A 72089-nucleotide genomic window follows, 5' to 3' on the forward strand; every position below is an offset into this window, starting at 1 on the left:
ATCTGGCTAGCTTATCAGTGTACTCCTGCAATGTATGCTATTTGTGATCGTTTTAATTACTTGGGAAGTTTCAATGCTCGTGTTATTTGATTTGGTTTGACATTCAATGACTTGTTGATTTGTGCATCAGTGTAACCGTTCATTTGCAGCGCTTCTTTAAAATGTTGAATTTTACTTCTCACACTGTCCCATCTGACACTTTCTTAGCTCGATGAATGAGCGTCTTGATAAGAGCAGATTTCTGTGCGGGGTGATGGTGTGACTCTCCATTCAGATAGGCTTTCAGTAAACACCGTGTGTTATTTTACCATTTTGACCCCGTCCGAGCAGAATATCCAGAAATGGTAGAGTTCTGTCAGCTTCCACTTCCATTGATGAACTAGATGGATGGGTTTTGCGAGTTGAGATAATTTAGAAATGTTTTAATGTATCTTTGCCGTGTGGCCAGACCACCAATGTGTCATTCACGTATCTTAAACAAGCAGACTGTTTTAGTGTGCTTGAAGCTATTGCTTTTGTTTCAAAATCTTCCACGTTTAAATTCGATATCACAGGAGACAAAGAAGAGTCCATTGCTTCTCCTTCCTTTTGTTTATAGAAGTCACCTTGCCACAAGAAGTAGCTGTTCTTTAAATAGTGTTCAGCTAGTCTTGGGATATATTTGGCTAAACCTCTGTTCGTTACCAGAGTGTAATTAAATTGTACTCAAATTGAAATTGTTGTGGCTTGGCTTTCCAACACACTGGTGTGCTGTACTCGTGACGAATTGGCATGTTCTGTTTACGTGACAACCCTTACTAGCTTATATATTTACGCGATTTAAAAAAAAAAACACTTATGGATGATATTGGTCGCGAAAGCCTACGTATTAAGCATACTGCAGCTTATTGAAAAAATTCTAGGATATGCCAACAAGCAAATCATTACAGTCGTCGAGTCCAGAGTAGATAATGGCGTGTATTAGCTTCTCAGCATCAGCTAGAGAAAGCAAAGAGCCTATATTAGCAATGTTGTGAAGGGGATCAAATGCCAGTCTTACAATATTTCTAATATGTGCTTCAAAGAACTGCGCAAGATCAAAAACAGATTAAATATATAAATCAATGCAAACTACCACCACCATCAGATCTATAACCAAGCCATCCTCTAAATTATAATTTCCAGAAATGATCATTTATGATGATTAGTCCTCATCTCCAAGCACTGCACAATCCCCAATGCACTGATGTAAATATTTATTCAGATCTTTTCAGCAACTTCATTAATTTCGTGTCTATAACAACTTCGACTTTTAAATAACAGGATGTGCACAAACTCTCAGAGAGAGAACGATTCTGAGTCCAGGTTGTGAGGAGTAACTACAGACAAGTTGGAGAGTCAGCCACGCGATGAGCCAGCACCAAATCATTTGCCAGGCTCTGTGGTGAGCCCAAATGCTTCCACCATAGGGAAACCGATCGAGAACAGAATATTTTTTGGGGGAGGGGAAGAGGGGAAGGGGACTAATGCTACCCATACAAAACCGTAAATAAAATAAAATAATCGCCATACCAGAGTTTTTAATTCTTGTAATTTCATAGGAATAATGGTCGTCGTGTGTTTACAATAATGGGTCAGGGTCAAGTGCATCCCCTCTCGCCGGCCACCATTTTCTAGTCATTCATGCATAGTTCAGCATCTTCTTGGTTCTTTCGGTAAAGTCGGAAAGACGCTGTCTTTCCGACAGACCTGTTCTTCACCTGAGGACGGCTGCTTGCGTTGTGGCCGAAACGTCGTGAGAATTATTTTATTGTTTTATTTTATTATTTCCCTTCTACGTGACTTTACTGAAAGAACCAAGAAGATGAATCCCTGCAGTCACGAAAGCTTTAAATCGAAACATACTTCAGCAGTTACGGGGACCACACTGCCTCATTCTAATTCCTTCTATTTCAGTTTACGGCTCAGGTGCTCTATTCCTGCCATGTCAAAAAGCGTTCTATACCAAAGTACCCAGGAAGGGGGTTCCTGATATATCCAATTCACCAGGATAGTTTTCCTTGCTACAATGTAGAAGGTTTGGAGTAGTGCCTACTGATATTTTGATGCCCCTCTTGGCTTTAAGGCCCACAGAGTTGAGTCCTCTGTGAGGCTTTGCTCTGTGCCACATATCCAATTAAAATATTCCGTAATATCCTGGTAAAATTCTGAGATATTTGGGCACGTCCAAAAAGCATGTAGATATGTCTGTAATGTGTCTTGCGGGCATATATGGCAATCTGGGGAGGAATTTGTGAATTTGGCTCTCCTGTCGTTGGTTAGGTAGGTCCCATGCATGCATTTCAACTGATTGAGTTTCAGCAGAAGAGACCTGGGGCCTGCTGCCGTGCCCCACCATATCTGAGTCCATTTCGGGAGGGGGATGTTGTGTTCCAGCAGCCTTTCCAAAAGCTTTCTAGTTTTTAGTCTTAAACGTTCCCCATCTCCATCAATTAGGTGATACGCCTCCACCAATATATATTTTTTTCATCCCTTTTTGTTCCCAAGCCAATCCAGGATGGGATGAGCGCTATGGTCGAAGTTCTTGTTTGGGGCTTTGGTGATAGCATTTCTTATCTATAGGTTTCTAAAAAAAAAGGCCATGGAATTGTGTAGTCTGCCCGCAACTGTTCGCATGACTTCACTTTGGTCAGGAGGTCCCCGACCCTTTCACTTCACAGAGAGGTCAGTTGACATCTGTGCCTTCCCTGTACACCCCTAAGGTGGTGACCTGCATCCATTTTTCCGTTAAAACAATCCGCATCTCTTCTCCTTAGTCCACCTTGCGGCTACTTCCTGCCCTGATCCCCCAGCTACGACCTGGCCTACCCCAAATCCTCCTTAACCACTCCCACCTGTGCTCCTGTCACCACAGCTACACCACCACGTTTAATAACCCCACTCTTTACTGTAAAGCGCCTTCGACGAAGGCGCTATGTAAATCTATTTAAGATACTAGAGGAGTGGAGCACGTGTGTAGGAGTTGCACAATGGAGCTGAATGCATCGCGTGAGAAGCGCGCCCTGAGAGAGGAGACAGACGCCTCATATCAGCTGATCTCCCATCAGCAGATCACAGCCACGAGTAGGTGTGAGTCAGCTGCCCCGTGTCTGTGTTTGCTCACTGAGGCAATGGTTTCCTCTTTCTAATTCTCAATTCTGCATATGTGTATACGTGTATATACGCATGTACACGTATGCAAATATGTACGTGTATGTGTGGCAGTGTGTTTATGCGTAGTGTCTGGCAAAACAACCTCCTACCTCCTCGCGGTGCCGGACGGGCAACACTGTCATGGACATTGCTGTGGGGGGAGGGCCTATGCCTCATTGTCCTCTCCCCTCATGGCATCTGTGACCACCACAATGGCTAAACGGGGGCTCTGGACGGGTGCGAGGGGCTGGTTACCCCTTCACCTTCAATTGATTACCACGAAACCACGATTTAAACATAAACCTGTAACTAATAAGCTTGTGCCGGAGGCCCCGGGGGGACAGGCGTCTATGACGTCTCCTGGCCAAACCCCAATTGGCGGAGCCAGGAGATTGAATCTTCACCCTCGGGGCTCCTCCAGAAACAACGAAAAGCCATTACGGATGGCCACGTGGAATGTTCGAGTACTCACTGCGGAGGAGAGGCTGCCACTCCTCTGTCGGGAGCTGGACCGAAACCGCCTGGATCTATGTGGCATTCAGGAGGTCCGGTGGACCGGTTCTGGCTCCTGCCACCATGAGGGGTGGACAGTCGTCTACTCGGGGCAGGAGACTGCCAAACAACAGGGTGTGGCTCTTCTTTTGAACAAAAGAATGAAGGGGGCGTGGGAGTGTGGCGGTGAAGTGTGGGAAGCTGTAAGCCCCAGGATACTTTGGGCTCGCCTTCCCATCAACCGGAGGCGAGGAGTGGTGGTCGTGGTTACTTATGCCCCCACTGAAGACGAACATCCGTGGAGGGATGCAGGAAAAGCAGATGAGTCAGATGCCTTCTATGACCTCCTGTCACAGGTGCTGGCTAAAGTGGCCACTTGGGACAGAGTTATCTTGTTGGGTGACTTCAATGCCCGAGTTGGTCATGATGCTGGCACCTGGTCTGGAGTGATTGGAAGGCATGGGCCAGATCAGCTCAATAACAATGGTAGGAGGCTGCTAGATTTTTGTGCAGCCCATGGGCTTGTAATTACCAACACGCTCTTCCGGCATCGGCGCATCCACACAACATCATGGACGCATGCCGGGTCCAAGCAAGAACATCTGCTGGACTACATAGTGACGCACCAGCGAATGCGAGCCTATATCCTTGACACCAGGACCTACCGTGGAGCTGATCTGCCCTCTGACCATCGACTAGTCATCAGTAAGATGCGCCTGCCATTCTTCCACTACGGTGGTGGGTATACACCCAGGACCCCATTCCAACCTAAAGTGGCCTGGTCTCAGTTAGCTGATGAAAGATGCAAGTGAGAATTTCATCATCGCTTGCAGCTGGGGTTGGCATCGTCCCCCACTCCTCCTGATGTCGAGGGTAAATGGGCGAGGTTTAGGACTGTGACCCATGCAGCGACAATGGCTGCTTTGGGTACGCGGTCCAGACCTCCCCAGAAATCCTGGCTGACAGAGGAGGTGTTCAGGTTAGTTGAGAAAAAGCGACAGGCCCACTCTCATCGGCTACAGCATCCCACGTCAGAGAATGAGGAGGATTACCGCAGCCTTCGCTCGGAGGTTCGGAAAGCCGTAAGGCGCTGCAAGGATGGGTGGTGGTCGCGGGTTGCTGAGGAGATTGAGTCTGCCTCAGTGGCCCACGATCACAAATCACTATTTAATTCCATAAAAAAAGTAACCTGCAGCGCCACACCTATTACCATCATTAGGGGAAAAAACGGTGATCCAATCTCCGACCCCCAGGAACAGGTTTGCAGATTTGCTGAGCATTTCTGCGAGGTCCTGGGGGAGGGGAAATCCCTAAGCCAGGATACCATCAGTAGGCCTGGGCTCTGGGTTGTTCTTCGTGCTTTCGGAGTCCCTGACCCTCTGCTCACGATCATTAAGGACCTTCATGATGGTGAGCGGGCCCGGGTAAAACTACGTGGCCGAGAGTCAGAGCCTTTCCCTGTACACCTTGGGGTGCGGCAGGGATGTCCTCTGGCTCCCACATTATTTAACATCTATTTTGCCCGCGTAGTTCATGAAGCCTTCAATAGCTGTACCTGGGGAATTTCCGTTTGGACAGATATAATGGGACGCTGATCGACGTCCAGGTGCGATTAAGGGATGGCTCCCTATTGGTCAACCATGTTATGTATACCGATGATTTGGTAATAGCTGCTCATTCAGAAGAGGAGTTGGAGACGCTGCTGCTGAGACTGGAGCGTGCCACTAAGAGGTGGGGCCTTACCATCAGCCCCACCAAAACTAAGCACCTGCCTGGGTATTTTGTACCATGGGACACTCCACCCCACCACTCCCAATCGGGGATGGGGCAGTTGTGGAGAGAGTGGAGAGTTTCCCATACCTAGGCAGTGTGCTTATGACCGGCTCCAGTTTAACAGCAGAGGTCTCACTCCGAATCAGTCGAGCGGCAATATCTTTTCATCGGTTGCGTAACGTTGTGTGGAAGCTACCTGGTCTGTCGCTCCGCACGAAGCTTCAGGTCTTCTCGGCCACGGTCATTCCCTCCCTTCTCTACGCTTGCGAAACGTAGACCCCCCTAATGGAGCATCTTCGCCGGTTGGAAACATTTAGGCTGGCCTGCCTACGATCCATCCTGGGTTTAACCAGGCTGGATTGTGTGAGGAGCTCACAAATCCTTGAAAGATCTGGGCAAAGTCCCATCGGTGAGCTCCTCCGGCAGGCAAGGCTGCGTTGGCTGGGTCATGTAGCCCGCATGCCCAGCCACCGCATGCCTAAACAGCTTTTGTTTGGCCGGATCGAGGGGGCTAAACGGGCGCGGCACGGGCTAGAGAAGAGATGGAGTGATGTGGTACAGGAGGACGTGGAGTTGAGTGGACTTGCCGATGACTTGTACCAGCAGTGTCAAGATCGGCCTCTGTGGAGGAGGCTCGTGAAGGACGCTACTGGGCAGTTGGAGGCAGTCGCCCTCCAACAACAACGGAGGGCGGAGGAGCGACGCTCACAACAACGAGCGGAGTGCCGGGTGGCTAAAGTACAGCAAGTTGGTACAGTAGGGGGCACAGGTGGCGCATCAGCCAGTCATCTCGGTCAGTCGACCCGTGGCACCTGGGTCTGCCCGTGACCTCCTGCCAGCGGGCGTTCGACACTTCACGTGGCCTCAAGGTGCACTTGGCCTGGTACAAGCGTCGTGGTGACGTCACCGCCACTTAGTGGCGAATGGCGGTTGTTGTGTTGTGTTGTGTTATGCGTAGTGTAGCCGATAGCATGATGCGCTATGAACCCGGCGACCCGAGTTTGATTCCCGCTCACGGCCAACACCAGTAACGAATATCTGAACCAGTCCTGGGACCCCCAAAGATCGACTCAACATCAAAGGGGATCAGTACCTGGTGCTGTATATAAAAATCGCCACTAGGGATACAAATGCGGCCGGGGTGGTGCTGGCCACCTGCCCCCTCGTGTGTCGTCTTGGTCTTCAAATGTGCCCGCTAACAGCATTTTCCCCAACAGTTTGTTAAGGCTACACGGAAGATCTTTATTTTTTGTGTGCAGATGTAGTAGTGGTATTGACGTGCGCCGACTGTGACAGTGATGGATCACGGGGCGGCGCGGGGTGCGGGGTTGGGCACGCGTTGTGGGCGTGGTGTGGACGCGCGCGCCGGGAGTGACAGATGACGGGGCGGCGCGGCGTGAGTGGTGAGGCACGATGAGATGTGGGAAAAGAGGATCGTAGCCAGCGCCCGGCGATTGGTCGAATAAGTGGGTGCTCGCAGCGACGTCCGCAGGTGGGGTATAAAGGGGGACGCGCGAGAGCACTCGGGGAGAGTTACCCAGTTGAAGACCCGAAGACGGAGCTGAAGACCTAGTGCCACGAGACCCCTAGTCCCGCCGTCCTTGTGGGGACCGGGGCCCTGTGTGGCTCGGAGGCGAGGCTGTGGGACCCGGGGTCCGACGCCCCCGTGGGTCGGGCTGGGGACCCACAGTCGAGACGGATACCCCGGGCAGGGAGTGTCCCGAGTAGCTCAGGGGCGTTAGTCGCCGAGTAGCTAAGTGGATGTTGGTCATCCGAGTAGCTCAGTGGCGTTAGTCGCCGAGTAGCTAAGTGGGTGTTTGTCACCCGAGATACTAAGTGGATGTTGGTCATCCGAGTAGCTCAGTGGGCGTTAGTCGCCAAGTAGCTAAGTGGGTGTTTGTCACCCGAGATACTAAGTGGGTGTTTGTCACCCGAGATACTAAGTGGGTGTTTGTCACCCGAGATACAAAGTAGGTGTTAGTCACCTGTGAACGAGTTTGATAAAATAAAGAGTGTGTTACCCGTGAAGTCGTCTCCCGCCGAGTTACTACATTACAACTGGCGTCAGAAGTAAACCTGTCTTCAAGAAGTATGGACACAAGGAAGACTACCCGTACCCACGAGAGAGGTCGGGATGACGACGGCGTACCGGGGACACCGACCTCGGGAGTAGAGGACGAGGAGTTGCCGCCGATGCAGCACTTCGCGGTGATGGCCGACGCTCCGCTTGCCTCCGACACCAGCCTCCAGGACGCGCACTCCCGGTTGGCGGAGTTGCTACTCGCCGCCGCCGCTGTCTTGGCCGACATCTCCGTTCCGGCGAGCGGAAAAACGGCTGCGGGGGTCGTGGAGGAAGCGACGTTGGAGGATTCCCGCCAAAAGGCGCTTCGCGCCAAAAGTCTGGAAGTTGCCGCCGTTTTTGGGGGGCCGCCACCGATTGGCGGGAAAGACGGACGCCACGTGGCCGGACACCTCCGCGCAGCGCAGCCCACGTCATCAGCGCGCGCCGGAGCCCTCCATTTTGCGCCTGACAACCGAGCCGACATTTTACACAACTCCAGCGGAGCGCGGGAAAATCTCTCCGACGTCGACGACGATCGGGTCCTCCAGCAAAGATTGCCCGCGCTGTCGGCGTTCAAGGCGGATGGGGGCGACTGGGGAGCCTTCCAACGAAGGTTCCTCGCTCATCAGGAGATGTCGGGGTGGTCCGACACCACTGCCCTGCGTGCGTTGCCAGCGATGCTTGACGACGACGCGCTTGCAGCCTTCACATCTGCTGCAAGGTCGTCCCGCTCTACGCTCCAGGCCGCACTACACCTGATGGCGAAGGTGTTCGGGCCGCCCTCCACGTGTCGCCACCAGTTCTACGATCGGCGGAAGGTGGCTGGGGAAACGACGCTAGCCTACCGCACGGCACTACTCGCCTTGGCGGACGCAGCTTTTCCCCGCATGGATAAGGAGGGGAAGGACGCCATGGTGACGGAGCAGCTGCTGGTGTTGGCCCACGAGTTGGGGGTCCCCATCAACGTGGCAGACGAGATGGATATCTGCTCCCTGGCGATCGCCACGAGCATTCACGCGTACGAGGTCCTCAAACGCAAGCCGGGGGTCGTCTGCAAATGGGCGGGGAACGCGGCACTGGCCGCCACGATCGCCGAACCTCAGCCAGCTGCGGTGCAGGAGCAGGCCTTCACTGCATCGCGTCCGGGGGAGTGGAGAACGGGAGGTCGTTCGCCCACACCTTCGCCCCGCAAGCTGGAGCAACCGAAACCTACGACGTCCGTCGTCTGCTACAACTGCGGCCTTCGGGGTCACGTCGCAGCCGGGTGCCGGGCCCCGCGTCAGCGCGCCACAGGACCACGTCGGGACGACGACCAGGGCCACAAGTCATCCCAACAAAACCCGGCAAGTCGCGGCACCTCACACGTTCGGTCCACAAACACGGCACATTCGGGTCGCCGCTTCGCGGTGGGGGGTTCGCGGCTGGGTGCCGGGGGTTCAATTCGGCGAGGGGGGTCCGTACGCGGCCCGCAAGCAGTCGAGTGGTCCGAATTGGCCCACAGGATCGTGGCTGCGTCGGCCGGGTCGTCCGTGGTAACGGGGTTCATTGACGGGGTTGAGGTCCGGGTGCTTGTTGACACGGGTGCGTCGGCCACCATCATCTCGGACCTTATTTATAACATTCTTCCCGTCCAAAGTAGACCCCTTCTGCCAGTTGACGTGCCATTTTATGCGGCGAATGGGGGATCCCTGGGGATCATCGGCCAGATTCGGGCGACTATTTGCATTGGTGACATTAAATTAGCGGGCCCTATTTTTGTATCATCATCGCTGGCCGTTCCCTGTTTGCTAGGTACGGACTTTTTGTCCAAAATGCCCATCAAAATTCTTATAGATCAGGCCTGCATAGAGCTTCCGTCAGGTCGGCGGGTTGCGTTCTTGTCGAGCCCTACCAAAGTGCGCACGGTTTGTGCGACGGTGCAGGCGCTGGCGACTCACACTGTACGGGTGCCCCCGGGATCGCAAATGTTAGTACCCCTTCGGTTCAGGAAGCCACTCGAGGTGGGTGCGGAGGCACAGGGGGTGCTGTTGGGGCCGTCAAACAGAGCCAGTAAGGGCCTCGACTTAGCGGTTGCTCAAACCATGGTGAGAGGGGACAGTGAGCCGTTCGTAATGGTCCTGAATACGGGGTCGCGGCCGGCCGTAATTGCGCAGGGAACGGTGCTGGCTCACGCCGCGCCGCTACCCGTTGAGGAACGGCTCGTGGCTCAAGCAGATTTCACTGTCAAGTCGCATCCTCAAAGTGATGAGGGGACTGAGTGGTTGGACTCGCTGTGTGCCGGTTCTGCTAACTTGTCCGGGGTGCAATTGGGAGCATTGAGGGGTTTGCTCATCGAGTTTGCTGACGTGTTCAGCAAACATAAGTACGATATCGGCTGCACTGACCTGTTGCGCCACCACATAGCTACAGGGGACGCGGCCCCTATTCGTCAGAATCCCTTCCGGCTCAGCCCAGCCGAGAAGGAACATGTGCAATCGGCGGTTAATGATATGTTGGCGGCCGATATCATTTCGCCCTCTTCTAGTCCGTGGGGTGCTCCTATTGTCCTAGTAAAGAAACAGGACGGGTCCTTGCGGTTTTGTGTCGATTTCCGCCGCTTAAACAAAATCTCGATGGCGGATGCGTATCCGCTCCCCAGGATGGATGAGTCGCTGGATGCCTTGGCGGGAGCGCAGTTTTTTTCCACACTCGATCTGCTTTCTGGATTTTGTCAATTGCCACTCGATAACGAGTCTAAACCTAAAACTGCTTTCCGGACACCTGGGGGCCTATTTGAATTCAACCGTTTGCCCATGGGCTTACATTCCGCTCCCGCCACGTTCCAGAGACTCATGGAATTGGTTTTGTCGGGCCTCCAATGGGATACCTGTTTGATTTATCTTGACGATATCATCGTCTTTAGTCGGACTTTCGAGGAGCACCTCCAGCGACTGAGAGCGGTGTTCCTCAGGATGCGTTCCGCTAAGCTTAAATTTAAACCGGCTAAATGTTTTCTGCTTCGGGAATCGGTCAGGTATTTGGGCCATATCGTGAGTCGTTCAGGGATCTCGACGGACCCTGCTAAGACGCATTGCGTCAGCTCATGGCCAACGCCAACCTCGGTCACGGAGGTTCGTAGTTTCATTGGTTTTGCCTCCTATTACCGTCGTTTTGTCAAGCAATTTGCCACCATAGCCAAGCCCCTGCACGCTTTGACGGCTAAGGGTGTGAGGTTTCACTGGGGGGCGGAAGAGGAGGCTGCGTTCTGCTCCCTCCGTGACGCCTTGGTGCAGGCTCCCCCCTTGTGTTACCCCGATTTCACACAACCGTTTTTGCTTGACACGGACGCCAGCAATACGGGTATCGGGGGGGTGCTCTCACAGGTGGTCGGGGGGGTTGAACGGGTGGTCGCCTACGGTAGTAGGGTTCTTTCCCCCGCAGAACAACGCTATTGCGTAACTCGTCGTGAATTGTTAGCCATTGTGTTTTTTACACAGCAATTCAGGCCGTATCTTTACGGCCGTCATTTTACGGTCCAGACGGACCATGCGGCTCTACAATACGCTATGCGCGTGGCACAGCCATCGGGCCAATTGTCCCGATGGTTGGAGGTCCTTCAAGACTACCAATTCACGACGATTTACCGCAAGGGGTTGCGACACTCAAACGCGGACGCCTTGTCGCGGTTGCCGCCGTGCACAGACTGCACATGTTTGTTGGGATCGGCGCGGTGCAAACCCCCGGTCGCCGGCACCCCGGGAGTTGCGCTCGCCGCCACTGACAACCCGGGAGAGGACGCCCCCACGGGGAGGGATTCGCTGTTGTCGTTGCCCCTCATTGAGTGGGGCCGCCTCCAGATGTCCGACAGCTCCCTACTTACGCTACGTCGGAAAGTTGGCGCTCCCGAAGAAGGGGAGGCGCGGGTCGGTTCCTGGGTGTGCAGACAGGGCCTTTTGATGAGGTGGGACAACATGTCCCGGCGTCACGTGCTCGTTGTGCCTGTTGCTATGCGGGGTAGGGTTGTTCTGGCAGCTCATGAACGGCTCATGCATCTGGGTTTTCACAAAACGCTCGCCCAAATCCAGCGAGACTATTATTGGCCGGGGATGGGTAACGACGTGGCGAATATTCTTAAGGGATGCGTAGGGTGCGCCAAAAGGAAACCGCCACCATTGGCAGCTAATCCACCGCTGCAATCCATTCAGGTTTCGCGTATAAACGAATTGGTAGCGTTGGACATCTTGGGGCCCTTTCCGGCTACACCAAGGGGAAATAGGTTCCTGCTGGTTGGCGTGGAATACTTCACCCGATGGCCTATGGCATGGCCGCTCGCCAACCAGTCGGCTGCGGCGGTGGCGGACGCCTTTGTCCAGGGTTATGTGTTGGACAAGGGCGCCCCCGAACGCTTGCTGACGGATCAAGGGAAGAATTTTTCGAGCGTTTTGTTGCGCGAGGTGTGCGACCTGTTGGGTACAAAGAAAGTGCGTACTTCCCCCTACCACCCGCAGACTGACGGGATGGTTGAGCGTCTGAACAGGACGATTACGTCTATGTTGTGCCAACAGGTCTGCGACGATCAGGTTGATTGGGACTTACAGGTGCCGGGGGTACTCGCGGCCTATCGAATGGCCCCTCATGCGGCGACGGGGTTTTCCCCATTTTTTCTTATGTATGGGCGGGAGGCCGATCCGGCCATGGACGTCCAACTGGGGATTTCCCAGCCACGTGCAAAATCTAAATTGGCAGACCACATCAAATTTAATATCGCCAAATTGACTGAAGCGCGGGAGGCGGCAAGGTTGAATTCGCGGTCGCGGCAAATTGCAAACGAGAAATTGCATGAGCGGAGGGTGCATACGCATGATTGGAAACCAGGCGATAAGGCCTGGCTGCATTGTCCACATGCACCGTTGGCTACGTCCCCCAAGTTGTTGAGACCTTGGAGGGGACCGGTGGAAATTGTGCGGGTTGCACGACCCCAGAGTATACAGATTAAATGGGGGAAACGCCGTTGGTACGTGCACCCCTCCCGACTGAAGCCCTATGCGGCACCGTGTGACCCCGTTCTGTGCCGTGACGACCGGGCGTGTGATGTGACCGTCGACTCGGGGAGGGAGGTGTCGCAGGCTGATCCTCACGTGTCTCCACCTGACCCACCCCCAGGTGCCTCGGGCTTGACGGCTGCTGACCGTCGAGAGCCTGAACCCCGGGGCACGCACGAGTCCTCGATGCCTGGCCGATGTCTTCCTGAACCGCCGGCACCACCGGACGTTCAACCGCGTCTGGTGCCGTACGACGGACCGGCAAGGCGGACTCGGGCTAGGTCTCAACAATTTTCATGAAGACGTTTTTTCTCTACACCGAGCTCGCCCGGTGTTCCCCTCTGCCGGGGTAATGTCCCGTTGTAGGGACGCTCGGAAGAAAAAGGGGACACTGCACGAGTCGAAAGAAAAAAAAAAAAATTTCCATTTATTTTCCTTTTTGCATACACATTGCTCTTGTCACTCGCCGGTTTGTATATATTGTTCTATTGTCGCGGTGGCATTGGTTGAGGGTTGCGGATGGTAGTGTTCGCGTCGTGTTGTGTTGTTAGGTTAGTTGTTGTTCTTGTTGTTGTGTTGTGTTACGGGGCACACAGGGGGGTTTGTATATTTTTATAGCAGCCGGGGCGGCTGCGAGCTATGTGGGAGGGGGTGATGTAGTGGTGGTATTGACGTGCGCCGACTGTGACAGTGATGGATCACGGGGCGGCGCGGGGTGCGGGGTTGGGCACGCGTTGTGGGCGTGGTGTGGACGCGCGCGCCGGGAGTGACAGATGACGGGGCGGCGCGGCGTGAGTGGTGAGGCACGATGAGATGTGGGAAAAGAGGATCGTAGCCAGCGCCCGGCGATTGGTCGAATAAGTGGGTGCTCGCAGCGACGTCCGCAGGTGGGGTATAAAGGGGGACGCGCGAGAGCACTCGGGGAGAGTTACCCAGTTGAAGACCCGAAGACGGAGCTGAAGACCTAGTGCCACGAGACCCCTAGTCCCGCCGTCCTTGTGGGGACCGGGGCCCTGTGTGGCTCGGAGGCGAGGCTGTGGGACCCGGGGTCCGACGCCCCCGTGGGTCGGGCTGGGGACCCACAGTCGAGACGGATACCCCGGGCAGGGAGTGTCCCGAGTAGCTCAGGGGCGTTAGTCGCCGAGTAGCTAAGTGGATGTTGGTCATCCGAGTAGCTCAGTGGCGTTAGTCGCCGAGTAGCTAAGTGGGTGTTTGTCACCCGAGATACTAAGTGGATGTTGGTCATCCGAGTAGCTCAGTGGGCGTTAGTCGCCAAGTAGCTAAGTGGGTGTTTGTCACCCGAGATACTAAGTGGGTGTTTGTCACCCGAGATACTAAGTGGGTGTTTGTCACCCGAGATACAAAGTAGGTGTTAGTCAACTGTGAACGAGTTTGATAAAATAAAGAGTGTGTTACCCGTGAAGTCGTCTCCCGCCGAGTTACTACATTACACATATATGTGTAATGCGGGCGTAAATGGGCGGGTCGGATGTGACGATCCGAGAGGGAGGAGTCAGGGTCACGTGGGGGGAGAAGTTATAGCGGGGAGACAGGAAGACATCGGGGCAGTCGGGGGAGTGAAGAGTGGAGACCACGTTGGGTGGTCGCCGTGCCTCAGCCTGGTGGCTGAGGGGCTCATGACGGCGCCAGCTAGCGGGGTGGAAGAGAGAGTTGGGGATAGAGACAGAGAGTGGCGAGATCGCCACAGAGGCCACGCAGGGCTGAGGTTGGAGAGTGGCGAGATCGCCACAGAGGCCACGCAGGGCTGAGGTTGGGGAGTGGCGAGATCGCCACACACGGTAAGACTCGGCACCGCCAGCCAGCGGTGACCGAGCATGGAGGAACGGGGAGCAGCGGTGGAGCTGCAGTGAGAGCAGCCGGAGGGCTGCACCAGGGACCTGCAGCGGAGCTGCAGGAGCGCGGAAGGCTACGAGAGCGAAGCCAGCTGTGGAGCTGCCAAGCGGGGAGGCTCTGAGCGAGGGCCGTGTAGGACAAGTGTAAAGAACCCGAATAAAGGACAATGGAGACAGACCCAGTGATCGAGTCCTTTATTACACTGGTGTCAGAAGTGAAACGGCATGTCAAAACAGCTCAGAAAAAAGAATATTCCTGCGCCATCATCTGCATCATCATCCGACGACGACGACCTTCCTCAGGCGGTGGACTTGCCGGCGATGGAGGAGGAGATCCGTGCGGGAACGAGTACGGGTCCGGGAGTCCAAGATGTCGCCACGTCGGTGGACCCGTCTGCGCCGGAGGACGCCGACTTACGATCGAGACAGATGGCGGCGCAGCTGGAGACCTTGAAAATCGTACTGGCGCAACTGTGTGAGCTCACCACGCCGAGGACGGCGTCGGGGAGGCCCGGTGGTGATCCGCAGGCCTCCGCCTTGCCTGCGCTGCCAGCGCCATCTGCCACGCGGCACGAAGACGCCATCTTGGGCGTGGCAGGGGAGAAACGGCGGGAAGCCGCCATCTTGTCTTCACCGCAGCGGGAAGACGCCGCCATCTTCAACATCGCGGCGGAGAGGCGGCCTTGCGCTGCCATCTGGAGGTGCCGCGGGGTGAGCAGCCTGCTGTGAGCTGCTGTTTTGCGAGGAGGAGCTGCGAGGAGAGGACGCCGACACTGCAGCTGCTGGGGCGGGAGCTCTCCCGTCCTGGCTCGGGTGCGAGACAACGGAGCAGTCAAGTCATCGTTCGAGTTCTGCGAGGCGTCTCAAGTTACCACCCTGCCGTCCTCTGCTTGCTGCAGCCCCGGGCGAGTCGTAACGATACGCACCCGGCCTTAACACACACCTCACCCATCTATCGTGTGCCGGGGGGCGATTTTTGTCATGTCTCGAGCGTGCGGAGTGCGGTTCGGGCTGTGTGTGTGTGTGTTCTGGATGAACGTGCTAATTGCTTGTTGCTCGGTGTCAATTAGTGTGTATGTGTGTGTGTTGAGGATGGACGGAGAGTCTGCTGTGCTTGCTGAGTGTCAAATAGTGTGTGTGCGCTGCGGCGTGGAGTTGTTATCTTGATGGCGAAGTTAATTATTAACTTGGGAGCTTCGGGTATCCTGCGCTGTACCATCTCGTGGGTTACCGTGTGCGACGGGCTTAATTGAAAAATATTTTTTTTTGGTGTATTGTGCTGCGAGGTGCTGTGTGCGATGTGGTTGTTTGCAAGAGAGAATATTTGTGTTGTTGCTGAAAAGTTACGACAGGATTAATGGTGTGTTGGTTGCCTGCAGATCTGCTTGCTATTGTGCTTAAATGTACGCGTGTGATCGCGATATGCTGACTGCATGTGCTGTTACACCGTTCTGTACGGTTATGGGGTGCGATGCATTGGTTGACTATTGGGGTTGGGATTGTTATTAATTGTGCGTACCTGTTTGGAAATTGGTAACAAATTCGAGGGGGACCCAAAATTTGGTTGTATGGGTGTTTATGCACACGAGATTGCGTGTATATTATAGGTAATTGAGCTTTTTGAAAATGAGGGTGCGCGATGACGCCGTTGTGGGTGGCTCAGATGTTAATGGTGATGGGGCCGTAAATTGGCGCCAAGTGGCGTCGCTCATTCGGTTGATTGCATGCAGCCAGGAGTTGCTTTGTGGGTTGGTGTGTGTAACCAATGTGTTTTGGTAAAATATTGGTTAAAATTTCCCCGATATGACTGCTGTGCGCAGCAAGCTGGGGCTGTGCGTCTATCGTTGGTGGGGTTGTTACAACGTGATGGGGGATGCGTCTTGTGACCCCCAGCAAAGGGCAGCTGGGGTGCACGCACGGGGAAAACTGGCCACGTGTTCGCACGTTGGGCCGCCATTTTGCGCGCACGCGGGGTATGGTGACGATGCGCTTTGCGCAAGGGGCCGCCATTTTGAGTGCGCGCGAGATATTGCGAGAACGCGCTTGGCGAAGGGGGCCGCCATTTTGAGCGCGCGGGAAAAACCTCGGTGGGGCAAATATTCCATCTGTTATGCCTGCCATTGTTGATTGGGTGATGCACCAGTTGTGGTCACATCGGCCTATGGCTGATGGCTGACCTGACAGCCCGGAGGCGAAACCTCCGTGGTATGTCTGAAACTAATGGGCCGTGTGCTCATATGGCTCGGGGAGTCATGGTTCAGTTGTGCGGTGGCAGACTGAACCTGGTGTGCCAGGGGCTCACGGGATTTGGAGTAGAGGTTTTGTTACGTGCCAGCGAACGGGGTAACCTGGCTAGCATGGAGCAGGGATTCTCTATGCGGGTCCTCCAGCGGGAAGGGCCGCGGACTTGTTCCGCTCTGGGTTAGGGCGTTATTGACTCTATAAGAGAACATTGCCCCGTGGGGGGGGGGGGGGGGGGTCGTTGGTGTCTGGCCTTGCCGAGGGATTGATCTTCCCTTGGCTATAAAGCGTCAGACTATAAGATGCTGGTGTGTGTCCATCGCTGATGGGATAGTAAGGGAGGAGCAAGGCCGAGTGCTGCTCATCCCCGAAATTGCACTAGCCGAGAGTATGATCAGTGGATGTTGCTGTGGTTTGACGACCACGGTGAGGGTTAGGGCGAGTTAAACGTTACCGCTGGGGAGCGTGGCTCTCTCCACGCGGGGGTGTGCGACTGGGGGTTTTGTTGAGAGTGACCGTGGGTACATGCTGTGTACGTGTGATGTCTGTGCTGGTCCTCAAGGGAGGACTGCTGGTGGGCAAGAGCAGGAATTTTTTGTTGTTGTTGTTGTTGTCACGTGTAAATAATATTGTTGTTAAAATGTAAATACTGGGGCATCCATCGCGTTTATTTTGGGTAATTATTGGGGTTTTCTTAAGCGGGCCGGAATTACATCATCTCCACAACCCTGGGGCCGGGTGGCTGTCGTGTACGACATGCGGATGTGCGTTGTTGTGCTGTGCCTCAGGGGATTGGATTCTCCTTCTCGTCACAGATCTTCGGCGCCTGCCACACTGGGTGTTACCTGGTGTGCTAACTGGATGAGGACTTAAAGGAGCAATTGAGCGCCCGTTCGTCATTCTGCTCTACCACTTGCTCTTTGATGTTGGACTTGAGCCGAGTGGATGGAACAACAACATGGACACGCTCTAAGACACCACATTCCTGGGTTGTGCGCGTGTGCCATTCTTGCGTGTCGGTTGCCGTTGTTGTGCTTTGTGCCATTATTATTCTTGTTGTTCTGTTCCGGTTCCTGATCCCTCCCCTTTCGTTACTTGTGTTGTTGTTGTTGTTATAATCTCCGTTGTGTCTGGGGGACTCCTGATTGTGATGCCTTCGCCCGCATTATTTTGTTCTGTTTCAGCCGAGGACGGCTGGAATTTTCTCTACGGGGAAGGGTGGTGTAATGCGGGCATAAATGGGCGGGTCGGATGTGACGATCCGAGAGGGAGGAGTCAGGGTCACGTTGGGGGAGAAGTTATAGCGGGGAGACAGGAAGACATCGGGGCAGTCGGGGGAGTGAAGAGTGGAGACCACGTTGGGTGGTCGCCGTGCCTCAGCCTGGTGGCTGAGGGGCTCATGACGGCGCCAGCCAGCGGGGTGGAAGAGAGAGTTGGGGATAGAGACAGAGAGTGGCGAGATCGCCACAGAGGCCACGCAGGGCTGAGGTTGGAGAGTGGAGAGATCGCCACAGAGGCCACGCAGGGCTGAGGTTGGGGAGTGGCGAGATCGCCACACACGGTAAGACTCGGCACCGCCAGCCAGCGGTGACCGAGCACGGAGGAACGGGGAGCAGCGGTGGAGCTGCAGTGAGAGCAGCCGGAGGGCTGCACCAGGGACCTGCAGCGGAGCTGCAGGAGCGCGGAAGGCTACGGGAGCGAAGGCAGCTGTGGAGCTGCCAAGCGGGGAGGCTCTGAGCGATGGCCGTGTGGGACAAGTGTAAAGAACCCGAATAAAGGACAACGGAGACAGACCCAGTGATCGAGTCCTTTATTACATATGTAAAAGTCACGATGTATATGAGTGTGTGTACACATGTTTGTGTATGTATGTATATATATGTGTATATACGTGTCTTTGTTTTGCGTACAGTATATGTATACGTGTGTATGCCTAGCAGGTGTGATATAGTCAGGTGTGAGGATCAGTGCTGGTAAATGTAAACATTCCACGAATTTTCACATCAAGCAGATTTGCACATTCCGCAGATATGAGTTCAGTCACACAAAGCTGTGAGTTGTAGATTTTTGCGCAGCGAGACTCAATATGTCAATTGGTCAGTAAACAGATTAAATTTGTCATTCAATACAAACTACCATCACGATCAGAAAGATAGCAACCGCCACCATACGAATAATAACCACCACCATAATAATTATACCCAAAACCACCATCAGAAGTAAAACTACAACTATCATCATGAGACTTGAAAACATCACCACCATCAGTTGGGGGGGGGGGTACATCTTATAATTCGAGACGTCTTTTTAAACATATTCAGATAACTTCATTGCCACCACTGTCACGAGCCCTGTCGCGCACTGCCCCGCGATAAATACTTATTATTTTCATTAGCTTACCAAAAATATACTTTAAGACGTCTTACAGAGTTAAAACAATGCAAATATTTACACAGAATTCTGCTACTTCATGATAACCTTTATATTTTACATTTATGGCGAGTTTGATTTAAGGGTGCTGTAGTTCGGGTGCTATGCTGGTAGCGATACCCCACAGAAACAATGTTAATACCCTTTCAACAAAACATTTAGAAAATTAAAACATGTCCGATTCTCTGCATAGTTTATCATTCAGACTACTAACATAGCAACATCGTCACAATATTCGATAGTCCTTGGCGAAATAGCCATGTGTTTAAAATCTGGTGGTTTACGTGTCTGTAGGTACAAGTGTAATGGGTTCAACTGAGTCGCAGACGTAGACTTAGAGGCAACACAATTATTCAGTTCCAACACACAAAGTAACTTTCCCCTTAACAAAATAACAACCTATGGTGGTGACCACCAGGCTAACTACACTAATTACAACGTAACTGCTACTACGGACCGGGACCAACAGCATCAGCCCAGGTCCACGTGTTGGAGAATCATTGAACGGAGAACGTAGACAAAGGTTTCTTCCAGGATGAACAACAACCCTGGTCCCTCTCAGGACTCGGTTTATATCCTCTGCGGCGTGGCCGGCTCCGCACTTGGCCACGTCCACCTTCTAAAATTGTCGGGAAGGATCTGGGTACCAATCACGTGACCACCCCTCGCCCTCTTTCGGGGCTCCTTTGTAGACTTAACTGGTCACTTGTCCTCCCGGGTCAACCAGAGTGCACGGCCTCGAGTAACCTCATCCTTCGGCCGGCACTAACACACCCTGTCCTGTATGGCCGGCAATGCACGCAAAGCGTGGTGCCATCTAGCGCTATCATTCAGCACTCACCGGGCCCCTCTAGGGCCGGTACTACACCCACACTGCTGTGGTGTCCGTGATGTTACTACACCGCACGCTGTGCCCTCTAGTGTTGGCAATGCACGCAACATGTTGACATCCAGCGTTGTCACCACACAAGTATTCAAGTTTCAAAATAGCCTCACTTAGCTAAAATTAGGCGCTGTGTTCTGCCAGGTGCGGGCATGTGACTGGAGCAACGTCCCATGCAGTGCTGTAGCTGCAGTAGTGGTGATACCTGGTGTGAGTGAGCTCTCGTGTCTGCACGGGGTAAAGCACAGCCGACTTGTGAGGGTTGCTCTATTTGAGCCCTCTGACTCTTCGCTCAATTGAGGGCCTGTCCACTCCCCAGGCCCCGCAGCTGAACCACCCCACTCAGGCAAACCCTAAGCCTACAAAAGTGGAGGCCTTTCCTCACTTAGCAACCACCAAACAAATAAAAAATCTACTAAAACCAATACACCAAAATGCACGACACAAAACTCAACTCTCAACACCACCATTACTTGACACTAATATGGTTCACTCCCAGATGTCGATAGTACAGCTGTCCTCTTGAAATCACAGATCTTGCTCCCTAAAAATGGGTAACGCACTTGATTACCGTAATTTGATGGTCACCGCATGGAACTTTGCTTGAGCACAGGTTGCGTTGAATTCGAACAAGGTATGTTGAAACGTTGATTACGGCCTGGTATCATTCACTGATCCACTGTGCAGCAGAGGAAAATGTTGCACACGAAAGGTAAGTTAAAACTTGAATTCATGCCTGGTAACATCATCAACAACAATATGAGAACAACAATAACATTAATAATTTATCGTCAATGGCGATTTTACATATCGAAAATGCCAACAGCCGTACAATAATTTTACAACCACAACGGAAGCCATAATATAACCACAAACCAAATTATAACCGCAATTAACAAGATAATGTAAGCACAATCTTAACCACATTATTAGCACACCAACGCCCAAATTGCTACACAATAAACATATTACAACCACAACATCCACATAAAAACCACAACAGAATCACGTCCACCACAACATAACCATAGCTATGACGTAACCACATTAATAAGGGAGAGAGAGGAGTTCGGATCCATTTTCTCTCCCATGCAAATGGCTCAAAAATAAAGGGCACCAATGCGGACTTGTAAACGTGTTTTTACAGCGACATGAATAGGGACAATAACTCGATCCGAAATAAAGAGTCTTAAGGAGATTTAGAATTGATCAACTATGCCTTGAGACACTTTGTCCAAGGACGCAAATCAAACAGTCGTGGATAAAAACATCACACATCTACGGAGCGCCCCCGCGAGTCAACAATCACAGAACACCAAGTCCCACCGACTTTACAAAACTCTAACATTGAGCCCCCGCGCATCAACCAATCACAGAACACCGAGTACCACAGACTTTACCAAACTCTAACATTGAGCCCCCGCGCATCAACCAATCACAGAACACCGAGTGCCACCGACTTTACAAAACTCTAGCATAGAGCCCCCGCGCATCGACCAATCACAGAACACCGAGTCTCACCGACTTTACAAAACTCTAGCATTGAGCCCCCACGCATTGACCAATCACAGAACACCGAGTCCCACCGACTTTACAAAACTCTAGCATAGAGCCCCCGCGCATCAACCAATCACAGAACACCGAGAACCACCGACTTTACAAACCTCTAGCATTGAGCCCCCGCGCATTGACCAATCACAGAACACCGAGTACCACCGACTTTACGAAACTCTAGCATTGAGCCCCCGCGCATCGACCAATCACAGAACACCGAGTACCACCGACTCCTCGAAACTTCTCGAAACTTGAACAACACAGCTCCCCATCCCCCTCGTGTGTTGACAACAGAGCACACTGATAACAAAACACTACAGAAAACATGCAACGACTGTTCGTACCAAACCTTCCGCGCGATCCACTCTTGTGTGACGACACAATGCAGCAGAAGTCCAGGTAGCTAACGGCAGTCTCAGGACAGGACTGGCTTCTTCAACAGCGCCCTGAGCAACTCAACGCAGTTGCAGTCTAGGGATCTGCATGGCGCTAACAACAGCACCTTGTAGAGCTCGACACGGCTGCAGTCACGGAGCTTGCGCTCTCGACAGCGCTCTTGAGAGACTCCACGTGGCGACAGTCTTAGGACTCGGCTGGCGCCTTCAACCGCACGTTGAATAACTCAATGCAGCTGCTGTCCCGGTCACTGAGCCGCGCGCCCTGCAGCAGCAGCTGGTCCTCTTCCGGAGTCCCTTGGACGTGGTGAGCGTCGATCGTCTGCTCCTCCTCGGGCGAACGCCGACAGCAACAGCCCCCCCCCCTCCACCACGGAATCTCCAGGCCCCTCAGCAGTTTGAGGGTAATAGTCATCATCCTTGTATGTTTGCAAGATGATTGATATAATATGTAATCATTGGTTGGAGATGTATTTTAATTATCTTAACATAAATGCAAGGTAATTACTGATATGTATAATTAATATATATATATATTTTTAATGTTGTATTTACCTTTGCCAAATGTTACTCGGCTCAGCTGTACTTGGCACTAATTGTCAAGGGCCAATCCACACACACAGCGCGAGCTGGGCCATTCCACGAGGCTGCACCATGACAGGAAATTCAGAATTTACAATCACATTTCAGATATAAAACTACCAACCAGTTAAACGCATACATGTCTTAGACTAAGAATGGCTCACTTGGGTCTATTAACATGCTGTACTTTACACGTTAGATCCTGATGCACCCTGTGCTCTAAATGCTCGCGGTGTTTGCTCACTGACTAGAAGCTGTTATGGAGATGCTTTAGTTTTCTTGATACTAATTTAAAATGTGAAATTCAGATTTTTTTTTCATTTCATTCATTTGTTACATGTTAGTCGGGAGGTTTTCATCCAGCAGTAGAGAGACACTGGCTGCTGCTGCTGATGATGATGGTATAAAGTGCCGCTCGTTTTGAAGGACCCCTAGGAGACAGTGAAGTGGAGATTCTTGGGGACGGGAAGGAGGCAGCACAGAAAGCTGGGCCACTGCTGTCCTCGATAAGTGATGAAGTAATCTGAGGCAACGATCAGGAGTTGCATATGATTTATTTTACATATACAACGTCACAGTATCATTAGCACTGCCTAATTTGTGTACTGTTTGGAGTTTTGGCTTCCGCACAATAACACACTGTGCTTCTGCAAACATCATTTTCAATAATGTCATTGAGGCATATGTGACGTCATACCATTGTTCGGCGACCTCATAGCACCCTCTACCCATACATGGAGAACAAGGGAGTAGCCTCTATATAGGGACCAACCAATTGGGGACCGGCTCCCACCGTCTTCCCTTCTACCTCCATCTTCATCCTCACTCAGAGGTGACGCTTTCCCGATCATTGGACTTCACAGCACAATTCGAACCAGCGAGCGTGTGGGTGTCTTGCAGCTGCTCAATCTGCCAAACCTGTGTCATTTTGTATTGTTAACATTTTCTTTTTTGTCTTAATGTTGTCTTCATATGAATGTTTATATGCTGGAATGAAGAGCGTTTTGAGAATCCTCATGTATTCACAAATACCTAAAGTCACAATTGTCCCTACGTATTCTTTGACACATATATCGTATATTTTGTCCACAGTAAAATGTTTAGCTAGAATTGTTTACATTTTATATTAATGGGGGAGATTGAGTATTGTTATTCAGAGCAGTGGAGCAGATATCGTAATGTTTCTTGGTTACTGTTGTCCGAACCCAGACCTCAGATTTTAGTGTAAGCATTTTTATTATTATTCTTTCCCATACCTGTCTAAAGTTATTTTTATTTGCCTCAGGTGACTCGGTCATGATGGCATCAAATTATCCTTCATATGAGTTCATTAGAACCAACAAAGTGAAACTGCAGGATTATCTCCAGACAAAGTATTCTGAAGTGCTTGACCATTCCTGTTAAACAGGTGTAATAAACGACTGTCAGGCTCTCTTGGTCTCCATTGTCGTTTATTTAGGTTCTTCGTATCGCACCCCGCTGGTCCTTGGACGGACCCGCGCCTCCTTCGCCGCGCGTCGCGCACGCTCCGTGTGGCCCGCCCTCGCTGGTGGCCGCTCCGCTCTCTCCGTGTGCCCCGCACACGCCGCCAGCCACACCGCTCACTCCGTGTGCCCCGCACACTCCGCTAGTCACTCACTAGCCACGTATGCCCCGCACACTCTGCTAGCCTCTCACACACCGCTAGCCCCGTCTACCCCACGCACACTGCTGGCCGACGGTGTGCGTAGGTCTTCGACCACGTGGCAGATGGCGCCGCTCCTCCCGCACTGCCCAGCATGGCTTCCCCTATTCTCGCTCCGTTCCAACTCCCCGATCTCTTCCGGCTCTCTCCCTATATTCTTCCCATCACGTGACCCTGACTCCTCCTTCCCGTACTGCCCCCGTCTCCGCCCCTCATTCACCTCGTCTCCCATTGGAGCCGAGGTGAGTAGTGGCTCCTCCCACACGCTCCGCCGACCAGGCTCCGCCCCCCAATGCTCCGGGTCGTGTGATTGGCGCGGAGGCAAAAAACCACCTCGTTTATGCTTGCATTACACAGGGATAGTCCTGCACATTGAATACACGTCTCATAAGAGCGAGAATGATCCCATTGTGCCAACACGGCACCTGGTTGACCTGGTGCTCGACAAAGAAGAAGAAGTGTGCATGAGATTCCTTGAAGCGGTGCTGGTGCCGCTGCAATCTGAGGTCCTGCTGTTGGATCAGTGGATCTCGCAGCATGAGCAGCAGCTCAACGTGATGGGTGCCGATCAGAGCAGCACGGCGGGCAGAGCCATCCCTGGAGCAGCTTCTCGTGATTGAGACTGAACTTCAGTCTTAATTTTAGAACTTTCGTGACTGCAGGAATTATTATTTGTTTCTTTCGGTTAAGTCACGTCTAAAGATAAAATTATAAATTAAATTAAATAATAGAATACGACGTTTCGATTGCAACACAAGCAATCATCATCAGGTATAATGAAATAGCGACATAAAATCTAACCAGAAAACTATAGACAGACATATTAGCAGACAGATATCACCAAGATACATAGCGAGAGCAACACAGGTAACAGAGAGGGGTGATCGTCTCTGTGTGGTGGCCTTAAATAGACAGAGGGGGGGGCGGAGGCAGAGAGAGGGAGGAGGGTTAGAGAAAAAATTAGCATATCAATGAGTGGTCAACAGACGTGGTGCTGCGAATGCGATGGCACGGCAAGCAAGCCTGAAAATCAGGAGAAGGACACACTAAAATTAAATAACCTAGTAAAATATCGAAATGTAATGTAATACAACACAGAGGGTCGGTCAACACACAATTAACGCATAGCCTGGTTGATTACGTATTTCAAAGATTGCTAAGTTAGAATTTAAGTGTGAACAATCTAAAGAGAGGACACAGGCAGAGAAAACAAGTCGCCAGAGAGAGAGAAAAAAGATAAGCTTAAAACTTCCCCGTAGAAGTGGTTCAATCTTAATTTTAGAACTTTCGTGACTGCAGGAATTATTATTTGTTTCTTTCGGTTAAGTCACGTCTAAAGATAAAATAATAAATTAAATTAAATAATAGAATACGACGTTTCGATTGCAACACAAGCAATCATCATCAGGTATAATGAAATAGCGACATAAAATCTAACCAGAAAACTATAGACAGACATATTAGCAGACAGATATCACCAAGATACATAGCGAGAGCAACACAGGTAACAGAGAGGGGTGATCGTCTCTGTGTGGTGGCCTTAAATAGACAGAGGGGGGGGCGGAGGCAGAGAGAGGGAGGAGGGTTAGAGAAAAAATTAGCATATCAATGAGTGGTCAACAGACGTGGTGCTGCGAATGCGATGGCACGGCAAGCAAGCCTGAAAACTTCAGCTCAGCCATTTCTATGTTTTAATAGGATATTAATATTCCATTCCCTAGCGAGGCATGTCGAAGTAATCAGCAACCAGGAAAAAATGGTGGATGTGTAGTGTTGTAAAGGACGGACTTCTAAACTTCTTTATGGCACACACTGTTTATTATCTTAACACACAGTTTCCTGACCCTGCACAGCTCATACTCACACTTCGCTCCTATTCTACGAAGGTACAGCCTTCGGACTTGCTGTCTATCTAATCTTCCCGCTAGCCTAGCGTCCTCCGGCTGGGACCTAGGGGAGGCACACTGACCCGCCTCTGGCCCGGCGAGTCCCCGACCTCTGGTCGCTCAGGACCTTCGCCCTCACAAGGGCGGGAAGGCTGGGAGCCAGGGTCCTATCCAGGACCTATCTTCCCTGACCACTGGTTACACTGAGCCCCAGCCCCCAGCTGGTGGAAGGAGAAATTATATCAGCCGCCAGCATGTCGTCAACTGCCCATTTGACATGCTGTTTCTCCGCCGGGCTGAGATGAAACGGGTTTTGACGGATAGGGGCAGCGTCACCAGTATCAATGTGGTGACGCAGCAGCTTGGTGCAGACAATATCAAATTTTGATTTGCTGAACACATCCGAGAATTCCCGCAAAAGAGCCTGCAATTTAATCTGCTGTGACCCGGATAAATCACCGGCGTCAGCGCAGAGAGCGTCTATCCATCCCTCATCTAACTGAGGAGGAGGGCGAGGCTGCTGACTGTTAGATACGTGTCCCACAACCTCGGTCCCCAGGGGTGCCACCATCGCATGAGCGAACACTGTCCCCTGTGGAACGACGGTTTCGGACAGACCAACATTCAAAACCTGTAGAAATGGCTCCCTGTCGGCCGCTACGAGAGTCTGTGCGGCCACCAATGATAGACCCTTAACTGCTGTGTTGGAGGGCCCCAACAGAATACCGTTTCCCGAGGCTGTGGTTTCTTTAACCGCAAGGGTACAAACATTTGTGCCCCTGCCGGAATGCGTACAGCGCAGGCCGCAAAAGCCTGCATGGAGGCATTGGCCGTCTGTGAATGCCATCCGGCGGCCCGACGGTAGTTCAATACATCCCTGGTCGATGAGGATTTTAATGGGCATTTTGGCAAGAAAATCAGTTCCCAGGAGGCACGGCACCGCAAGGGAAGACGAGACCAAAACAGGACCGGCCAATTTAATATCACCAATTGCAATTTGCGCCCGAATTTGCCCGATAATTCCCAGAGAACTTCCATTCGCGGCAAAACACGGAACAGAGACCTTTTGCAATGGTCGACATCGCACCGGCAGTATGTTATGAATCAAATCGGAAATGATAGTGGCAGACGCACCGGTATCGACGAGCACACGAAACTCTACACCCTCAATTGAACAAACAACCACCGAGGAACCCGCTGTCACTGCAACCACTCTATGGGCCAGCTCCGACCACTGCCCAGGTCGGAGTGACCATAAAGAGTCGCCTGAATACCACGCATCATACGCCAAATTCCGAGCGAAGTCAACGGTGCGTTGTGGTGTGTAAGGTGTGAGTGAGGGCCGAGCGTGAGGGGTGCCGCGACTCGCCTGTTTATGCCGCGGTGCTCTGGAAGCCCTGTAGTCCCGGTCTCGGGATCCGGAGGAGCGCCGACGAGGTGCACGGCAGTTGGAAGAAACGTGGCCTCGGCGGCCACAGTCGAAGCACGTCACGTCACTGAGGGGGAAGTTCCGTCCCCGCTCCTGGTCGTCGCGGCGTCTGGTGCGATCTGGTGATCGCCGGCCTGTTGCCCCGGACGTTGAGAAGATCCGATCTGGAGAGCGATCGTCGTCCCTGCTGGCAGGCCCCGATGTCGTAGCCGATGCGGTGATGGGCTCGTCCTGGTCCAGCATTAAGTGAGCATGGATGCTCCGGGCAGCTCGCAGTGAGCACATATCTTCGTCATCCACTGCTTGGATAACAAGGCGAAGTCCCCGCGCCATCTCCACCAGCTTCTGTAGGACGAAAGCATCGATGGCCTCATCGTCCATGCGGGGGTAAGCCGCTCTTGTTATGGCAAGTAGCGCGATGCGGAACGCCAATGGCGACTCCCTTGGCTTGCACTGTCTCTCGTAAAACTGGTGGCGTGTGGCGAAAGGAGGTCCGTAGACATCGGACAGCCGCCGAAGTGCCGCTTGTAGTGTCGCTCGTTGTCGTTTGGGAATGGAGATAAGCGCAGCGAGAGTCGTCGTCCAAGGTGGCTGGTAGTGCACGAAGAGCCTGTGCATCTGAACAGCCCACCATCTCCTGGTGGCTGAGGAAGCGACACTCAAATTCCACCCAGCCGCCCCCTGTGGACGAAAATTCACGGAAGACGGGCAGGCATTGCTGTAGAGCAGCTGTGTCGTCGTCTTCGTCCAGGTCGGACTCGGTCCCGAACACGGCGATCGCCTGATCCACAACATTTACTGTACGGCGTCGCAGCCGTGATGACGTGGCGTTGCTGGAGTGTCCTGCAGAGGCAGCGTCGTGCTCTGATGACGCGGTGTGCCGTGATTGGCCGCCGGAGTTCCCAGCATGCACGTGGCTTCCGCTCCCGGCAGAACCACGTAACCCATCGACGGGAAACCCGACCTCTTCCGGGTTTGCGATAGCGGGAACGTCCGCCGTCGGCCACTCCGCTCCGCCCGCAGCCCCCAAGGTAATCTCTTCGAGGATGGCTGCTGCAGCATGCAGTAGCTGGGCGAGACGGGCGTGAGCAGCCTGGATGCCGCCGCTCGCGGCGATCGGCTGCACTGCTGGTGGTGGGGCGGCTGTCGGCACGCCAGCGTCTTCAGCGCCGCCCTCAGCCCCCACAGGTGAGTCGGAGCTTGCTTCACCGGGACTTCGCGTGCGGTTCGTTCGTCTTATTTCCATCTTCTGACGCCAGTTGTAGTGTTGTAAAGGATGGACTTCTAAACTTCTTTATGGCACACACTGTTTCTTATCTTAACACACAGTCTCCTGACCCTGCACAGCTCACACTCACTCTTCGCTCCTATTCTGCGAAGGTACAGCCTTCGGACTTGCTGTCTATCTAATATTCCTGCTAGCCTAGCGTCCTCCGGCTGGGACCTAGGGGAGGCACACTGACCTGCCGCTGGCCCGGTGGGTCCCCGACCTCTGGTCGCTCAGGACCTTCGCCCTCACAAGGGCGGAAAGGCTGGGAGCCAGGGTCCTATCCAGGACCTATCTCCCCTGACCACTGGTTACACTGAGCCCCAGCCCTGACAAGGGCTGGAAGGCTTGGTCCAGGGTCCTAGCTGTCTTCAGCCGAATTGGGTCTTCGTGTAGCAGAACTCACCAAGAGCTCTCAGCACTCTGGCTTGTATACCTGTTCGTGGCCGGGTTGTCCAATCCCCGGCCACCTTGTGGAACCCTCCGATTGGTCCTTCCCAATCTGGCGTTTGGATCCTACCTCACCCCATTTTACCCTGACCGTTTGATTGAGCGGGAAAACCTTGTTTACGATCCGCTATCTCAGTTTGCAAACAGCGAGTAGTTAACACCACTACAGACGGATCATGAAAATGTGTTTAAATATCAACACATTACATCGACACGAGACTCCAAAATTACTGATGTTTTTGTTATCCCAACCTCCCTTTCCTTTGAAAAGGCCTAGACATGGTGGTTTCCCCCAACGCATGGTGGTTTACCCCAACGCTGTCTTTCTGACAGCTCTGTTCTTCACCTGAGGACGGCTGCTTGTGTTGTGGCCGAAACGTCGTGAGCATTTTGTTTTATTTTTATTATTATTTTATTATTTCCCTTCTACGTGACTTTACCGAAATATACAAGAATATGATTCCTTCAACCTCTTCACACATTGTATTTAATCTAGAATATGATGAGTTCTGCAGCTCCCTATCAAATGTTTATTGTCCAAGATGGTTGGTAATGGTGGCAAACCCAACTCCTGCCATGGTCTCCGTGACTTGGTACAATCTGGATTCCACCAAGGCCATGAAATTTAAACTGTTTCCCTACGCATATTAAATGACCACCTCTGTTAAACTATGGATGCTGCTCAATTATACTTCCCGACATTTCGGCTGATTTTGACACCACACACCACTCCTTCCTGCTTTAATCATCATGGCTATGCAGGTCTCTGACAAATGTCTCTACTGTTTCTGCTTCAACTTACAAACGTGATGCCTATTTTTCTATGCAAGAACTGCCTTCTGTTCAGAAAACCCAATTCTATGTTCATGGTGGGTCAGTCCTTGGCCATCTACTCTTCTCAGTATACAATACTTATGTAATGCGAGCGTAAATCGGGTTGTTGCTGGGCTCTGGCCGAATAACACGGCCCGGGGTATTGGGGGTGGAGCCTGGTCTGCGGGGCGTGTGGGAGGGGCCACCGTTCACCTTGGCTCCAATGGGAGGCGAGGTGAATGGGGGCGGAGCCAACAGGGTAGTATGGGAAGGCCGGATCTGACAATCCGGAAGGGGAGGAGTCAGGGTCACGTGGGGGGAATGGATATAAGTGGGAGCCCGGAAGAGATCGGGGCAGTTGGGGAAGTTAAGAGGCTGAGCCACGTTGGGTGGTGAGAAGAGATCCGCGCCATCGGCCACGTGGCCGAAAGACCTCAGCATGCCGTCGGCCAGCGGTGTGCGGAGTGCTTGAGTGGAGGAGCTAACGGAGGAGCGTGCGTGGCACGCGAGAGGAGATGCTGGTCCCTGATCAGGACCAGCGGGGTGTGAGGAAGAGTGGAGGAGCTGACAAGAGAGCGCGTGCGGGGCGCGCGCGAGACGACGCTGGTCTGTGGAGGAGACCAGCGGGGTGCGGAGAAAGAACCTTTAAAAAAGACAAACGGAGACCAGCAGTGCATGACGAAGTCTTTTATTACACTTAGATATATTTTATTTTTATATTATTAATTTAAGGGGTAACACGGTGGTGTGAGGTTCTCTTCGCTATCCTGGTATGCAGGAGGTCGTGGGTTCAATCCTGACCCTGACAGCTGCATATTTGTAGTTTGGATGTTTTCTCTGCGTGGTCACGTGGATTTTTTTCTCCAGGTCCTCCGGTTTTCCCTCCACATTTAGAAACGTTTCTAGAATATTTAGATAATTTTGCTACTACAAATTTCTACGTGATAAGCCACTTTATACTAATAGGGGTTTTCCCCTTTTTTCTGGCAGGGGAAAACCCCTATTAGTATATTATATTTTGGTACTGGCAAAGGAGGTCCCATGATAAGCCACTTTGTTGACTTATCAATTGTGGCCAGGTAACTTCTGAGAAAGCAATTAGCTCAGTGGGCTTTACCGAGTAAAAAAAACTAGTTTTACTTGTATATTTTGTTTCAGTGATTTCTTTACCTTTCTCTTATACTTTGCACTCCTATTATGTTTTTTGTTGTTGTTGTTGATTCATCTGGCTGTTGTTGTGAAGGTGCAAGTGTTGCATCTTCTCTGAATGCAGGGGAACCTGCCTGGTGTACGGCACATCATCACGGTGTAGCCTCTGTGCCACATGATGTAGCCCAGGCATGAAGTGGAGAGGAAACCCAGCCCCAATTTGAGTAAAATATAACATATAATTCAACATCCTAAACAACAAAAAATCAATAATTAAGGTGTCAGTAAATTTTACACACATACTTTGGTAGAATACAGTTGTGATGATTCTAATGTACATTGTAATGCAAAATTTGGTGGCACAATTTTTGAGTACGACGTTTCACTGGTAATTGCATCCAGCATCATCGGGCAATTCGCCCTGATGACCGGGCAATTTGCCCGATAATGCTGGATGCAATTACCAGCGAAACGTCGTACTCAATTTTTTTTTTGTAAATGATGTGGTTTCACGCTTCAACACACCGGTGGGCTAAAGTAGTGAACTATTTGTCTTTTGTTAACGTGACACTTTTTTGCTGATTGGCCGTGTCGGGTGATGGAGGGTTATGACACATTTATAAATAACACGATCTAACCCAAAAACGTGTATTATGAATAATATTGGTCGTGAAAGACCTAGGGGAGACCCCGACACCATTCATATAACCGTCACTGGTGTTGATCGTGAGTGGGAATTGAAGTCGGATTACCGGATTGATAGTGCATCGTGCTAACCATTACACTATTGCTCCCCCCTTACATATGCAGTGACACAGCGCCGACTGTGGTCCTGCAGCGGCAACTGCGGTGGACAGTTAGCGCACACTCCGTTGAGCATATACACGGGTGAGCCGGCAGGGCCAAGGAACTTGGGCAAGGGTCATGGAAGACCTCATAGGGAGGCCCCTAGAACCCTCTAGTCAGGGGTCCTCAAACTTTTTAAACAGGGGGCCAGATCACTGTCCCTCAGACCGTTGGAGGGCCGGACTATAGTAAAAAACAAACTATGAACAAATTCCTATGCACACTGCATGTCTCTTATTTTGAAGTGAATAAACAAAACGGGAACAAATACAATATTTAAAATGAAGAACAAGTAAAGTTAAATCAACAAACTTGCCAGTATTTCAATGGGAACTATGGGCCTGCTTTTGGCTAATGAGATGGTCAATGTCCGGTTCCATATTTGTCACTGCTAGTCGTAACAAGTGATGCAAGTGTGCATTCGTTAGTCTAGATCTGGTTGGAGATTTCAAATGTTTCATTCTGGAAAAAATCTGGTCACAGACATAAGTGCTGCCAAAGATGGTTGCCATTTTGAGTGCATGGTTCCTGAGATGAGGATATGTCTCAGAGGGGAGAGATGCATAGAAATTATGAAGGCTGCTTGACATGAATGCGTCTTTCAGAGAGTCACAATTCTGCAGTTCAGCCAGTTCCATTTGGTAAATTGTATCCACATTTTCAATGTCAATAGAAAATGGGTTACAGAAAAGCTGTATGTCCTGTTCATGAAGATGAAGCTCTTTAAATCTAAATTGGAACTCCTTTTGCAATTCTTCCAGTGAATCCACACATGTTTTGTTTGGGAATGCAGCCAATGGTTTTTCCGCTAACAGATTTTGAGTTGTGGGGAGATGGCAGAAGTTTTCCTCCTTCACTTGTTTGATGAGGAGGCCTAATTTTACTTAAAATGCTTTGACATGTGATTGCATATCACAGAGGAGCTTCCCCTTTCCTTGAAGTTGCACATTGAAACTGTTGAGTAGCTCTGTTACATCTGTCAGAAAGGCAAGGTGCCATTTCCATTCTGCATCATTGAGCTCTGGTACTTCTTTGTTTTTTGAAAGCAGAAAAGCTGTAATCTGTGGAAGTAAGTCATAGAAACGTTTCAAAACTCTCCCTCGACTCAGCCAACGGACTTCTGTGTGGTACAGAACATCTTCATAGTCAACATTTAGCTCAGACAGAAATTCCTGAAATTGTCTGTGGTTTAGTGCATGAGCTCTAATGAAGTTAACACAAGATACCACAATTTTCATAACAGAGTCCCACTTCAGTGATTTAATACACGGCGCTTGTTGGTGGATGAGGCAGTGTATGGCTATTGGATGAGAATGGTTATGTTTGTCCATCTCTTGGTTAATGCGAGCAATTACTCCTTTCTTAGACCCCACCATGCTAGGAGCACCATCAGTTGTCACACTGGCTAGTTTAGCCCAGTTCAGCTCCAAACCATTCACAGTTTGGCAAACCTTTTCATAGATATTCTCTCCTGTAGTTGTTCCTTTGATGCTTTGCAGTGCAGCAAGCTCTTCTGTGACTTCGAAGTAGTCATTCGTCCCACGAATAAAAATTAGAAGTTGTGCAGAATCACGAACATCATTGCTTTCGTCGAGTGCCAAGGAAAAATAGGAAAGTTTTTTTGGGGAGTTTTGCAAATGCTGATGCAAATTGTCTCCCATTTCTTCAATCCTCCGTGTAATTGTAGGTCCTGAAAGACTCACTGTACTAAATAAATCGGCCTTCTCTGGACACATCTCGTTGGCAACAGAAAGAAGGCATTCTTTAACAAATTCTCCCTCCACGAATGTTCTGCCAGTGCAACTTGAAAACTTGCTCGCAGTGATTAAATATTTAGCTGCTTCTGCTTCACAAAAGTATTTTGCTGAGTTGTTAATGTATTTTTCAGTTTTAATATTTTATCTTTTCTCACTTCTCCGACCAAACAATCATATTTATCTTTATGTTGAGTTTCATAGTCTCGACGTAAATTGTATTATTTGAACACAGACACTATATTCTGGCATATCAGACACACAGCTCTTTCCTTGTACTGCATAAAAAGTAATCATAAGTCCACTGTTCTTTGAATATCCTACACTCTGAGTCAATTGTTCTCTTTCTTGATATCATTGTTTCCTAGGGAGTCAAAATTGCTATTAGTAAAATACCAATATATATACAGCGCTACAAAAACAATATACCAGCAATAACTTTGCCCACACAGAGACATACAGACTGCACTGCCCATCAATGCAGTCTGATTGGGGGAACTCCGCTTTTACCCCAGGTTCACACTGGTGCAGGTGCCATTAAAAAGTTAATTACACCTGCAGTTTTGTTCACAGATCGCAGTGCGATCTGCGAACTCGCATAGGAATCTGATCGCATGGGGGAGAAGACCCATGCGATCCGATTCCACTGCAGGAAAAAGAAGGCACATGTGCCTTTTTTTCTTCCGAATCTAATGCAAGTTCAGCCATACAAGCATATGGCTGAACTCGCACTGCTCAGAGATCGCAACAGTATGAACCGGGGCTTACACAACATACAACATATAACCTCATACAACTGAATAGCAATCAGAATATAAATGCACTTACTGTCATTTAAATTGGGTTTCCTACTCCTCGGCTGTCTGTCACTGACCAGCACGGGAAAACAGCAGGCAGCCCCTCCAGAGATCAGAGATCACTCTGTTATTACCCCTCTATCATTTACTCAGTGGTGCGTGTGCCTAAGGCTGCCAGCCCTCCCCTGGCTGCGCTTGACTGGCTCTCCCTCCCTCAGCTTCCTCACTTGCCCCTCGGCTCCACTCCCAGTGATATTCCTGTGTGCTGGGGATCTACATCCCCAGCACACAGGAATATCACTGGGAGTGGAGCCGAGGGGCAAGTGAGGAAGCTGAGGGAGGGAGAGCCAGTCAAGCGCAGCCAGGGGAGGGCTGGCAGCCTTAGGCCTGGGGGGCAAGCCCAGTCAATTGGCCCATTGAACCATTCACCAGCGCAGCCCAATCAGTGCTCACCAGCGCAGCCAAATCAGTGCTCGCCACCGCAGCCCAATCAGTGCCCGCCACCGCAGCCCAATGAGTGCTCACCAGCGCAGCCCAATTAGTGCTCACCAGCGCAGCCCAATTAGTGCTCACAAGCGCAGCCCAATTAGTGACCATGGGCCGGATAAATGTCCTCGGCGGGCCGCATGTGGCCCGCGGGCCGTAGTTTGAGGACCCCTTCTCTAGTGGTTTCGAGAAGGGAGGCACGGTTATGGCGGAGCCAGGCCTTGCTAAGTAGAATATAAACAGTGGAGATTGAGAGCTCTGGGGCTGCCGGTTCTGGGAGTGAACTCGTCTCGTCGTTGCTGTCGTCTTCGCCGCCTTCGTCGCTGCTGCCTTCGCCTGATAATTGCGCGGCAGTAGTTGGCTGTTTCAGTCGACGCCATCGGTGCAACGTGGACAGGGTTGTGTCTAGGCCAGGCTGTATAGCAGCGTGGTCGAGAGAGAGGAAGCCGGAGTTGGCATGGATGGAATGAAGATAAAGAGAGAGGCGGTGCCTCCTGCAACTACCTTGTCTCCGACTGAGTGTGTGTGCCGCACACAATACGCACACACACTCCGGGAGGAAGGAAGACACTATACATACACAAACAGAGGAACACGCGTGCGTGCACATATGCAAAACAACAACAGCAACAACTGTGGTTCGCCACTAAGCAGGGAATACATCACCACAGGGCTTGTGCCATGCTAAGTGCACTTTGAGGCCACCTGAAGTGTCGAAGGTCCACTGGCAGAAGGTTACAAAACAGACCTAGGTGCCATGGGCTTACTGCATGAGATGAATTGCAGATGCACCAGCCCTGCTATCCACTGTGCCAACTTTCAGTGTTTTAGCTGCACGGCGTTCTGCTCGTTGTTGTGAGTGTCGTTCCTCTACCCTCTGCTATTGTTAGAGGGCGATTGCCTCCAACTTTCCAACAGCGTCTTTAAAAAATCTTCTCCAAAGAGGCTAATCTTGATACTGCTGGTACCAGTCATCAGCAAATCCAATGAACTCCACATCCTTCTGTACCACATCAGTCCATCTCTTCCCTAATTTTTTGGTGTTGAATATAATGGGAAAAGATTTTCTGATTCATGAAATTTCGTTCTACTCGTGTTTTTGAAGAACTCATCAATTTCTTAAGTAGAGGGATGCCAGTACTATACATGGTGTTCTCAGGCTCATGTCTAATCTGGCAATATCATTTTGGAGGACTTCTGACATCTGACTGACGACGTTCATAATAGGCATGGCCTTTTCTTTAGTGAACAGAAAAACATATTGTATCAGTTTAATACTGTAAAATACAGTAATTGAGATGCAAAGTAAGTTCAACATAGTTATATATATATTGTACAGCACTTTCCCCAATAGTCTGTTGATGCTCTATGGGGAACGTTTGTCTATGTGAATAATGTTTTAATTGGGGAGGTGTCATTTTCACAATTTCCCCAATGTTTTTAAATGGCCGACTTGTGCTTCAGCCATTTTCGGACCCAATGGATAAATCTCTTCATCTTCATGGGCTTGGTGGCAGTGGTGGCAGTGGTGGCAGAAGTGGTGGTGGAAATGGTTGCGGTGCTGGAAGCTGTGGCAGCGGCGGTGGAAGTGGCATCGGTGGTGGTGGCATCATTGTACATTTGAGACACGGCACATTTCAATTCTTTCAGCTGGCACCGGAGATGCAGGTTCTCTTCGCGCAGCCTCTCTTCCCCATGCCACATATCCTCGTGACGCACCATCTTCCCATGCAGCCTAAACTGTTCCTGCCCTCTCTGTGGATTCAGGAAGTTCAACTCCCTCAGGTGGGCGTGCAGCGACCTACGGAGATCTTCGTTTTTACAGCGCAGCAATATTTGCCACTGCGCTGCATTGCAGTCTTGGAGAAAATCCGCAAGGCACTCTCGTGGACTCCAGCTCCAACTGGCACGCTTTAAGCTGTTGAACCAGACCCCTGTTCTCTCTCTGGAGAGTCTCTCGGTTCTTCATCAACTACTCCTGCTGATACTGTAGCTTCAGATGGAGCGTCTTGTTCGTATGACAGAGCTTCGCATTATGCTGGCCCATCCTCTCCGTTTGCAGCGTCGTGGTCTCGCGGTAAAAGTCTGAGATGGAAAGCGTAAAACGATGTAAAATGAAGATCTCCATCCAAAGCAGGGCCAAGACCAGAACGCCAACGATCAGCAGCGCCATGTTCAGCTCGTGTTAACGGCACGCGGGACAGAAGCAAGTGTGAGACGCGTCACGAAGGGGCGTGTCATTCATCGTGACGTCAACACCGGATGTGACGCGCGGTCTGACGTAACAGACATCGCCGCCCTCGCTTCCTGTCAAATAATTTCACACCACGTGACTACACAAGCCCGCCCATAACCGCACAGCTCCTCCCCTACTCTTCCTCCGTCTTCTGCACGTGATGCGAAGCGAGCCAATCACGCGAGAGGCGGCGCGAGGTCGGCCACGCGAACGCTTTCCGCCATTCTTGCAATGGGCGGCGGGGCCGCGCAGGGTGGGGGGGGGGGACGCGGGGGGCGGGGCTGAGTTCACTCCACGTCGCGAGCGGGAGGAGGGACGAGGGGGAGGGGCCAGGAGCGGGAGGGGGGGAGCCGCGGCGCCACGCGGAGACCGCGACAGCAGCAGCAAGGAGGTGGTGGTGGTGTTTGTGGTTGGAGGCACGGGAGAGGTGGTGGTGGTGTTTGTGGTTGGAGGCACGGGAGAGGTGGTGGTGGTGTTTGTGGTTGGAGGCACGGGAGAGGTGGTGGTGGTGTTTGTGGTTGGAGGCACGGGAGAGGTGGTGTTTGTGGTTGGAGGCACGGGAGAGGTGGTGGTGGTGGTGTTTGTGGTTGGAGGCACGGGAGAGGTGGTGGTGGTGTTTGTGGTTGGAGGCACGGGAGAGGTGGTGGTGGTGTTTGTGGTTGGAGGCACGGGAGAGGTGGTGGTGGTGTTTGTGGTTGGAGGCACGGGAGAGGTGGTGGTGGTGTTTGTGGTTGGAGGCACGGGAGAGGTGGTGGTGGTGGTGTTTGTGGTTGGAGGCACGGGAGAGGTTGTCACGGACAGGCGATGAGTGCTGGGTAATGGAGGTGAGGGAGTGAATGGCAGGGTGAGGGTGGAGTGAGTGAGTTCATGACATGGAGGGTGAGTGAGTGAGTAAGTGAGTTAGTGGTGAGTTCACGACAGGGAGATTGGGGCTGAGTGAGTGAATGCAGCGCACGGTAAAGATCCCCTCAGAGCATTCGCAAGAGTTGCCCATTGAGTGCCGCTGTCAGGGTCCACATTTGCCACTGGGAAAACCACTCGCAAATGACTCACTTGGCATGATATACATATTAACCATTGTAAACGATTATAACTTTTAAAAAAAACGTACGCTATTTGTCAGAGCTAATGCGATGTGCGTTTAGCATATTTGTAGCACGTTAACCAATGTCAACATCATCGTTTAGAGTAACCATTAGTTCATACGTGTCACTTGCTAATAATCAACGGGTCAATCACAACTTTGCCGTGCGTGCAGGCTTTTTCTCTGGCTGCTCGCAAGGCTGCGATGCCTTTCCATGCCACAAGATGACGTTAATTGCTCCTTCCACACTGCGACAATATCTACTGCAGTGTTCTATAACGCGGTAGTTGCGTTGCTGAAGAACACCGCGTTATGTAAAATCCCTTGTTATGATGAATAATACAGGGTAAAGCACAGTCCGTGATAACGCGTGAGATGCGTGTGTCGGCTGAACAGAGATTGAGGTGCGTGGGTAGCATCAGGAAGCATCCAGCAGCATCCCAATGCCTCGTGTGATGCTGTGCCGAGGCAGCCGTACAACCGCACATTCCTACTCGCGCGACGTAGTTCTGTTGACTCATTCGCGTTATATCCAATTAGCATCCGCGTTATAAAACGTGTTCCCTAATACATTCATCGTGTTATATCCAAATGGCGTTAGGGGCTGTCCATAAATTACGTCGCGCGATTTTGGAAGATTTTTGATTTTTGACCCCCCCCCCCCTCGTCACACGGCGTCACAAAAAGTCAGACCCCCCCCCCCTCAAATATTACGCCCAAAACTATATTTTTTGAAAATAAAACATGCTTCAAATCGCTTTCAACTATTGTCATTGTGTAGGGCTGGTATGGAGGGGCTGTATGTACATAGGATCACACGGGAAACAAACACAGTGGGCGGAGCTCCGGGAGTACACGGGGAGGTGCCCGCAACGACGTCCGCATCGGGCAGCCTGGGGGTAGGGCTGCCCGGGGTTGTGATCCTGAAGGGGGTATAAAGGGGGATGAGAGAGAGAGCTCGTGGCTCAGTATTAGGATGAAGGAGGAAGACTGAAGGTCGTCTAGCTAGAAGCCCTGGACTCCCCTGGGACGCCGCCCTTGTCAGGGCCGCGCAGGACCGAGCCAGCGGCGTGGTCCCGTGAACCAGAGTCAGCACTCTGGGACTCCGGGTACCGTAGCCCGACTCACCAGTGTCGGGCCAGATAGCCTCCCCTAGCCCGTTAGTGGAGGACTAGGAGGTAGGTCAGGGATAGCTAGCGGTGTATCCCCAGTTATCCGGGTGAGGGGGCCGATACTCCCTCTAGTGCTGTCCTGTCGTGACGACTTGTGAAATAAATACACGTGTGCCTCAACCTCGGTGTCAAGCGTCCTCAACGGTACTTCAATTGTAGTGCGTATTTCATATGGCGCTGCACTCTGATGTTGTAGGAGTGTTATAACAATTAGTGTTGTTATAACAATTCTAGATTTATTTAAAGTTGCGCATTTTGATGTGACGTCACATTTCTCAACCCCCCCTCGTCACACATGGTCACAAATGTCTGACACCCCCCCCCCCCTGGGTGCGTGACGTCATTTATGGACGGCCCCTTATGAAAACACGCGTTAAGGCAGAACGAACTCTATAAACTATTTCTATTTTACCAGGTGAGACCCAGTGAGCTATGTAGGTCTTTTTCAGAAGCGACCTGTCCACAAATCATAGATCAGCGAAATGGCTAATCACGTAGAAATGTATAGCACCAGCCAAATAGTCTAAACATGGGATACACTTTGACAGGGTCAGTGTTTCCTTAGATTGACTCATTCCGCTTATTTTCATGCGGCGTGCGCTGCTGCGTCGCTACACTTGGTAGAGTGCTGTCTTTGAGGCAGAGAACTTTAACACCGTGTGCAGTGGTTAATTTGCTTAACAGCTTTACACCAAACTCCTTGCTTGTGATAAAAAAAAATGTTAACGACTTTGCTGATCGAGAAGGTTGAACTATGCAGATTTAGATTTACAGTAAAATGTACTTGGTGTGAGTTGAACTTCCAAACAATTTCTTTTGCTCAACATTTTGCACTTAAGTTTTGATTTAAAGCTTTCGTGACTGCAGGGATTCATATTCTTGGTTCTTTCGGTAAAGTCACGTAGAAGGGAAATAATAAAATAAAAATATTTTTAATATATTATTTACCTTCTACGTTACTTTACTGAAAGAACCAAGAATATTTTGCAATTAATGTCTTTTTAAATGGGCAGCTTAAGCGATTCTGTAATGTTTATGTAACTTAACCATTAAGATAATCTATGGAGCACAATTATTTCAGTATTATTTTTCATAAGTAAACATTAAACTGAACCCATATGTGATATTATATTGCCTGATTATTTTACATTTTAACGTAGTCTACATGTATATACATGCTCTTCTGGGGATATTACCCCACATTTACCATTCATTGATGTTCCCTTTGACATTGGTAATTGACATTGTCACGCCATAGTAATTCATGGGCAATTATGTAATTCGAGCAGGTATTTTTAAGACACTCACCCATTGGGGACCATTTTCAAATGCATTGCCTTAATTTCATAAGACAAGTAATTTATGTATAATTTTACAGTTCTTATCATTGTATTGCAGAAACATCTGTGTGTCTTTCTCTCTGTGTGTTTATCTCTCTCTGCGTCTCTCTGTGTGGGTGTCTCTCTCTGTCGGTGTGTGTCTCTCTATATGCGTCTCTCTCTCTTGTATGTGTCTCTGTGTGTGCCTCTCTCTGCGTGTGGATGTGTCTGTGTCTCTCTTTCCTTTTCCACGATGTGGTGTTGTATTTACATTCAAATTCCCCCTCTAGCCCTGCCCACTTACCCTTGAGCTGAGCTTATCTCAAGCCTATATAACTTCGTGTTTCAGCAGCTTTCTCGCTATATTTTTTCACCTGATGATGGTTACTTGTGTTGCGATCGAAACATTGTGATCTATTATTTTTTCTACCTATGTGACTTTACCGAAATAACCAAAGAGTATGAGAATTGTAATGTTGATATTGATATTGATCGTTGTGGTGGTTGTGGTGGTTGTAATGGTGGTATTGATGGTGGTAATGGTGGTTGACTATTACTCGTCTCGTGTCCTTACTTCCACCACCAGGTTTAAGAATCTGCTGGTGTCTGTGCTGGAGGTGGACGTCTGGATATCTGTGCGGTCTGGAGCGGTGGACAATAGACTCCTGCAGCTCAACCAGGTGGACACACTGGGCAGGGAGCAAGAGGGGGGAGGTGGCCTTAGAGACCCACTTACTCCCACAGAGAGCCATAGACTCACTCACAGCGTACACACAGAGAGCCAGAGTCTCACTGACACAGAGCCGTAGACTCACATGGAGAGACATAGACTCACTCACACAGAGAACCACAGAGTCACTCGCACAGACTCACACAGAGAGACGTAGACTCACTCACGCAGAGAACCATATGCAGTACATCCTCGTCTTTTATGTAATATGTTTCGCATAGCGCACACCACACTCACTATAACTCAAGTAGCACATGACGGACTGCTCTTATGAGTGGTGTGGGTGTTGGCAGCGTTGTTCTGTGATGCTGGGAGCTGATGCTGTACTGGTGCACGCTGTGTTACGTGACGTGTCATCCTCTTTCTCAGCCTTTGTTCTCCAGCATCTTTGTGTGTGTAGTGTCATCTCACTCACTCCCTTATAGTTTTCACTCGCCATATCTCCCTTTCACGTCCATTGTATGTATATTAATGACTGTCACGCAATTATTTAGATTATTTGGCTGCTATAAATTTCCACGTCATAAGCCACTTCATTGAGCTATCATTTGTGGCCAGGTCGCTTCTGAAAAAGAAGCTAATAGCTTAGAGGGCTTTACCTGGTAAGATAAAAAAAAATAGTTTTGTTAAATGTTTTTGTGATTTGCTTACCTTTCCTATACTTTGCACTACGATTGTGTTTTTGCATCGTTTGTTCTTGTAACTTTCTGTAACACCCCGACTAAAAATCTGTGAAAAAGGGCTTTTAGATTCCTCTAGTATAATTAAAGATTATAATATAGATCTTTTACATATACACAACACATTTAAAATGAACGTATAAAACAGTGTACTGTACTCTCAATTAAAAACAATAATAAACGTTTGTGCTGAAACGGAGCCACTCCCCCTTTACCGTTGTTCTTTATAGACAAGTTTTCTGCTTCACGTAAAATAGCTTTAAGCAGCAATTTTCGACAACGCAACCCCCACGTTAAGCAAGGATCAGCTGTACTCACTTACACAGAGAACCATTTACTCGCACAGAAAGCCATAAAATCACTTGAACAGAGAGACTTGGAGTCATTCACACAGAGCCATCGACTCATTCAAACACAGATGATAACAGAGACTCATGAATTCACATTGAGACCCATGGACTCACACAGAGTCCAGTAAACTTACCAGACCCGTAGACTCACAGGGACCCATAGACTGGTGAGCGAGAATTGAACTCGGATCACCAGATTTGTAGCGCAGCGCACTCGCCGATACACTACCGTTCACCTTACACACTCGCACTCACATGCTCACTCATTCACGTGATGCTCACACACTCAATCAATCAATCACTCAATCACTCACATACCCGCGTTTTCTTGCATGTAGCAATATCTTCAGGAGATAAATGTAAATTATTGAGGTCTGTCAAGATAAATGATTGTGTGGGTATGTGGGTGACATAGCAACAGTGGGTGAGTAGGTGAGTGAAGAGGTGAGCTCAATAGCATGTTGCAAGTCTCACCCAGGACACGCCGGGTCATGTTTAGGGTGTGTAACATCTTGATTGACTGGGTGAGTGTTGTGGGTTTGTGAGTGAGTGGGTGAGCTCACTCGCATGTCGCAGGTCTCCCCCAGCGTTTTTCAATCAAAGATGAAACAGATTAATGAGCTTAGAGATTTTTTTTATTGTTTTCAAGTGAGCAGCACAACATTACTACAAATATCTCTATTACATCTTTATCTATGTAACAGCTGTATCCCTCTTACATCTCGATTGTCTTAGAAGCCTCTGGATTTTACATAGGGGATCTTTTTCTGCGTGTGTCCGTGTGACCCAGTCCTGGGCCTTCCCTTGGTCGACTCACCCTATAATGAGTACCCGGTGCAGTGTCTATACTAAACATATTCTTAGGTTTTTTCGGTAAAGTCACGTAGGTAAAACATTAAAATTAATGAAAGTAAAATAAAATAAAAATCACGACGTTTCGGAGGCAACACAAGTCTCCGTCATCAGGTGGGACCGTCACAGCCAGATTTGCTGCATCAAGTGAGGCAATGATTCAACATGTAATCGCTTAAAAGCAAGTTGAGGGGGGAGGAGAGGGGGGGGGGAGCTCATCAGAATGTGGTAGCCAATGAATGGAATGTATCGGGAGGGAGGGGGGCGGGGCTCAAAGACGGCACGACGTGGTACAAGTCGGCGGCGTGGACGTGGTTGTGCGCAAGCAACTACTGCTGCACACGCCAACGCATTGGACAGAGAGGGGGAGGGGAGGCCAAAAGAGAGTGTGGTGCAAGTGTACGTGGACATGTGTGTGTACAAGCACCTGTTGATACACATGATAGAAAAGAACGAAAATGCCCATGTTTTTACCAGTGCTGGCTGAACAATGAATAGAGTACTGTTAAACACTGGGGATGTTAACACTCGATAAAGTAAAGTAAAATAGTGCCTGTCAGATAAGATGGTCCAAAAATGTGTAATTAAGTCTTTTTTGCGTGGTTGATAACATCTTTCCAATGATTACTAAGTTTGTACCCATCATCACGGTTGAAATTATGTCTGTGTTTGTACATTTGTATGGCTTCGTGTAACATCAGCAAAAACGAACGCTCTGAACTCGCGGACTTAAAAAAGAGAGATGATATAGTCATCCTCTCGGCAGACAAGGGCAATGCCACGGTCATCATGGATAAAGATTCATACAACAACAAAATCCTGGACCTTCTTAATGATGGGAGTTACTCCAAAATTAAAAAGATCCCACTAAAAGCCTAACGACAAAAACCAACAGTATCATAACGAGTTCGACTTCCCTAATCGAACCAAGCAAACGTCCCTCTCTAAAACCATCGGCGGCAAGACCTCCCAGACTCTATGGTCTTCCCAAAATCCATAAAGAAGGCACCCCGCTACGACCCATCGTGTCGACGATAAACTCTCTTACGTACAAACTAGCCCGTTTTCTATCAGATACTCTGCTCCCCTTCACAGGCAAGACCTCTTCGGCAGTACTCAACTCAACCCAATTAGTCTCTATGGTTAAGGACATGGTACTATCTCCTGATGACATCCTCGTCAGCTTTGATGTAGTATCTTTGTTTACCAAAGTCCCAGTACTGGACACCCTAACAATAATTGAGGACTTAGTCCAACATGGATTGAATTCTGATGTACCTGCGCTGGTTAGGCATTGCCTCACCAACACCTATTTTACCTGGAATGGCACCTTCTACAAACAGAATGAGGGTACTCCTATGGGCTCCCCCTTGTCACCAGTTATAGCCAACATGTTCATGGAAAAGTTTGAATCAGACGCCATCCAGACATCCACCCTGCGTCCTTCCCTGTGGAAGAGGTATGTGGATGACACTTTCGTCATCTGGCCACATGGCCTCCCAGCATTGAACCACTTCTTGGACCACATCAATTCTAGACACCCATCCATCAGATTCACCATGGAAGTGGAGAAAGACGGTAAACTACCATTCTTGGATATTCTGTTTAAGAGGAGGCCTGACGGATCCTTGGGACATTCTGTCTACAGGAAAGCCACCCACACAGATTCCTACTTGAAACCGGATTCCCACCACCACCCATCTCAAAAGAATTCTCTCATTAAAACGCTATACCTCAGAGCCCATGGCATTTCTGACCAACACCACCTGACCGGTGAATTAAGACATGTACATCGGGCCCTCAGGATGAACGGATACTCTGACCGCACTATCCGCCAAGCTGTTTCTCCCACCACACAGAAACAGCCACATGAAACTCCGACCAAAACTATCACGTTACCATACATAGCAGGCGTGACCAAAAAGATCTCCAAAATTCTAAACAAACATAAGATCCAAGTCCGATTCAGTACGGTGCATAAAATCCGTGATCTGATTCCATCTGTGAAGGATGTCGTTCCTGACTTACAGTATCCTGGAGTCTACAAATTGAGTTGCATTTGTGGTGATTGCTACATTGGAGAAACGAAACGTCATGTTTCTGATCGTGTCCGCGAGCACAAGTCAGATCTGAAACACGGCAGAACTGATTCTTCGGCCGTTGCCGATCATTGCTACAACTCGGTGGGCTCTCATGAAATTGTCTTTTCCGAGACCAAGGTTCTCTGCAAACCTCCTGGCTACCATCAAAGGTTTGTACACGAAGCCATACAAATATACAAACACAGACATAATTTCAACCGTGATGATGGGTACAAACTTAGTAATCATTGGAAAGATGTTATCAACCACGCAAAAAAGACTTAATTACACATTTTTGGACCATCTTATCTGACAGGCACTATTTTACTTTACTTTACCGAGTGTTAACATCCCCAGTGTTTAACAGTACTCTCTTCATTGTTCAGCCAGCACTAGTGTAGTAAGTGTTCAGGAGGCTTGACGACAGGATCGGAGGCACACTTATTTATTAACACAACTTGTATACAGTTAGCGAGTATACACAGTACCTAAGGGGTAACGTCCCCTTACTTGGCTAACAGGGAGACACAACATCTAAGCCCCGCTAACCTAAACCCGAGTCCTCCGCTACGGAGATAAGGGAGGCTACCTGTCCCAGCCCTGGTCAAGCTGGGATCCGGCACCCTGAGTCTCCAGACCTGCTTGTCAGTCTGGGCTCTCGGGGCCACGCCACCGGCTTGCCCTGGTCGGCCCTTACAAGGACAGCGAGCCAGGGGAGCTACGGGGCCTATTCTAGCTGGTCTTCCGTCTTCGCTGGTTAAAGCTGATACCTCGACCTCGAGCCCTCCGGCTCACCACCTTTTATAGTACTCGGCCCCCCGGGAGGGGCCCGTGGGGGATGCAGGTGCGGACGTCGGTGTGAGCACCTCCTATGTGTACGGCCCTAACCACGCCCCTTGTGTTTGTTGGCCATCCGCTCCCATACACAATTACACCTCTACATCACCCCCCCTTGTACAGCTCGCAGCCGTCCCCGGCTGCAACAAAAACAGAATAAAGGTGCATCCCTCCCCAAAACCGTGTGTGCCTCGCGTAAATTTTACAAGAACAATGACAACCATAACAACAACAACAGGGAAAGAGGTAGAAGAAGAAAGAGAAAAAAAAATAACCCGGCGCACCCTCCCGAATAAATACCCCATTCCGCAAACCCAACATATATACACGCACTCCGGACGCCTCCCCCCCACTGTCCGCAAGGGCCCCCCAACGGCCGACCTCACAATAGTCTGCGCGTTTTGGCGCGCGTTCTCGCGGCGGGCCCGTCACAAGGGCCCGTCCCGGCACGCTCAGTGGCGGCTGTTGACGGTCCGGGTGCAAGAGAGTCTGGCGTCGCTGCCGAGTGACCCCCGACCCCTCCGGGAGGGGTTGGCGGGCGTGGACCCGTCACTCCTGTTGCCCCTGGAGATGGAACAGTTGATGTCAGGTTAGGCGAGAGCAGCGACGTCGGGGAGTCGGCGGACCCCTCACACGTTTGGCCATGCGTGTGTGTGTGTGAACCGCGGGCCGGCGCAATGAACGGTTTCAACCTTGAGGGGTGCACGTACCACCGACGCCTCCCCCATTTGACGCGAACACATTGCGGCCGCAAGACCTGTACGACCTCCACTGGCCCCCGCCACGGCCGTACCAACTTTGACGAGGTTGCCAGCGGCACCTGGGGACAGTGCAACCATGCCCTGTCCCCTGGTTTCCATTTGAACACATGTACCAGCCCCAGCCGAAGCCTCTCGTTCGCCTTCTGGCGGAGTTCAGAATTTTGCACGGCCGCTTCCCGCGCCTCAGATAATTTGCAGATGTTAAATTTAACGTGTAGACTTCGCCTGAGGCGCCGAGAGCTTCAGCTGGGTCGTCACAGGGGGGTTAGCCTCGCGGCCATACATTAAAAAGAAAGGGGAAAATCAGGTGGCCGCATGGGGAGCCATCCTGTAGGCCTGCAACACACCGGCAATGCGAAGGTCCCAATCTGTCTGGGATTCCGATACCTGCTGGGACAGCATAGACGTGATGGTCCGATGCAGCCGTTCCACCATCCCGTCAGTTTGTGGGTGATACGGGGAGGTCCGAATTTTCTCCGTACCCAAGAGGTCGCACACCTCGCGGAGGAGTTTTCCCGAAAAATTCTTACCCTGGTCAGTAAGCAGCCGTTCCGGAGCACCCTTGTCGAGGACATAGCCCTGGACAAAGGCCTCCGCGATGGCTGCTGCCGACTGGTTGGCCAGGGGCCAGGCCATAGGCCATCTCGTGAAGTATTCGACCCCTGTCAATAAATACCTATTCCCCCTGGGTGTAGCGGGAAATGGCCCGAGTATGTCTAGCGCAACGAGCTCGTTAACCCGGGAAACCTTTATGGACTGCAGCGGAGGGTTGGACCCCCTAGCTGGTGGCTTCCGCTGCGCGCATTGCGTGCACGACCCCAGGAGATCCCCTACGTCCTTTGCCATGCCCGGCCAGATGAAATCGAGCTGGAGCGTGGCAAAGGTCTTGTGAACCCCCAAGTGCAGAAGCCGCTCATGAACAGCCCATACCACCTTACCCCTTAATGCTGCAGGCACCACGAGCCGCTGGCGGCGGGATGTTCCGTCCCAGTGCATTAAAAGACCCTGGAACAACCCCCACGAGTCAACGTTCGCCACCCCCTGACCAACCCCCCCGGCGCGACGGCGCAGAGCGAGGAGGGAGGTGTCCTCCATTTGGAGGCGTCCCCATTCCGCGACCGACAACCCCAGCAACGAATCCCTCCTTTCTTGCTCGATAGGACCCGAAGCCGAAGGCGCATCGGCGGCGGCCACGAGGACCGAATCGGTGGTGACGTTCGGGGGCCTACAACGCCCCGAACCCAAGAGGCAAGCGCACTCCGAAGTGGGTGGCAACCGCGACAGGGCGTCAGCGTTCGTGTGGCGGACACCCTTACGATATGTGGTGACAAAGTCGTAGTCTTGGAGAATCTCCAACCAGCGAGACAACTGGCCCGATGGTTGTTGAACCCGCAGAGCGTACTGTAGGGCCGCATGATCTGTACGGACGGTGAAACGCCGACCGTACAGATACGGGCGGTACTGCTGAATGAAATAAACAATGGCCAATAATTCCCGACGGGTAACGCAGTACCGTTGTTCCGCTGGAGACAGTACCCGACTACCGTAAGCCACCACATGCTCTACGCCCCCAATGAGCTGGGACAGCACGCCCCCGATGCCCGTGTTACTTGCATCTGTATCGAGCAAGAAGGGTTGTGAGAAATCGGGGTAATTCAACGGCGGAGCCCCCACCAGGGCATACCGGAGGGCGCGAAAAGCAGCCTCCTCCTCCGGCCCCCAATGAAACCTGACTCCCTTGGACGTCAAGGCATGCAATGGTTTCGCGATCGTAGCGAAGTCAGCCACAAACCGTCGATAGTACGACGCGAACCCAATGAAACTCCTGACCTCTCCCACCGAGGTGGGAGTCGGCCAGGAGCTGACGCATTCCGTTTTGGCGGGATCAGTGGATATCCCCGAGCGCCCAACAATGTGACCCAAATACCGCACCGATTCGCGGAGCAAATGGCACTTCTGCGGTTTAAATTTTAAATTGGCAGCCCGCATTTTGAGAAAAACAGCACGCAACCTCTGGAGGTGTTCCTCGAAGGATTTGCTAAAGACGATGACATCGTCCAAGTAAATTAAACACGAATCCCATTGCAAGCCTGCCAAGACCAGTTCCATTAACCGCTGAAAAGTTGCCGGCGCAGAATGTAAGCCCATCGGCAAGCGGTTAAATTGGAAGAGACCTTGCGGTGTCCGAAAAGCAGTCTTAGGTTTTGATTCGTCATCCAGAGGAAGCTGCCAGAATCCAGATAGTAAATCGAGGGTGGAAAAGAATCGCGCCCCCGCCAAGGCATCGAGCGACTCATCCATTCGAGGAAGCGGGTACGCATCTGCCACAGAAATTTTGTTCAATCGCCGAAAGTCGACACAAAACCGCAGTGAGCCGTCGTGTTTTTTCACCAAAACGATCGGTGCGCCCCACGGGCTGTTGGAAGGGGAAATGATATCGGCGGCTAGCATGTCATCAACAGCCGATTTGACATGATCCTTTTCGGCGGGACTCAGCCGAAAGGGATTTTGGCGGATTGGCGCGCTGTCACCCGTGTCAATATGGTGTCGCAGCAATTTAGTACAACCAATATCAAATTTGTGTTTACTAAAAACGTCGGCAAATTCTTTCAGGAGAACTCGCAGCTGCGCACGCTGCGAGTCGGACAGATCCACAGATCCCGCGCAAAGTGCATCCAGCCATCCGTCATCACAGTCCGAATGCGGTCGCGACGGAGGATCGGTGGTTACCTGACCCACGAGTGGTTCCTCATAGGGTGCCGGCGTTGCGTGTGCAAGCACGGTCCCTTGAGGAAGCACAGCCGTTCGCGATCCTACATTAAGGACTGCAATGAAGGGGTCCCCATCCCCCTTCACCATGGTCTGAGCCGCTATTAAATCGGGGCCATTGACCCCGGCCCGAGATGGTCCCAACAAGACCCCCCGATCCGCAACCCCCTCAGCAAACGGCCGACGCAACCTAAGAGGGACGAGCATCTGAGCTCCCGGGGGTACGCGCACAGTTTTAGCCACGAGCGCCTGCACGGTTGCAAACGCCCGATGCTCCGTGGCGGGGGAAGACAAAAACGTAACGCGTCGACCCGACGGAAGCTCGATGCAGCCCTGGTCAATCAGGATACGGACGGGCATTTTGGCCAAGAAATCCGTCCCCAACAGGCACGGAACCGCCAGTGAGGAGGAAACCAAAACAGGGCCGGATAATTTAATGTCTCCAATGCAAATTTTGGCGCGGATTTGGCCAATGATACCTAGCGAGCCCCCGTTAGCAGCATAGCATGGCACGTCAACGGGGAGCAAGGGACGACTTTGAACGGGAAGAATGTTATAGATCAAATCAGATATAATGGTCGCCGATGCTCCCGTGTCAATTAAAATCCGCACCTCTACCCCATCAATATGACCGACCACAACCGACGATCCCGCCGACGCTGCAACAACACGATGTGCGAGCTCCGACCACTGACCCGGTTGGAGCGCTCGCCGCATCTCAGAACAATCAGGCATAACGGGCGGCGATTTTCAATCCCTGTTCGGTTGAGCGCGTGAGTGTGTGTCGGATGTGTGCATGGGCCAAACGTGTGAGGTGCCACGACTCGCCGTATTTCTCTGCTGGAGCTTGGGTGGAGACGGCGCGGCGTCCTGGCGAGGTGTCGCCCCGCGCTGACGGGGAGCCCGGCATCCTGACGCAACGTGGCCTTGCAGGCCACAGTTGTAGCAGCGTGTGAGCGCCCCAGATGGCCTGGGCTGCTCCTGGCGGCTCGGTCCATTCCGAGCCTGTGGTGCCGCCGATCTCCATTCCCCCCGCCGCTCCACCCCGCAGACCTCCTCCGATGGGAGGGCGGTGGCCGCCATGGCATGGCCGGCCACCCCCTTGGCAGCCTTGCGACGCAGGGAACGCAAGCCCCCGTGGATGTGGTGCGCGACCAGCAGAGACGACATCTCTGCGTCGTCTTGAACCAAAACGGCGACGTCCAGTTCATCGGCGAGTAGCAGCAGCTTTTCAGCCACCATGGCGTCCACACCCTCCTAGTCCATCCGCGGAAAAGCAGCTTTTGCCAGGGCCAGGAGAGCTGTCCGGAAGGCTAGAGGCGATTCGTTGGCGCCCCGATGCCGGTCGTGGAACAGCTGCCTACAGTCCGAAGGCGGCCCATAGACGGCTGAAAGCAGCTGCAGCGCCAAGTGCAGCGTGGCGCGCTTTTCCTTAGGCGCCGAGGTGAGGGTAGCCAGGGCGTCGTTGTCCAGCATCGCCGGCAGCGCGCGTAGTGCTTCTGCGTCCGTCCAGTTCGCCATCTCTTGATGAGCGATGAACCGCCTTTTGAAGCCGCCCCAGTCTCCGTCCGCGCCCACGAATTCCTTGAGAGGCGGCAGTCGCTGTTGTAAGGCGACGTCCGCGGCTGCGGATCTCGCTCCCTCGTTCCCAGCCGACGTTACAGTGTGGGCGGGCTGTGAGCATGGCATCGCCGGTCGCTCTGTTGTTGACGCGCTGGCCGGCGTTGATGATGTCACGGCTTGCGCTTGGCCCTCAGCAGTCACATGACGCAGGCCGGCCCCGCCCTCTGCTTGCACTGTAGTGATGGCGGGAAATTTAACCGCGAGCCGCGTCGGGGTGGCGGGAAATGCCGGCGTGTGTCGGCTGCTGCCGTCGTCCCGCGCAGCCCCTCCAGCTCCCAGCCGCGTGATCTCCTCCAACGCGGCGGCCGCGGCGTAGAGCAGCTCCGCCAGGCGGGAGTGAGCCAGCCAAAGTCCCTCGGCCGACGCATCCCCCCCCTCCTGTCGTAGCGGCGCGGGTGTACCCGGCCCCGGCTGCTCCGATCCGACCTCAGCCATCTCTGGTGGTGATTCGGCCGCGGTGTCCTCCATCTCCGACTCCCTGGTACGTGTCGTCCCTCGTGTGTCCATCTTTGGACGTTTTACTTCTGACGCCAGTTGTAGTAAGTGTTCAGGAGGCTTGACGACGGGATCGGAGGCACACTTATTTATTAACACAACTTGTATACAGTTAGCGAGTATACACAGTACCTAAGGGGTAACGTCCCCTTACTTGGCTAACAGGGAGACACAACATCTAAGCCCCGCTAACCTAAACCCGAGTCCTCCGCTACGGAGCTAAGGGAGGCTACCTGTCCCAGCCCTGGTCAAGCTGGGATCCGGCACCCTGAGTCTCCAGACCTGCTTGTCAGTCTGGGCTCTCGGGGCCACGCCACCGGCTTGCCCTGGTCGGCCCTTACAAGGACAGCGAGCCAGGGGAGCTCCGGGGCCTATTCTAGCTGGTCTTCCGTCTTCGCTGGTTAAAGCTGATACCTCGACCTCGAGCCCTCCGGCTCACCACCTTTTATAGTACTCGGCCCCCCGGGAGGGGCCCGTGGGGGATGCAGGTGCGGACGTCGGTGTGAGCACCTCCTATGTGTACGGCCCTAACCACGCCCCTTGTGTTTGTTGGCCATCCGCTCCCATACACAATTACACCTCTACACTAGTATAAACATGGGCATTTTCGTTCTTTTCTATCATGTGTATCAACAGGTGCTTGTACACACACATGTCCACGTACACTTGCACCACACTCTCTTTTGGCCTCCCCTCCCCCTCTCTGTCCAATGCGTTGGCGTGTGCAGCAGTAGTTGCTTGCGCACAACCACGTCCACGCCGCCGACTTGTACCACGTCGTGCCGTCTTTGAGCCCCGCCCCCCTCCCTCCCGATACGTTCCATTCATTGGCTGCCACATTCTGATGAGCTCCCCCCCCCCTCTCCTCCCCCCTCAACTTGCTTTTAAGGGATTACATGTTGAATCATTGCCTCACTTGATGCAGCAAATCTGGCTGTGACGGTCCCACCTGATGACGGAGACTTGTGTTGCCTCCGAAACGTCGTGATTTTTATTTTATTTTACTTTCACTTTCATTAATTTTAATGTTTTACCTACGTGACTTTACCGAAAAAACCTAAGAATATGAATCCTTGCAGTCACGAAAGCTTCAAATCTACAATCTATACTAAACATCAGCACTTGGGAGAGACAAAGGTGGCCGCGTGTATGGTGTTGGCCACATCCCCACAGCGAATTTTGGCAAACCATCGAACAAAGGCAGTCGCTGCATCGCGCTTTCAGAAGCGATTCTGCGGCAGTCTCGAACGCTCTTCCTTCTGATATTAGGAAGCCACTGGAGCTGTGCACTTTTACATCTCGATTGAAAACTAATTTCTTTAGAACTACTTTTGTGCTTGGTTTGTTGTCCTTCCCCTGAACCTCCAATTAGCACGGTTGGCTACGTACCATGGAAAATAAGTTTAACATACAAAATACATACCACCCCCTCGTGTGTTCCACAGCACAAGACTCCACAACTTGCCCTCACATGTCTATTGAGGCTAGTTTGGGGACCTGTGTGTGTGCATAATTAATTCTCATTATTTTATGAAATGGCATTCATCAACAAAGGACACGAGTCCATTGAGGGACGGGGACAGCGTGTGGGGCCCTTCGTGGAGCTGATTCTCGCAATGGCGGAGGAAGAGTTGGAGGGACGCAGCAGAGGAGGGGGTGGCACCGCACGATGGTCGTGCTGAGATTGAACGTGGCACTGGGGGAGGCTACAGAGTTGGGCCTCCTCAGGGCGACTGGCGATCGAGTGGAGAAGTCGAGGTGAGAGTGACTCGGGGAATGGGGGTGAGGTGAGTGGAGGGGTGACTTGGGGAGTGAGATTAGTGGAAGGGTGACTAGGGGAGTGGACGTGCACCTGGTTATGCACGAATGTGAGTGGACTGCCCATGCATTCATCATCATTATCGGCATCACTAGTGGTAAATCCACTGTTGGATGAAGGCCTCCCCAAACCAACGTCACTTCTCGTGATGCCTGCGCTGTGACAATCGGCCCCAGCAGCACTTGTGCATGAGCCTCCCACCTCCACCTCCCCTCCAAGTTACTCTTGGTCATCGGCCATCGGCACTTCGAGAAAAGTTTTCATCTGCGTGCTGCTCTTTCCATCTCTTGGTTTAATCATCATGGGCAACATGAGGAGGGATCTTAACTCTGTGTATGTTCTCTCATCTGCGCGTTCCTCTGTCTTGGTGTGATTTCGAGCACGCGTCTCGTCATGCTTCTCTGCGCAGGGTTTGTTCTGTACGTGTTTCTTGCGCTGGTGGCTGCGTCTGAATCGTGTGGTGCCCGTCAGGATGCCACTCAATACAAAGCAAATGGAAGGAGTGAAATTCTCTTGGGACCACAGCCTCCTCTCAACTCTTCACTCCTGGTGTACAAGTCAGCAGCTGGGACCATCATTGCTATCCATTAATATGTACGGGCTGCTAAGGATTTTCTTAATCTCTAAACGATGACTCTCTGAGTATCGACCGCAGTGCATATCTCAGCTCTATTGAGCACCCGGTAAAGATCGAGAAACTCTCAGCTCACACGGTGACTTCGGGTGATCAGCTAATAAATACATCAGGATGTGCACCCTCATGATTAACAAACTTGCATTGCGGAAGGTGCCGACTGACCATCATGCTGCATACTGCTGTATTATTCACCCACCCACACATGGACAAGCCTGTGTGCGTGTGGGTATGCGTATCATCCAGTAATTGTATAGTGTTTCGCGTATTGCGCGATTAACTTGGCAACACCAGTACCGATGAACTAAAATGGTTTTGGGCTAACCCTAGGTCGACTCAGCCTCCAAAGAGTACCTAGTGCGGTGTGTAAATGTAATGTAGTAACTCCACGGGAGACGACTTCACGGGTAACACACTCTTTATTTTATCAAACTTGGTTACAGGTGACTAACACCTACTTTGTATCTCGGGTGACAAACACCCACTTCGCTACTTGGCGACTAACGCCCACTGAGTTACTCGGATGACCAACATCCACTTAGTACTCGGGTGACAACCACCCACTTAGCTACTTGGCGACTAACGCCCACTGAGTTACTCGGATGACCAACATCCTCTTAGCTACTTGGCGACTAACGCCACTGAGCTACTCGGATGACCAACATCCACTTAGTACTCGGGTGACAAACACCCTCTTAGCTACTTGGCGACTAACGCCACTGAGCTACTCGGATGACCAACATCCACTTAGTACTCGGGTGACAAACACCCACTTAGCTACTTGGCGACTAACGCCCACTGAACTACTCGGATGACCAACATCCACTTAGCTACTCGGCGACTAACGCCACTGAGCTACTCGGATGACCAACATCCACTTAGCTACTCGGCGACTAACGCCACTGAGCTACTCGGCTTCACTAGGTCTTCAGCTCCGTCTTCGGGTCTTCAACTGGGTAACTCTCCCCGAGTGCTCTCGCGCGTCCCCCTTTATACCCCACCTGCGGACGTCGCTGCGAGCACCCACTTATTCGACCAATCGCCGGGTGCTGGCTACGATCCTCTTTTCCCACATCTCATCGTGCCTCACCACTCACTCCGCGCCGCCTCGTCATCTGTCACTCCCGGCGCGCGCGTCCACACCACGCCCACAACGCGTGCCCAACCCCGCACCCCGCGCCGCCCCGTGATCCATCACTGTCACAGTCGGCGCACGTCAATACCACCACTACATCACCCCCTACCACATAGCTCGCAGCCGCCCCGGCTGCTACAAAAATTACAAACCCTCCCTGTGTGCCCCGTAACACAACACAACAACAAGAACAACAACTAAGCTAACAACACAACACGACGCGAACACCACCATCCGCAACCCTCAACCCATGCCACCGCGACAACAGAACAATATATACAAACCGGCGAGTGACAATAGCAATGTGTATACAAAAAAAATAAATGGAAATTTTTTTTTTTTTCTTTCGACTCGTGCAGTGTCCCCTTTTCTTCCGAGCGTCCCTACAACGGGACATTATCCCGGCAGAGGGGAACACCGGGCGAGCTCGGTGTAGAGCACAAAAAAAACCCGTCCTCATGAAAATTGTTGAGACCTAGCCCGAGTCCGCCTTGCCGGTCCGTCGTACGGCACCAGACGCGGTTGAACGTCCGGTGGTGCCGGCGGTTCAGGAAGACATCGGCCAGGCATCGAGGACTCGTGCGTGCCCCGGGGTTCAGGCTCTCGATGGTCAGCAGCCGTCAAGCCCGAGGCACCTGGGGGTGGGTCAGGTGGAGACACGTGAGGATCAGCCTGCGACACCTCCCTCCCCGAGTCGACGGTCACATCACACGCCCGGTCGTCACGGCACAGAACGGGGTCACACGGTGCCGCATAGGGCTTCAGTCGGGAGGGGTGCACATACCAACGGCGTTTCCCCCATTTAATCTGTATACTCTGGGGCCGTGCAACCCGCACAATTTCCACCGGTCCCCTCCAAGGTCTCAACAACTTGGGGGACGTAGCCAACGGTGCATGTGGACAATGCAGCCAGGCCTTATCGCCTGGTTTCCAATCATGCGTATGCACCCTCCGCTCATGCAATTTCTCGTTTGCAATTTGCCGCGACCGCGAATTCAACCTTGCCCCCTCCCGCGCTTCAGTCAATTTGGCGATATTAAATTTGATGTGGTCTGCCAATTTAGATTTTGCACGTGGCTGGGAAATCCCCAGTTGGACGTCCATGGCCGGATCGGCCTCCCGCCCATACATAAGAAAAAATGGGGAAAACCCTGTCGCCGCATGAGGGGCCATTCGATAGGCCGCGAGTACCCCCGGCACCTGTAAGTCCCAATCAACCTGATCGTCGCAGACCTGTTGGCACAACATAGACGTAATCGTTCTGTTCAGACGCTCAACCATCCCGTCAGTCTGCGGGTGGTAGGGGGAAGTACGCACTTTCTTTGTACCCAACAGGTCGCACACCTCGCGCAACAAAACGCTCGAAAAATTCTTCCCTTGATCCGTCAGCAAGCGTTCGGGGGCGCCCTTGTCCAACACATAACCCTGGACAAAGGCGTCCGCCACCGCCGCAGCCGACTGGTTGGCGAGCGGCCATGCCATAGGCCATCGGGTGAAGTATTCCACGCCAACCAGCAGGAACCTATTTCCCCTTGGTGTAACCGGAAAGGGCCCCAAGATGTCCAACGCTACCAATTCGTTTATACGCGAAACCTGAATGGATTGCAGCGGTGGATTAGCCGCCAATGGTGGCGGTTTCCTTTTGGCGCACTCTACGCATCCCTTAAGAATATTCGCCACGTCGTTACCCATCCCCGGCCAATAATAGTCTCGCTGGATTAGGGCGAGCGTTTTGTGAAAACCCAGATGCATGAGCCGTTCATGAGCTGCCAGAACAATCCTACCCCGCATAGCAACAGGCACCACGAGCACGTGACGCCGGGACATGTTGTCCCACCTCATCAACAGGCCCTGTCTGCACACCCAGGAACCGACCCGCGCCTCCCCTTGTTCGGGAGCGCCAACTTTCCGACGCAGCGTAAGTAGGGAGCTGTCGGACATCTGGAGGCGGCCCCACTCAATGAGGGGCAACGACAACAGCGAATCCCTCCCCGTGGGGGCGTCCTCTCCCGGGGTGTCAGTGGCGGCGAGCGCAACTCCCGGGGCGCCGGCGACCGGGGGTTTGCACCGCGCTGATCCCAACAAACATGTGCAGTCCGTGCACGGCGGCAACCGCGACAAGGCGTCCGCGTTTGAGTGCCGCAACCCTTTTCGGTAAATCGTCGTGAATTGGTAGTCTTGAAGGACCTCCAACCATCGGGACAATTGGCCCGATGGCTGCGCCACGCGCATAGCGTATTGTAGAGCCGCATGGTCCGTCCGGACCGTAAAATGACGGCCGTAAAGATACGGCCTGAATTGCTGTGTAAAAAACACAATGGCTAACAATTCACGACGAGTTACGCAATAGCGTTGTTCTGCGGGGGAAAGAACCCTACTACCGTAGGCGACCACCCGTTCAACCCCCCCGACCAACTGTGAGAGCACCCCCCCGATACCCGTATTGCTGGCGTCCGTGTCAAGCAAAAACGGTTGTGTGAAATCGGGGTAACACAAGGGGGGAGCCTGCACCAAAGCGTCACGGAGGGAGCAGAACGCATCCTCCTCCTCTGCCCCCCAGTGAAACCTCACACCCTTAGCCGTCAAAGCGTGCAGGGGCTTGGCTATGGTGGCAAATTGCTTGACAAAACGACGGTAATAGGAGGCAAAACCAATGAAACTACGAACCTCCGTGACCGAGGTTGGCGTTGGCCATGAGCTGACGCAATGCGTCTTAGCAGGGTCCGTCGAGATCCCTGAACGACTCACGATATGGCCCAAATACCTGACAGATTCCCGAAGCAGAAAACATTTAGCCGGTTTAAATTTTAGCTTAGCGGAACGCATCCTGAGGAACACCGCTCTCAGTCGCTGGAGGTGCTCCTCGAAAGTCCGACTAAAGACGATAATATCGTCAAGATAAATCAAACAGGTATCCCATTGGAGGCCTGACAAAACCAATTCCATGAGTCTCTGGAACGTGGCGGGGGCGGAATGTAAGCCCATGGGCAAACGGTTGAATTCAAAAAGGCCCCCAGGTGTGCGGAAAGCAGTTTTAGGTTTAGACTCGTTATCGAGTGGCAATTGCCAAAATCCAGAAAGCAGATCGAGTGTGGAAAAAAACTGCGCTCCCGCCAAGGCATCCAGCGACTCATCCATCCTGGGGAGCGGATACGCATCCGCCATCGAGATTTTGTTTAAGCGGCGGAAATCGACACAAAACCGCAAGGACCCGTCCTGTTTCTTTACTAGGACAATAGGAGCACCCCACGGACTAGAAGAGGGCGAAATGATATCGGCCGCCAACATATCATTAACCGCCGATTGCACATGTTCCTTCTCGGCCGGGCTGAGCCGGAAAGGATTCTGACGAATAGGGGCCGCGTCCCCTGTAGCTATGTGGTGGCGCAACAGGTCAGTGCAGCCGATATCGTACTTATGTTTGCTGAACACGTCAGCAAACTCGATGAGCAAACCCCTCAATGCTCCCAATTGCACCCCGGACAAGTTAGCAGAACCCGCACACAGCGAGTCCAACCACTCAGTCCCCTCATCACTTCGAGGATGCGACTCGACAGTAAAATCTGCTTGAGCCACGAGCCGTTCCTCAACGGGCAGCGGCGCGGCGTGAGCCAGCACCGTTCCCTGCGCAATTACGGCCGGCCGCGACCCCGTATTCAGGACCATTACGAACGGCTCACTGTCCCCTCTCACCATGGTTTGAGCAACCGCTAAGTCGAGGCCCTTACTGGCTCTGTTTGACGGCCCCAACAGCACCCCCTGTGCCTCCGCACCCACCTCGAGTGGCTTCCTGAACCGAAGGGGTACTAACATTTGCGATCCCGGGGGTACCCGTACAGTGTGAGTCGCCAGCGCCTGCACCGTCGCACAAACCGTGCGCACTTTGATAGGGCTCGACAAGAAGGCAACCCGCCGACCTGACGGAAGCTCTATGCAGGCCTGATCAATAAGAATTTTGATGGGCATTTTTGACAAAAAGTCCGTACCTAGCAAACAGGGAACGGCCAGCGATGATGATACAAAAATAGGGCCCGCTAATTTAATGTCCCCAATGCAAATAGTCGCCCGAATCTGGCCGATGATCCCCAGGGATCCCCCATTCGCCGCATAAAATGGCACGTCTACCGGCAGAAGGGGTCTACTTTGGACGGGAAGGATGTTATAAATAAGGTCCGAGATGATGGTGGCCGACGCACCCGTGTCAACAAGCACCCGGACCTCAACCCCGTCAATGAACCCCGTTACCACGGACGACCCGGCTGACGCAGCCACGATCCTGTGGGCCAATTCGGACCACTCGACTGCTTGCGGGCCGCGTACGGACCCCCCCCGCCGAATTGAACCCCCGGCACCCAGCCGCGAACCCCCCACCGCGAAGCGGCGACCCGAATGTGCCGTGTTTGTGGACCGAACGTGTGAGGTGCCGCGACTTGCCGGGTTTTGTTGGGATGACTTGTGGCCCTGGTCGTCGTCCCGACGTGGTCCTGCGGTGCGCGGACGCGGGGCCCGGCACCCGGCTGCGACGTGACCCCGAAGGCCGCAGTTGTAGCAGACGACGGACGTCGTAGGTTTCGGTTGCTCCAGCTTGCGGGGCGAACGTGTGGGCGAACGACCTCCCGTTCTCCACTCCCCCGGACACGGTGCAGCGAAGGCCCGCTCCTGCACCGCAGCTGGCTGAGGTTCGGCGATCGTGGCGGCCAGTGCCGCATTCCCCGGCCATTTGCAGACGACCCCCGGCTTGCGTTTGAGGACCTCGTACGCGTGAATGCTCGTGGCGATCGCCAGGGAGCAGATCTCCATCTCGTCTGCCACGTTGATGGGGACCCCCAACTCGTGGGCCAACACCAGCAGCTGCTCCGTCACCATGGCGTCCTTCCCCTCCTTATCCATGCGGGGAAAAGCCGCGTCCGCCAAGGCGAGCAGTGCCGTGCGGTAGGCTAGCGTCGTTTCCCCAGCCACCTTCCGCCGATCGTAGAACTGGTGGCGGCACGTGGAGGGCGGCCCGAACACCTTCGCCATCAGGTGTAGCGCGGCCTGGAGCGTAGAGCGGGACGACCTTGCAGCAGATGTGAAGGCTGCAAGCGCGTCGTCGTCAAGCATCGCTGGCAACGCACGCAGGGCAGTGGTGTCGGACCACCCCGACATCTCCTGATGAGCGAGGAACCTTCGTTGGAAGGCTCCCCAGTCGCCCCCATCCGCCTTGAACGCCGACAGCGCGGGCAATCTTTGCTGGAGGACCCGATCGTCGTCGACGTCGGAGAGATTTTCCCGCGCTCCGCTGGAGTTGTGTAAAATGTCGGCTCGGTTGTCAGGCGCAAAATGGAGGGCTCCGGCGCGCGCCGATGACGTGGGCTGCGCTGCGCGGAGGTGTCCGGCCACGTGGCGTCCGTCTTTCCCGCCAATCGGTGGCGGCCCCCCAAAAACGGCGGCAACTTCCAGGCTTTTGGCGCGAAGCGCCCTTTGGCGGGAATCCTCCACCGTCGCTTCCTCCACGACCCCCGCAGCCGTTTTTCCGCTCGCCGGAACGGAGATGTCGGCCAAGACAGCGGCGGCGGCGAGTAGCAACTCCGCCAAGCGGGCGTGCGCGTCCTGGAGGCCGGTGTCGGAGGCAAGCGGAGCGTCGGCCATCACCGCGAAGTGCTGCATCGGCGGCAACTCCTCGTCCTCTACTCCCGAGGTCGGTGTCCCCGGTACGCAGTCGTCATCCCGACCTCGCTCGTGGGTACGGGTAGTCTTCCTTGTGTCCATACTTCTTGAAGACAGGTTTACTTCTGACGCCAGTTGTAATGTAGTAACTCCACGGGAGACGACTTCACGGGTAACACACTCTTTATTTTATCAAACTTGGTTACAGGTGACTAACACCTACTTTGTATCTTGGGTGACAAACACCCACTTCGCTACTTGGCGACTAACGCCCACTGAGTTACTCGGATGACCAACATCCACTTAGTACTCGGGTGACAACCACCCACTTAGCTACTTGGCGACTAACGCCCACTGAGTTACTCGGATGACCAACATCCTCTTAGCTACTTGGCGACTAACGCCACTGAGCTACTCGGATGACCAACATCCACTTAGTACTCGGGTGACAAACACCCTCTTAGCTACTTGGCGACTAACGCCACTGAGCTACTCGGATGACCAACATCCACTTAGTACTCGGGTGACAAACACCCACTTAGCTACTTGGCGACTAACGCCCACTGAACTACTCGGATGACCAACATCCACTTAGCTACTCGGCGACTAACGCCACTGAGCTACTCGGATGACCAACATCCACTTAGCTACTCGGCGACTAACGCCACTGAGCTACTCGGCTTCACTAGGTCTTCAGCTCCGTCTTCGGGTCTTCAACTGGGTAACTCTCCCCGAGTGCTCTCGCGCGTCCCCCTTTATACCCCACCTGCGGACGTCGCTGCGAGCACCCACTTATTCGACCAATCGCCGGGTGCTGGCTACGATCCTCTTTTCCCACATCTCATCGTGCATCACCACTCACTCCGCGCCGCCTCGTCATCTGTCACTCCCGGCGCGCGCGTCCACACCACGCCCACAACGCGTGCCCAGCCCCGCACCCCGCGCCGCCCCGTGATCCATCACTGTCACAGTCGGCGCACGTCAATACCACCACTACATAAACATCACCACTCGGGAGATAATGGCGGCCAGGCATGGTGCTGGCTACCCACCTCATTGTGTACAGTGCTGGCTTTCATAGGTGCTCGCTAAAAGCACTTGCCTCAAGAGTCCGTTGAGGTTATACAGACAACCTTTTTCTTTGTGTTTAATGTTTTAATTGTGGCAGTGTAATTTTCAATGTTAATTTTTTTTCATGGCTAACTTGCACTTCGGCCACTTCCGGACCCAACAAATAAATCTGTTCCTCTTGGTAGCGGTGGTGGCGGTGGGCGCAGTGGTGGTGGTGTATATTTATAGAGTGCCTTCTCTCAGGGTGCTGTTTTTGTTTCATGTATGTAATGGCAGAGATTAGGGATTACTAAAGTACAACCATAACCACAATCATATTAACAGAAATATTTTTTACACGCGTTTATTTAACTCACTCCGTCTGTTGTCATATCCTCAAAAAATATTGTAACTCAATTTTTACCCACTTCCCAATGTGCTATCGACTGCAAACTTGCTATACTTATGTCATACTGATGACAATACTATATTCTATCATAAAAATATATATTGAAACATATTACACGATTTTATTTAACTCACTGTTGTCGTATCCTCAAATCTTGTAACTCAATTTAAACCGTCTTCCCAATGTCGTATCGACTGCAAACTTGGTATAGGTATGTCATACTGATGACAATACATGGTCTATATTCTATCATGAAAAAACATTTTTAAAAAACTTTTTTACGGGTATAATTGTCCACGCTCAACTCACGTTGGCTGTAAATCACCACGGTCCCTTACTTTATGACAAGCTTCGGGGAGCCACGTCGAGGGGCGGGGGATGTGGAAGGAGGGGAGGAGGGGCTATGGGGGAAGGGGGCACGGGGAGGGGCAGCTCGGAGTTGGCCGCGGGGGGCGGGGCTCCCTCACGCTATGGCAAGCTTCGGGACCATTTCCTGGAGTCGTGGAGTTCTGCCATTACTCGTACGATACATTTCATGAAAGCGTGTTTAAAAAAAAAGTATTTTAAAATATTTTATTATAGCAATATATTGGGGGGGGGGGGGGAATTTTGAGCATATTTGATTATTGGGGGGGATGTGTCCCCCTCTATATATAACTACCGGAAGTACCCGGCTTTGCCCGGGTGAAAAATATATTTCTTAAAAACCTTACATATATATACAAATATACTAAGGTATTGTCAAAGCCCGGTGGGCTGTTTGTACATTTCTCCACCAATAAATATATAAGAGGCTTTCACAAGTCCAAAAAGTTGTAGAAAGTGTGGGGTAAATAGTTGATGTCAAAAGGTTTCCGAAAATTGTGGTCTCCCCCCCCCCCTCAAAAAATATCTTTACCCCTCGTAGGTATATATACTAACAACACCTTACGTACAACAGAGGAAGTGGTATCTATTGACTCTGTAGTAGTATCTACTGACTGAACCGTAGTATCTACTGAGCCAGTAGTAGCTACTGACTGTGTAGTAGTATTTAGTGACTGTAATAACTACTGACCATAGTAGTATTTACTGGGCCTACAGTAGTATCTACCGACTATATACTCGTAACGACTAACTGTATAGTATCTGCTGACTCTATAGTTGTATCCACTGACTATAGTAGTAACTACAAAATCTATAGCAGTATCTACTCACTCTATAATAGTATCTACTGACTCTAGTAGCTACTCACCGTGGTAGTATGTACTGACTGTATAGTAGTATATACCAGAGGTGGGACAAAGTCATTGTTATGCAAGTCCAAGTCGAGTCGCAAGTCATCAAATTCATGACTCGAGTCTGACTCGAGTCCAAGTCACATGACTCGAGTCCACATCTCATAGGTGGGACAAAGTCATTGTTATGCAAGTCCAAGTCGAGTCGCAAGTCATCAAATTCATGACTCGAGTCTGACTCGAGTCCAAGTCACATGACTCGAGTCCACACCTCTGGTATATACTGACTGTAGCAGTATTGACTGACTGTAGCAGTATATACTGACTGTTTTAGTATTTACTATAGCGGTATCTACCAACTCGATAGCAGTATCTACTCTCGCTACAGCAGTGTATACCGACTGAGGTCGTACCTGCTATCACTACAGCAGTGCATACTGCTGTGTTGGTACCTGTTATGATGACAGCAGTGCATATTGTGGTGGAACCTGCTATGATTACAGCAGTGCATACTGCTGTGGTGGTATCTGCTATGATGAGAGGAGTACATATTGTGGTGGTGGTACCTGGTATGATAACAGCAGTACATACCGAGTGTGGTGGCACCTGCTATGACGACAGCAGTACATACTGTGGTGGTACCTGCTATGATGACAGCAGTACATTCTGTGGTGGTGGTACCTGCAATGATTACAGCAGTGCATATTGACTGTACTCATCATTCACCCTCACCATTCACCACTCACAACTCACCCTTACCACTCATCCTCACTACTCACCACTCCCACTCACTATTCACCATTCACCCTCACAACTCACCACTCACCAATCTCCCTCACCAATCTCCATCACCACTCACCCTCACCACTCACCGTCACAACCACCACTCACCCTCACCACACAACCTCACCCTCACAACTCACCATTCATCCTCACCAATCACCATTGACCAATCACCACTCACCACTCTCCACTAACCCTCACCACTCAACCTCACCACTCACCCTCAAAACTAACCACTCTCTCACCACTCACCACTCACGCTCACCACTCACCCTCACCACTCACAAGCGCCACTCACGCTCACCACTCACCCTCACAACAACCACTCACCCTCACCGCTCACCACTCACCCTGACCACTCGCCACTCATTCTCACCAATCACACCCTCACCAATCACCACTCACCCGCACTGCTCACCCTCACCACTCACGCTCACCCTCACCACTCACCCCTCACTAATCAACACTCATAATCGCCACTCACCCTCACCACTCAACACTCACCCTCACCACTCACCCTCACCACTCACCCTCACTACTCACCACTAATCCTCACCAATCACACCCTCAACAATCACCACTCACACTCACCACTCACGCTCACCACTCACCCTCACCACTCACTCTCACCACTCACCCTCACAACAAACACTCACCGCTCACCACTCGCCCTCACTACTCACCTCACCACTCACCACTCATCCTCACCAATCACACCCTCACCAATTACCACTCACCCTCACTGCTCACCCTCACCGCTCACCACTCACCCTCACCACTCAACCTCACCCTCACCCCTCACTAATCACCACTCACAACCGCCACTCACCCTCCCCACTCACCCTCACTACTTACCACTCATCCTCACCAATCACACCCTCACCAATCACCACTCACCCTCAGCACTTGCCACTCACCCTCACCACTCACCCTCACCATTCACCCTTACCACTCTCCCTCACCACTCTCCCTCACCACTCATCCTCACCAATCACACCCTCACCAATCACCACTCACCACTCACCCTCAACACTCACCCTCACCGCTCACCACTCACCCTCACTACTCACCCTCACTACTCACCACTCATCCTCACCAATCACACCCTCAACAATCACCACTCACCCTCACCACTCACGCTCACCACTCACCCTCACCACTCACTCTCACCACTCACCACTCACCCTCACAACAACCACTCACCCTCACCGCTCACCCTCACTACTCACCTCACCACTCACCACTCATCCTCACCAATCACACCCTCACCAATTACCACTCACCCTCACTGCTCACCACTCACCCTCACCACTCAACCTCACCCTCACCCCTCACTAATCACCACTCACAACCGCCACTCACCCTCCCCACTCACCCTCACTACTCACCACTCATCCTCACCAATCACACCCTCACCAATCACCACTCACCCTCACCACTTGCCACTCACCCTCACCACTAACCACTCACCCTCACCATTCACCCTCACCACTCTCCCTCACCACTCTCCCTCACCACTCATCCTCACCAATCACACCCTCACCAATCACCACTCACCCTCAACACTCACCCTTACCACTCACTCTCACCATTCACCCTCACCACTCTCTCTCACCACTCTCCCTCACCACTCATCCTCACCAATCACACCCTCACCAATCACCACTCACCATGACCACTTGCCACTCACCCTCACCACTCACCACTCACGCTCACCATTCACCCTCACCACTCTCCCTCACCACTCTCCCTCACCACTCATCCTCACCAATCACACCCTCACCAATCACCACTCACCACTCACCCTCAACACTCACCCTCACCACTCACCCTCACTACTCACCCTCACCACTCACCACTCATCCTCACCAATCACACCCTCACCACTCTCCCTCACCACTCATCCTCACCAATCACACCCTCACCAATCACCACTCACCACTCACCCTCAACACTCACCCTCACCACTCACGCTCACCACTCACCCTCACCACTCACTCTCACCACTCACCACTCACCCTCACAACAACCACTCACCCTCACCGCTCACCCTCACTACTCACCTCACCACTCACCACTCATCCTCACCAATCACACCCTCACCAATTACCACTCACCCTCACTGCTCACCCTCACTGCTCACCACTCACCCTCACCACTCAACCTCACCCTCACCCCTCACTAATCACCACTCACAACCGCCATTCACCCTCCCCACTCACCCTCACTACTCACCACTCATCCTCACCAATCACACCCTCACCAATCACCACTCACCCTCACCACTTGCCACTCACCCTCACCACTCACCACTCACCCTCACCATTCACCCTCACCACTCTCCCTCACCACTCTCCCTCACCACTCATCCTCACCAATCACACCCTCACCAATCACCACTCACCACTCACCCTCAACACTCACCCTCACCGCTCACCACTCACCCTCACTACTCACCCTCACTACTCACCCTCACCACTCACCACTCATCCTCACCAATCACACCCTCACCACTCTCCCTCCCCACTCTCCCTCACCACTCATCCTCACCAATCACAACCTCACCAATCACCACTCACCACTCACCCTCACCCTTCACCCTCACCACTCTCCCTCACCACTCTCCCTCACCACTCATCCTCACCAATCACACCCTCACCAATCACCACTCACCCTCACCACTTGCCACTCACCCTCACCACTCTCCCTCACCACTCTCCCTCACCACTCATCCTCACCAATCACACCCTCACCAATCACCACTCACCCTCAACACTCACCCTTACCACTCACTCTGACCATTCACCCTCACCACTCTCCCTCACCACTCTCCCTCACCACTCATCCTCACCAATCACACCCTCACCAATCACCACTCACCATGACCACTTGCCACTCACCCTCACCACTCACCACTCACGCTCACCACTCTCCCTCACCACTCATCCTCACCAATCACACCCTCACCAATCACCACTCACCACTCACCCTCAACACTCACCCTCACCACTCACCCTCACTACTCACCCTCACCACTCACCACTCATCCTCACCAATCACACCCTCACCACTCTCCCTCACCACTCATCCTCACCAATCACACCCTCACCAATCACCACTCACCACTCACCCTCAACACTCACCCTCACTGCTCACCCTCACCACTCACCACTCACCCTCACCACTCAACCTCACCCTCACTAATCACCACTCACAACCGCCACTCACCCTCCCCACTCACCCTCACTACTTACCACTCATCCTCACCAATCACACCCTCACCAATCACCACTCACCCTCAGCACTTGCCACTCACCCTCACCACTCACCCTCACTACTCACCCTCACTACTCACCACTCATCCTCACCAATCACACCCTCAACAATCACCACTCACCCTCACCACTCACGCTCACCACTCACCCTCACCACTCACTCTCACCACTCACCACTCACCCTCACAACAACCACTCACCCTCACCGCTCAGCCTCACTACTCACCTCACCACTCACCACTCATCCTCACCAATCACACCCTCACCAATTACCACTCACCCTCACTGCTCACCACTCACCCTCACCACTCAACCTCACCCTCACCCCTCACTAATCACCACTCACAACCGCCACTCACCCTCCCCACTCACCCTCACTACTCACCACTCATCCTCACCAATCACACCCTCACCAATCACCACTCACCCTCACCACTTGCCACTCACCCTCACCACTCACCACTCACCCTCACCATTCACCCTCACCACTCTCCCTCACCACTCTCCCTCACCACTCATCCTCACCAATCACACCCTCACCAATCACCACTCACCCTCAACACTCACCCTTACCACTCACTCTCACCATTCACCCTCACCACTCTCCCTCACCACTCTCCCTCACCACTCATCCTCACCAATCACACCCTCACCAATCACCACTCACCATGACCACTTGCCACTCACCCTCACCACTCACCACTCACGCTCACCATTCACCCTCACCACTCTCCCTCACCACTCTCCCTCACCACTCATCCTCACCAATCACACCCTCACCAATCACCACTCACCACTCACCCTCAACACTCACCCTCACCACTCACCCTAACTACTCACCCTCACCACTCACCACTCATCCTCACCAATCACACCCTCACCACTCTCCCTCACCACTCATCCTCACCAATCACATCCTCACCAATCACCACTCACCACTCACCCTCAACACTCACCCTCACCACTCACGCTCACCACTCACCCTCACCACTCACTCTCACCACTCACCCTCACAACAACCACTCACCCTCACCGCTCACCCTCACTACTCACCTCACCACTCACCACTCATCCTCACCAATCACACCCTCACCAATTACCACTCACCCTCACTGCTCACCCTCACTGCTCACCACTCACCCTCACCACTCAACCTCACCCTCACCCCTCACTAATCACCACTCACAACCGCCACTCACCCTCCCCACTCACCCTCACTACTCACCACTCATCCTCACCAATCACACCCTCACCAATCACCACTCACCCTCACCACTTGCCACTCACCCTCACCACTCACCACTCACCCTCACCATTCACCCTCACCACTCTCCCTCACCACTCTCCCTCACCACTCATCCTCACCAATAACACCCTCACCAATCACCACTCACCACTCACTCTCAACACTCACCCTCACCGCTCACCACTCACCCTCACTACTCACCCTCACTACTCACCCTCACCACTCACCACTCATCCTCACCAATCACACCCTCACCACTCTCCCTCCCCACTCTCCCTCACCACTCATCCTCACCAATCACACCCTCACCAATCACCACTCACCACTCACCCTCACCCTTCACCCTCACCACTCTCCCTCACCACTCTCCCTCACCACTCATCCTCACCAATCACACCCTCACCAATCACCACTCACCCTCACCACTTGCCACTCACCATCACCACTCTCCCTCACCACTCTCCCTCACCACTCATCCTCACCAATCACACCCTCACCAATCACCACTCACCCTCAACACTCACCCTTACCACTCACTCTCACCATTCACCCTCACCACTCTCCCTCACCACTCTCCCTCACCACTCATCCTCACCAATCACACCCTCACCAATCACCACTCACCATGACCACTTGCCACTCACCCTCACCACTCACCACTCACGCTCACCATTCACCCTCACCACTCTCCCTCACCACTCTCCCTCACCACTCATCCTCACCAATCACACCCTCACCAATCACCACTCACCAATCACCACTCACCACTCACCCTCAACACTCACCCTCACTGCTCACCCTCACCGCTCACCACTCACCCTCACCACTCAACCTCACCCTCACCCCTCACTAATCACCACTCACAACCGCCACTCACCCTCCCCACTCACCCTCACTACTTACCACTCATCCTCACCAATCACACCCTCACCAATCACCACTCACCCTCAGCACTTGCCACTCACCCTCACCACTCACCCTCACCATTCACCCTTACCACTCTCCCTCACCACTCTCCCTCACCACTCATCCTCACCAATCACATCCTCACCAATCACCACTCACCACTCACCCTCAACACTCACCCTCACCGCTCACCACTCACCCTCACTACTCACCCTCACTACTCACCACTCATCCTCACCAATCACACCCTCAACAATCACCACTCACCCTCACCACTCACGCTTACCACTCACCCTCACCACTCACTCTCACCACTCACCACTCACCCTCACAACAACCACTCACCCTCACCGCTCACCCTCACTACTCACCTCACCACTCATCCTCACCAATCACACCCTCACCAATTACCACTCACCCTCACTGCTCACCACTCACCCTCACCACTCAACCTCACCCTCACCCCTCACTAATCACCACTCACAACCGCCACTCACCCTCCCCACTCACCCTCACTACTCACCACTCATCCTCACCAATCACACCCTCACCAATCACCACTCACCCTCACCACTTGCCACTCACCCTCACCACTCACCACTCACCCTCACCATTCACCCTCACCACTCTCCCTCACCACTCTCCCTCACCACTCATCCTCACCAATCACACCCTCACCAATCACCACTCACCACTCACCCTCAACACTCACCCTCACCGCTCACCACTCACCCTCACTACTCACCCTCACTACTCACCCTCACCACTCACCACTCATCCTCACCAATCACACCCTCACCACTCTCCCTCCCCACTCTCCCTCACCACTCATCCTCACCAATCACACCCTCACCAATCACCACTCACCACTCACCCTCACCCTTCACCCTCACCACTCTCCCTCACCACTCTCCCTCACCTCTCATCCTCACCAATCACACCCTCACCAATCACCACTCACCCTCACCACTTGCCACTCACCCTCACCACTCACCACTCTCCCTCACCACTCTCCCTCACCACTCATCCTCACCAATCACACCCTCACCAATCACCACTCACCCTCAACACTCACCCTTACCACTCACTCTCACCATTCACCCTCACCACTCTCCCTCACCACTCTCCCTCACCACTCATCCTCACCAATCACACCCTCACCAATCACCACTCACCATGACCACTTGCCACTCACCCTCACCACTCACCACTCACGCTCACCATTCACCCTCACCACTCTCCTTCACCACTCTCCCTCACCACTCATCCTCACCAATCACACCCTCACCAATCACCACTCACCACTCACCCTCAACACTCACCCTCACCACTCACCCTCACTACTCACCCTCACCACTCACCACTCATCCTCACCAATCACACCCTCACCACTCTCCCTCACCACTCATCCTCACCAATCACACCCTCACCAATCACCACTCACCACTCACCCTCAACACTCACCCTCACCACTCACGCTCACCACTCACCCTCACCACTCACTCTCACCACTCACCACTCACCCTCACAACAACCACTCACCCTCACCGCTCACCCTCACTACTCACCTCACCACTCACCACTCATCCTCACCAATCACACCCTCACCAATTACCACTCACCCTCACTGCTCACCACTCACCCTCACCACTCAACCTCACCCTCACCCCTCACTAATCACCACTCACAACCGCCACTCACCCTCCCCACTCACCCTCACTACTCACCACTCATCCTCACCAATCACACCCTCACCAATCACCACTCACCCTCACCACTCACCACTCACCCTCACCATTCACCCTCACCACTCTCCCTCACCACTCTCCCTCACCACTCATCCTCACCAATCACACCCTCACCAATCACCACTCACCACTCACCCTCAACACTCACCCTCACCGCTCACCACTCACCCTCACTACTCACCCTCACTACTCACCCTCACCACTCACCACTCAT

This window comes from Lampetra fluviatilis, chromosome 79 (assembly GCF_964198595.1).
Source record: "Lampetra fluviatilis chromosome 79, kcLamFluv1.1, whole genome shotgun sequence".
NCBI classification, from domain to species: domain Eukaryota; kingdom Metazoa; phylum Chordata; class Hyperoartia; order Petromyzontiformes; family Petromyzontidae; genus Lampetra; species Lampetra fluviatilis.